This window comes from Oncorhynchus keta, chromosome 2 (genome assembly GCF_023373465.1).
Source record: "Oncorhynchus keta strain PuntledgeMale-10-30-2019 chromosome 2, Oket_V2, whole genome shotgun sequence".
Taxonomy (NCBI): domain Eukaryota; kingdom Metazoa; phylum Chordata; class Actinopteri; order Salmoniformes; family Salmonidae; genus Oncorhynchus; species Oncorhynchus keta.
Window position 1 is genome coordinate 62,959,684 of NC_068422.1, and position 72,089 is coordinate 63,031,772.

General features: G+C 42.9%; 1 protein-coding gene across 1 annotated transcript; it reads left to right on the plus strand.

The window, feature by feature from the left end:
* The first annotated feature begins 38,200 nt into the window (after positions 1–38,200).
* vstm2b (V-set and transmembrane domain containing 2B) lies at positions 38,201–56,983 on the plus strand. Its single transcript, XM_035743385.2, has 5 exons — positions 38,201–38,896; positions 39,641–39,828; positions 40,663–40,692; positions 41,417–41,816; positions 55,940–56,983. Exons 1-5 carry the CDS (start codon positions 38,824–38,826, stop codon positions 56,026–56,028), a joined length of 780 nt encoding a protein of 259 aa, XP_035599278.1. The 5' UTR covers positions 38,201–38,823; the 3' UTR covers positions 56,029–56,983.
* Positions 56,984–72,089: the final 15,106 nt, after the last annotated feature.

Here is a 72,089-nt window from a genome sequence, read left to right on the forward strand (position 1 = left end):
TCATTAACCATATTGATCCTGCTTTTCTTTGTCCATTTTATTCAGATATTTCACTTCACTTGGGAACCACATTATGTGCATTTTGTGTTTCATAATGTTCTGCATAATGCTGCCAAATGATCACATTTTTCTTCCAACAGAGTTGGATGTGATAGCGTTGTCTGTTAATGTAGCCAACTGCTCGGTTGTGTTATGAGGCCAGTCCCAACAGTGTTAAATCAGATACATGACTGTTTGGTTACAGGAAGTGGCATGGTGCATGAACCAGAGACTGGGTCTGGGGCTGATGATCATTTTAGATGTTCAGTAACTGACACATCAGCTCCAGGGTTGGGGACAGAGGCCAGAGTGGGACTGTGTTTGGAAGCAGGCAACCTTACAGGCTTCCAAAGTCTGATCCACAAGAATATAAAACCCACAGACTGCAGAACACAGTGTTGGGCAGAAATAGTTCCAGAATGATTGTAATAAACAATGAAAAGCGGAGGTTTGCATGTCCTCTGTTCTCTCCTTGACATGTAAAACCTATGTTATCTAACTCAACACTCAAACATATTACTTACTGCAAGGCAGTGGATTTTTAAATGTGGGATATTCTTGCTGATGGAATTCAGTCTTCAACAGGAAGGGGAGGGATTGAAATAGGCCAACTTGGTCTCTTGAAGAATATATAAGCAATCCCTTGGATATGGTTATGATTGAACTTAGCTGAACTTAGTAGTGTAAATGCTGCCTACCAAGAAGGTCTGCGGGTGTAGCTACAGATTGTTTCACCAGATAATGTGATTTAACCCCTCCCCAAAGGTATTTCCATTGCTAGGAGTTACTTTTATTGCTCCCTAAAGTAATCCATCGATGTGCACAGTACGCCGCCATCTTGTCTATTTGAAGTCTTCTCTCATTGATCAAGACAGGTGTCTGTCATCACAACATGCAGCATCTCGATCAATGAGAAAAGACTTGAAATAGACGAGATGGCAGCGTACACATTGTTGGATTACTTCATGGAGCAAAAAATATATATATTTATTTTGATAACGCTGCCTTTTGTCAGTTAAAACGGACACCTGCAACTCGACACAGGAGTCTCATAAAATGTCTATTTCCACAAATCGAGGACAAAGACAGTATTGCCAAGCCAAGTTTGGTCGAAAATTCTCTTTGCTAAACCAAATGGTAAGTATCTTGTAACTCACAGAAATGGATACCAAACATATTTGGTTGAAACTGGTGTAACAATTTGTGGCTACTGCAGGAGCTGTTTCAGGCTTTACTGGAAACAGGACTCAAATATTCAGTAAAAAGCACTCGATCTGAAGAATTTAGGGTAGGCAAATTTATGCGGAGGTCGGCCAAGATGGAGAGAGGGGTTCAGGGGAGTGCAACAGCTGAGGCATCCAGTGAGGTACTGTACCTGTAGGGAGGGAGAGAACAGACAGTTGTGTGATTAGGCCCTCAGCTCAGCTTGCTGACTTCAAACTCATTTAACCTTTTGTCTTGCCAGGCTGATTGCTCAATCCCATGCAGCTGGGTGATTGCAAAGTGCTTCAGCTGCGGGAGTCAGGAGCTGTCCAAGATCCTGCCAGGTATGTGGTGGCAGGTGGTTGAACCGACAGCGGTTTGGAGGCATTATAGTGCTTTGGAGACGACTATTGCTATTGTGCTACACACATGACATACTTTTTTATAGTCTACCTACGGTCATATATTGTAGTGACCACAATACCTCAACAAAAGATCAGTGCCTCTGTTAAAGTTTGTGTAGTATTTTCGATGACAAACTGAATGTAGCAGTACCAGTATGGCAGGGGGAAGAAAAACATACAATGGTACACAACAAACAAACCGTGGTAAACTTAAGCAATAAGGCCCGAGGAGGTGTGGTATATGGCCAATATACCACGGCTAATGGATGTTCTTACGCGCTACGAAACGCGGAGTACCTGGATACAGACCTAAGCCATGGTAGACTGGCCATATACCACAAACCCCCAAGGTGCCTTATTGTGATTATAAACTGGTTACCAACGTAACTAGAGCAGTAAAATTTCATGTTTTGTCACACCAGTCGTATACGGTCTGATATGCCATGGCTTTCAGCCAATCGGAATTCAGGGCTCAAACCACCCAGTTTATAATGAGGAAAATACAGGCTTAGTCTATACCTATTTCTAGACTTTGTTTTATTATGTAGCTTGAACCCATACATTGTTTTGACATAAGCCCATTGTCAGTGAATAACATCATTAGTCCCCACTGAGGATCTTGGAAGGTTTTGATCCTGCACACTGTGAGAGATGTTTAATCCCCTCTTTCTCTACAATATGCTGTTTGAGATAGAAATAAAGAATAGCATCATGACAGGCAGTTTCCTGGGTCCCCCATGCACTGAGCTTCAGAATGAGCATGCATCTGTCTTAGAGAGTGTTCAGAACGCTTATCTTAATTGATTGCAAGCTATTTATGGCGTTGGCAGTATAACCCCCCTTACACTCTCCCTCGCTCTCATTCTCTCTCTCTCTCTCTCTCTCTCTCTCTCTCTCTCTCTCTCACCATATCTCTCCTTTCCCAAAGAGAGTGATTTATTGGTGCTGGTCTACCTGAGTTGAATCCTTTCCTGCATTATGTAAATCCTCTGATGCGTAATGCCATGAGTGATCCAGACAAAGGGAAGCCTGCAAGCCCAGGCCCAGAGGGCCTCCGCACTGGTCTAAACTGAGCATTTAAATATTCTCCCCAAGCAGTCCTTGGATCAAACACATGCACACACATGGACAGACAGACAGACCGACAGACATGCGCACACATGTTTTACAAGCCCTGTACTGATCTATGGACATAGGAGTGTCAATACGGCCATCACTCGGGCTGCGGTGTCTCTCTCCCTGTCTCTCATCAACATCACGATTCATGAATAAAGGCTCATCAGTTACCTCTGTCATCCACCCAACTGTAGAGTGCATCAGCATATTACACAAGACTTAAACTAGGCAGAGCAACTTGTCAGCTGTTATTATCATGATTTTGTACTGGTACTGGAAAGCACATTTCTTTATTAGACAAGAAAAAACAAATGTATTTTAAGAACAAGCAAGACCTTTTTTGTGTGGTGCTACAAAATGAAGCAGAATAACAATTGAAACCCCAAAAGTGAAGCATTTTTTTTTCTCACATTCCTTTTGACATACAGCTTTTCATAAACGTTCCTATTGATTGATTTATTTTTCGCCAGTGAAATACCTCATTTGTGTGTCAGAGCATCCTTGAAGAACACTTCTTTGTCTTTTTAGATGATGGTAGTCTAGGTAAGCTGTGACTCCTATCTTTTCTAGACCTGGACGGGGAAGCAACTGGGAGCTCTATGGTTGAGACTTCCTGGAATCTTGTCATGGTCACTTGAAGAAGACTTAATAGCACAGAAACCTGCATGTGAGAAGAGAGTGAAGATTTGTGAAACATTAGCACCGCTCTTTACAGTACTCACGGATCTTATGACTAACTTCACGTTGGCCAATCCATACTTTTCCATACCTTGTCCCATACCACGTCCATGTTAGCTGATGAAGCATATTCACAGGCAGTATGAAATGTGTTCATGTGTCCAAGTGTTCAAGTGTTCACACTTCAAAGTAACGTACACATCCTGTATCAATGCTAGGGTACGGTATGAAAACAATTATTCTCATTACGTGGTCTGTACACTTCAACAGTTGCAATGTACTCATTCCCACAGGTCCTGGTTATAGACTAAGTGCACAGGATGGAAGGGCTGAAATCAGGTCTTATTTATGCAGTCGCTATATATCCACCAGCCATTTGAGTGGAAATTCACCAGCGGCGGGATCACCGCTGTTATTCCTTTCCAGGTTTATCTCAGAAGACACTTTTCATTCTCCGCAAGGGCCTTGATTTACCCCGCAGTGGTTAGCCGCCGAGAATGATGGGCCGTGCATGTAAATAAAGCTGCGGATTAAAGGTGACCAATTGAACCCTCTCTCTCCCTCTGTCGCCCTGGTTAGAACAGAAGGCACGGCTCGTTAGCCCTGCAGCCTGCCTGGGCCCATTTCATTCGGGGAAACTGCTCCGTTCCAATGCCAGAGAGCAAAGGATTGATGGGATGGGACATATGACAGCTGGGGACCATGACTGTCCAGACAAAAGAGAAAGAGGGAGACTGATGCAGTTAGGACCTTTCAACAAATAATACAAGTACAATACATGGATATCTCTCTAAATGTACTGGTGTTCAATTCGTAGAATTCATAGAAGTCTGAATTACTCAAGGACCCTACTCACACAGCCTGATTATTTTGACTGTTATAATCAATAAGTCTATTTATGGTGCTCCATTCACTTAGGGGCATGGGCTAATGGTGTTGCTAGTATTTCCTGATTATGTTGTCCCACTCAATTGTGAATTTCTGTAAAGTGATTTTTATTCGCCACCACGAGCATACTGTTGAAACCTGCCTTGAATGTGTCATGAATACGTGATTTTCTGTATGCAATGGTAGCTTGTGACATATAAAACGTATTACAAAGCTTTAATAACTTGCTATTATTATACAAAACTATACACCCAGACACACTCACACACAAGGTTGCTTGTGTTACTCCTTAAAGCCTTGGGGTTCTGCGTGTACTGTCAGAAAGGGCAGCAGGCCCTGACCTAGCAAGGCCCTTCGGTGCGGAGGGGCACCCACACACATTACTCAGACACCACACAAGCCTCTGTCCTTTTCAATTACCTTCCTCGCTCAACCTAGCACATAGCCAGCCAAGCGGAGCCATGCAGGAGAGATTATGATGCCAATCTAATTGTATCTCAATCTTTTCTCTCATCCAAAGCAGAGGTGAAACAAAACAGAGAAGAAAAATGGCACTAACAAAGCACTGTGGACGAGGGGGAAATAACTGGATGTCCATATCTGTGTGTCGGTTGTGTGTAGTGAGGAAAATGTCTGAGTGAGCTGTGGGGTATTAGGAGGGAGGCTGCTAGGGAAGAGAGACGATCACTGATGAACTGTGGTGTGTGACAGTGAGCTTGAAAACACCTCGCTGAATGTATACAACATTGAGGAGGAAGAGAGCAGGAAAACCTCCCTGGCAGGTGAGGGAGATTATTACGGATGAAACGGGATCGAGACTTGTGCAGAGGTGACGCTTGCTACGGTATTTGAGTGGTTGTGGGTTGTTCAGGGTTAGCCGGTGCAGTGAGATGTAAAAAGGGGGCATGCCAGCTTGGAGGGTATTGTCGACGGTATTGTCGGCCATTTATTTGGACATGCAGGGGGTTGATTTGACATTATCCTACTTCATCTGCATATTATACCTCAGGTTGTGACTAGGATCTTGTACTATATTGAGTAGGTAATGCTACCTTTACACTGGTACAGGGAACACTTCCTGTGCTCTCAACAAACTGAGATATTATCCAGCTTTCTTATTGTCTACAGTACTACAAATGTCTTTCTTGCACATCCTACAAATAGACAGTTACAGTACGGGATGTACTTGGCCGTGTACTTGGAAGTTTGGTCAAAATTATAGACTGAACAAGGGAGTAACTTTGGGTGGCCTATTTTGGTTCACTGTGAGGAAAATCAATAGCCGTGAGTCAATGTCCAGTAGCTTTGAGTGGTAATGGTGTTTCACTTGACCTTTAACCTCTCACCAGTCCTAAACCTCTGGCGTCATTTACATCTCTATTATGAGATGTCACAATCACCTAGGGCTGTGCCCCCTCCTCATCTCAGAGCAACAGTGTTGACCAAAGCATTATCTATAATGGGCAAATATTTGAAATGATCTGCCCCCCTCATGTTTGAGAATCAGATAAGTGAGATGAGTACTATGGCTGTACGTGGAGCTGGAGGAGCTCAGGGAGACACAGTCATTTATCAGGGTACTACTATATTATTAGCCTATTGCTTCATGATTAATATCTACAACCCCTCATTAAACAGGATCTAAATATCCCCTCATCTGTTCCAGAAAACTCACTTGTAGCCAACCAATGTTCAGGCAACTCCAAGTGTGAATTTACAGTGTAGCTTGACTCCATTCAAAATCATCATTAACCATGTGAAAAAAAAATACTTATCACTGACCTCCAGACCAGAAGCGCTGGGCTCTGTTAGTTCTGAAGTACACAACAGCAAAACAGAAACTGTATTCTGTTAGGGTTTATCTAATTGCCTGTTTGAGTCGGAGCCTGAAGACAACGAGTGAGGAAGGCAAACATTGAGATAATTTGGATGACACAAACCATGAAGGAGAAAAAAAGTGTTTTTTTTTTCTATTCTGTGCAGCTATGCTTCTAAATACCAATCTTTATGGTAATGTGTGCCTAAGCCCAAGTACCTCAGTTTAATTAAGGACAGACAAAAGGTGTGTTGTTTTGCATCCCTACATTTTCCTTACTGTGGGTGTTTTTAAGTTTCCTTTGTTTTCTCATTCAGATATGGATCAACTTTGTGGCGAATTTAAGTGTGACAGATGAAAGAACAATGTCTTTATTAAACACGGTTTCTTATCCTGGTCCTTGGGACCTACATGGGTGCACAATGTTGTTCTTACCTATGCAGCGCCTACACATTAAACAGATCATCAATCCCTCGGTTAGCTGAATCAAGGTTGGTTCGGTAACCCTTCATTTTACAGCCCGGTAATTACTAGGTAACAAATAGTAACAAAAATGTTAAACGTGGTAACTATTTAGTCCCAAATGTACTTATTAGGAACCAAGCAAGTACTACATACTTACTTTGTAAATACAAAGTAACAAAATGTAATTATATAAGCATCTCTTTAGTCCAAAAGGTTAGTATTGAGGACCTTATAAGTAAGGACAAGGTACTTACTATGTAAACACCTAGTCACAACATATTGTGATATTTCATTTATTTATTACCACATACCTACCACATGAATACCTTCAAGTCAATCATCCTGATAAAGAGTGTTAGTTGACCTTCAAGTATCTGGTTATTAGTAGGTATTTATCTAGTTGTTACCTAGTAATTAGTGGGCTTAAGGGTTACTGATGGTTCTTGTATTTTCAAGAGGTGTGGCCGTTGGATCATATTCAAACCATAGGCTATGGTTAGGACAGACACAAACACTTGATATGAGGTCCACTTGCACAGCGTGTGATATTTTTGCAGACGATACCAATAATTAACTCTCTACTTAGAAGTGTTAAGGCGATTGAGAAATTCTGATGCAACATTGGGCAACCTAGTGGCACAATCGTACAGCAAATTAAGTTACATCATAAATTTCGCATAGAGCAGCCAAACATAATTAAAATGGTACAAGTTAAATGCCTTTACCCGTGTTTCTCACATGTGTTACACAGCTCCACTCACATTCAGACTGATTCCGGAACACAAAATGCCTCTGGCCATTACGATCTGTGCAAGAATCTCAAAACAAACATCTTAAAGTTTGTGCAAAAACATGTTTTGGACTTTTTAACAGTAAATATGCTTCAATAGGATTCCAATTAGCACAGACTTTACTGGGTAGAGTCGGCACAGCCTGGGCGAGAGACACCCAAACCAAAGCAAACCCATAGACGCAACACCATCCCAGTCTTAAATGGGGTAGGTGGCGGGTAAATTTGAACTGGAGTGAATAATTAAACATTGTGTTTTTATGGAATGATTTACTTAGCTAAATCGGGTGGATTGATTAGGAGTGCTAGGTTGCCTGAGATGTGTTATGCTTTTCTTGAACTTGAATTAAGACTTGAGAGAATAAGTTAATTGAAAGGGAAAATGAATGTAAAATGTGTGTATTGGTAAGAGCAAGAGAGCATTTAACAGTGAAAACCTTTGCATCATATTTACATGACATCATCTGTCAGAACACTACTTCAAAATAAGTAAGAAATGGAGATGTGGTGTACAAGGTGTGCCTTTCCAAATGCAGTATTTCCATGTGCTGTCACAGAGACCAGCAGTGATAGGTAAAACAAAGAAAGCAATTAAACACGTTTAAAATGACTTTACCGATTTCACTGGATTCTCTCCCCTCCACTAGCTCTCTCCTCATTTCCAGCACACAGACAAGCACCAGCTTTAAATGAAGATAGCGCCTTAATTCCAGGATACAGTACAGTCAAAACCAAGAATGCCTTAGACAACTGCAAGCTCTGTGTCACTGTTACTACAAACTGAGAAATCAGAGCTGAATTACATGTATTATGAGTCATGCAGTATGTATGGTATGTATGAGTTATATATGAGTTGTGATGAATCAATCCGGATTACAAGCAATGCTACAAGTTCGTAAAATGATAATGTCTCGAATCAAATCAGATGTTTTTATAGAGCCCGTTCTTACATCGGCTGATATCTCAAAGTGCTGTACAGAAACCCAGCCTAAAACCCCAAACAGCAAGCAAATGCGGGTGTAGAAGCACGGTGGCTAGGAAAAACTCCCTAGAAAGGATCGACAGTGTTTCCCGTTTTCTGTTGTGTTGCACACATAGATGTGCATCTCTTAACCAGGCTCATTATGCCTCCATGATTACTCTATTTATCATTACCTGTCACACTTTATAATGGCAAAAACACTTGCTCATAATCGAACCATGAAATAATTTAGTAATTTCTTCATGGAAACTTGATCAAATGAGACCAGGACGTTTCGCAATAAACATTAAGTTGACCAATTATTTTGACCAATTACAAAATGGCATAGAAAAGTGAGTAAAGCCCATGTTATTTTTTTCACTGCACGTAGATCAACTTAATCCCGATCAACTCTCCTTCTATTGAAATAGATGTAAAGGAGGTATTTTGTTTGAGTTAGCCTGTATCTTGCCCAGGTCTCTGCCGCCAATTGGCCTTTTCAGCTTGAGTGCCTCTGAAACAATCAATGAAATGCACACAGATTGAGGGGAGCATGTCGATATGGAAGGTGGGTGGACCAGGGGCTGAAAAACTCAATGAGGCAACAGGACTAGACATCAGCCATCACCTTCACATACTGTATGGGAACACCAGCAAGAAATACAACAAGAATAAGACATTCTCAAGGTGTGTGTATTGTCAACCATTTATACCGCAATTTACTTTTGTTTGTCAAAATATATGATATTGTTAAAACTCTCAGATGAGCGTGGCCTTCTGTTTTACTAAGAAAAGACCAGTATTGAGTATTGGATGAATATTGGATGCTAGCATTGAGAATTGGATGACATCTACGCTCATATCTTCTTTACACGGTACTCCTATCAAGTGTGTCTAGAGAAGAGAGACATAATAGCATAATATAGCATGAAACATTTTTCATAAATGCACAATGCAACCATATTCGGTCTGGCGTCTGGCAGAAAGGACGACATTATCCACTTTTGCAATCATGGTCCAGACTGAAATGATTATATCTTCTGGAGAGTTTCAATTGTTTCTGCACCATCCTCTATGCAAAGAGCGTTCACTTGCCTTTAGATCTTTATTTGCAATGCGTTCTGTGTGCTGTAGCTAATACTTCCTTTGAGCAAAAAAACATTTATCTTTTAGATTCATTTTCAGGACATCGGAAAGTCGTGTCCATTTTAGACTAGTGTGTGCGTTTGTAATAAATAATCCTTGTCACCTGCAGAGTTTTAATATTTACTTAATTAAACAACCATTATTACTATGAAATGAAAAGAATAGTTTATCTTCATTTTTTTTTTTCAGTTGTTACATGTTGCGCCAAAAAGTCCCCACCCTCCTTCTACCCTCTCCTCTATGCATGGATGCCGACATTCTACAGTAGGTGACATACAGGAAAGGTTTCTGATGGGGTAGGGGGGAATCTTTTGTGAGATTAGGGATGCAATTACAGTTGAGGCCCTCGCTGTGACATACACACATATAGCGTAGTGGAGTGACAGCAGGGTGGGGGTGCTGACGTGGTGACAAATGAGCCAGCCACAAAAGCTCTCGCTCACAGCTAGTAGCAATAACCTGGAATAATGGAGAATGACCTTAAAGCTCTCACCCTGAAATCTTCACGTTGATTACGCTAGCAGAGAGGCTAAACTCAGTCGGCGCCGATTCGTCAGCCTCACTGAAAAAACATTGCCTCACTACACTGTCGTAAACAAAAAGGGAGGTAAGCCAGAAGAACAAGAAGTTGTTTCAATTTTATATTGTTGACTCATGTATTGTCCCATTACGGGCCATTTATGCACTGTGTTGTCCTCCATTCATTCCTAAAATCGCTGCTGTTTATAGGCCTACCTCCTAGCTGCAACTTGCTCGGCCCAAGAACCAACCAGTGTGAACCGAATGTTTTTACACCTAAATGAATGAACAAATTGTTTGGACTTCCAGGAGTTGGGTAGGCATGACTTGTTTTGATTAAATCTGACATCTCGTTTATGTTGTGTAATGGTGGAACCCTGCAACAAAGATGTGTCATTAGGACGTCACAAAATGCTCACCTAAAGTCGTCAGAACGTTGTGTCATGGTCCAGAGGAAGTTTTGTCTCCTTCTCAGTTTGTTCCGGGGAGGCCCCAATGACAATATTAGGACGTCTCAGGACGTTTATGTCATGGTCCACCCCCGCCCCCATCATACATTTTAATTACCATCAAAATCCGTTAGTTTAAGACAGAGACATGGGCTGCTTCTCAATACACCATATCCGCCTATGTCGACCTTCTGCATCTGCGGTGGAAGGTAGCCGAGCTACAGCGATGTTTGTCTGACTAAGAAACATACCTAAAATTGGTCTTCTCACGAAAATGTCTGTAGTATACCAACATCGGCAGATGCGGTGGTTTGAGACAGCAGCCCATGCAAAACAACTGAAGTGTCTAGAGTAAAACAGACAGATTTTGATGCAGTTTTTTTCATTATGTTAGTTAGATTGCTTGAATTGGGTCCAAAGCCTTTCAGTGAGACGACTCTGAAAGACTAGCTCTCAAAATGCATTGTGTCGATGAAGAAACAGTAAAGCTCAAACTTTCCTCAGATTGCCAGCAGTTAGAGAGCCCTCTTCTCAGCAGCTTGCCCAAAGAGCTGTGTTTTATAGAAAATGGGAGTGGAGAAAAGAGACAGTACGAAGCAATGCAGTTAATTCTCTTCAGGGTTTATTGCTCGACCTCATTAGAAACAATAGACCTTTTTAAAGGCTTTTAAATGCCCAGTTAACTGGTGATACAAATGATCAGTGTCAAATATCTCAATGAAAAGAGGCAAAAATCTGCTGATTAAGACTAGTGATAGATTCTGAGCAGAGGAAAGGAGAAGACAGAGGCTGAATACAGTGCACAAAAGGAGGAGGGGAGTAAGTTGAAAGTGAATTGGAACTTTGGCGTAGAGAGGAGACAAGGGACAAGTAAGGACCTTCTTTGGAAACAAGGAAGGACATTCTGTATCCACAACAAAGAATACACAATGGGCATTTTCTAACTGTAATTCACTATATTTCACCCGAGGATGACTCCAAGGCACACGGACCAACATGTTCACGTTGTTCTTTTCACCGCACGGTGAAATGTTGAGTCAGCCTGGCCTTGCCTTGCTGAGATGTTCGTCCCTGAGTGTTAATGTTAGCGTGAACGTGTAGAGGTTGAGTTCGTTTTGGCGTGAGGACATCCTGTCAGGTAGCTGTATATTTAGCTCGACTGTCACAATAGAAAAGCTTATTTTTACATTTTGTACCTGAGATGAGCTTCTGCTGACCGGTGCCAATGTGGCAGGGCCGGCATTGACTCACAATCGCCTCCCGACGTATAACTACCTAGGAGAAATATTGACTATAGCAGTGTACTGCTGGAGACCAGCCTGCCCACAACGGATGGGAATGATTTAATTGGAGAAATGCTTAGAAAGATAGACAGATGTTGAAGATCAAATAAAATGTTATTTGTCACATGCTTTTTAAACAACAGATGTAGACTAACAGTAAAATGCTTACTTATGGGCAAGGGTGTGCCGAGAACTCGGACAAAACGAGTAATGAAACAGATATGGAGAATTTTCCGAATATGATTATCACACAAGTATTTTTTTGTAATGATCTGTATTAGGGGGGGGAAAGTTATTTTTAACTGCCAGCAAACAACTATGGGCTAGTTCTGGTAAAGAAACTGGCGAGGTATCAGTTGGGCCTGCTGCAACGATTGGATTAGAACAAGCCACTCTCCGTCTGCTCTCATTTCCCAAGACAGACACACTCGCGTGGCTGTTTCAGACACTCACAGTCACGTCTCAGGGCACAAGTCTCCCCTTCTCCAAGCATCATGTACGAATCAGAATCCATAGCTCATCATCTAGTTCTTTCCTGTAGACTTTCCTGAGGCCATGTGGTTGTTTTTGTCTGTCTGCTTGGTGCTGTCCTACTTTCTCTGTCCGTATAATTCTTCCTTTGCTGACGACGTCTGTCGTTTTGTAGTGATCCAAGCCCATGCTTCTTGCTATTATTATTTATTCTCGCCCAGGCATGTTTACAGAGCAACAGATCATAAGAAAAGAAAATGACTTATGTAGATAGTTTACGTTGATTGTACAAATACTGTGGCATTAGTGTCGGGAGAGAAACATTTTGCTCCTCTCGAAAGTGAAACAATATATTGGGCAAGCGAATTAGCCAATCTTCATTGAAATCTGTGTCCGGAATAAATGCAGGCAGTACTAGACAGCCATGCATTAGGGTATGTATTCATCTATTCCATTGATAATTAGGCCTGCGCGGACCAACTGGCAAGTGTCTTCACTGACATTTTCAACGTCTCCCTGACCGAGTCCGTAATGTTTCAAGCAGACCACCATAGTCCCTGTGCCCAAGAAAGAAAAGGTAACCTGCCTAAATAATTACTACCCTATAGCACTCACGTTTGTAGCCATGAAATGCTTTGAAAGGCTGGTCATGGCTCACATCAACAGCATCCTCCCGGATACCCTAAACCTACTCCATTTCGCATACCGACCCAACAGATCCACAGATGACAAAATCTCAATCGCACTCCACACTGCCCTTTCCCACCCGGACAAAAGGAACACCTATGTGAGAATGCTGTTCACTGACTACAGCTCAGCGTTCAACATCATAGTGCCCACGAAGCTCATCACTAAACACTTGGGACTAAACACTTCTCCCTGCAACTGGATCCTGGATATGACAGAAGTCATTTTTCCAAAAATTGTTTACAGACAGATTATTTCACTGTATCACAATTCCAGTGGGTCGGAAGTTTACATACACTAAGTTGACTGTGCTTTTAAACAGCGTGGAAAATTCCAGAAAATGACCATAATATGAGTCAATTGGAGGTGTACCTGTGGATGTATTTCAAGACCTAACTTCAAACTCAGTGCCTCTTCGCTTGAAATCATGGGAAGATCAAAAGACATCAGCCAAGACTTCAGATAAAAGATTGTAGACCTCCACAAGTCTGGTTCATCTTTGGGAACAATTTCCAAATGCCTGAAGGGACCACGTTCATCTGTACAAACAATAGTATGCAAGTATAAACTATGGGAACACGCAGCCGTCATACCGCTAAAGAAAGAGACTCATTCTGTCTCCTAGAGATTAATGTACTTTGGTGCAAAAAGTGCAAATCAATCCCAGAACAATAGCAAAGGACCTTCTGAAGATGCTGGAGGAAACAGGTACAAAGTATCTATATCCACAGTGAAACGAGACCTATATCGACATAACCTGAATGGCCGCTCAGCAAGGAAGAAGCCACTGCTCCATTACCGCCATTAAAAAAAGCCAGACTACGGTTTGCAACTACACATGGGGACAAAGATCATACTTTTTGGAGAAATGTCATCTGGTCTGATGAAACAAAAATAGAACTGTTTGGCCACAATGACCATCGTTACGTTTGGAGGAAAAAGGTTGAGTCTTGCAAGCTGAAGAACATCATCCCAACCGTGAAGCACGGGGGTGGCAGCATCATGTTGTGGGGGTGCTTTGGTACAGGAGGGACTGGTACACTTCACAAAATAGATGGCATCATGAGGGAAATTATGTGGATATATTGAGCAACATCTCAAGACATCAGTCAGGAAGTTAAAGTTTGGTCGCAAATGGGTTTCCAAATGGACAATGACCCCAAGCATTCTTCCAAAGTTGTGGCAAAATGGCTTATGGACAACAAAGTCAAGGCATTGGAATGGCCATCACAAAGCTCTGACCTCAATCCCATAGAAAAGTTGTGGGCAGAACTGGAAAAGCATGTGTGCAAGGAGGCCTACAAACCTGACTCAGTTACACCAACTCTGTCAGGAGGAATTGGCCAAAATTCATCCAACTTATTGTGGGAAGCTTGTGGAAGGCTACCCAAAACGGTTGACCCAAGTTAAACTATTTTAAAGCAATGCTACCAAATGTTTACATAAACTCAATTAATATCTGACCCACTGGAAATGTGATGAAAGAAATAGAAGCTGAAATAAATCAAGTCAAATACAGTTTTCTCTGCTACCGCACGGCAAACGGTACCGGAGCACCAAGTCTATGACCAAACGGCTCCTTAAAAGCTTCTACCACCAAGCCATACGACTGCTGAACAATTAATCAAATGGCCACCGGACGATTTACATTGACACCCCCCTATTCGCTGTTTATTATCTATGCATAGTCACTTCACCCCTACCTACATGTACATATTACCTCAACTATCTTGTGCCCCCGCACACTGACTCGGTACCAGTACCCCCTGTATATAGCCTCCTTATTTGAATTCTATTGTGTTACTTTTGTATTCTTTTTTACTTTAGTTTGTTATGTAATTATTTTCTTAACTCTTCTTGAATTGCACTGTTTTTTAAGAGCTTGTAAGTAAGCATTTCAAGGTAAGGTGTACACTTTTTGTATGTGACAAACGAAGTTTGAATTGATTTGATTTGAATAGGACTAAGTACGTAAATAGCCTTAGTGTGCATTTTCATCTGTCGGAGTCATTTACCTTTGAACAATGTGCATGAATGTGTGAAGAAACATAACGATGCGCTCTGAGATGCGATCTGATTTACCGAAGTTTAAAACACACTTCTGGTTTTCCGATCAGGAGTTAATCTGATTACAAGTATCAAGTGTGATTAAACAGATACGAATATGAGTATGATGAGATCAGCACACCCTTACTTACTGGTCTTTTTTCAATAATACAGAGTTAAAGATTTAAATATATATATATATATATATGAATAGTGACATGAGGAATAAATGCACTGTGAATAACAAATAACAATTTGTATTTATTAATGATCCCCATTAGTTCCTGCCAAGGCAGCAGCTACTTTTCCTGAGGTCCAGCAACATTAAGGAAGTTATATATAATTAAAATATTACAATAGAGGGCTAATGATCTTGGAGGTCTCGGCTTCTGAGGTTGTAGCTGCGGCACTATAGCAGCGAGCCAGCGCCACAGGCTTGACCTTATTGGATACCGGTCGGTGGCCTGGGCCGTACTGAACCTCTCCCAGAGGTCATAGTACTCTGCGGAGCAGGCGGAGAGGTCCGGGGCAATTTCCAAGCCCCCAGGAAGACGTCCTGGGGCAGGCAGAGCTGACTTCAGGCAATGAGTGTGGCAGAACGGGCTTCAGCCTAATGATGGCACTAATAGCCCAGTGATTGTGTCGCTGGAGCCAAGAGAATCCCAATACCACGGGAACCTGCGGAGACTCAACCAGCAGGAATTGGATCATCTGGCTGTGGTTCCCTGAAACTCGTAGGTTGAAGGGGGTGGTCTGGTGGGTGATCATCACTCTAAGATGCATGGTAATGGAGAGGGGTTGAGTGGAGATGCCGAGTTTGAACGCCAGGATAATGTCCATGAGACTCACATCGGCCCCCGAGTCGATGAGGCCTGGAGAGACTTGGACTGGTCTCCCCACAGCAGGGTGGCATGGGAGAGGGGGGTGAGTAAGGGAGAATAACTATTATCTTTAAGACCCACCAGAGTACTCAGAGTGAGTACTTCGAATGCCTCCAGACGACGGCATATGGCAGATTGTTGCTCCCACACCGCCGTGGCCCAAGCATGTACGCTAGCTTCGAGCGGTCCAAGAGGGGAACAAAAAAGTCTACAGCTCAAAAACGAGGAAGCACTGGGAGAGAAAGGCCCAGCAGGTTCTGGAGCCCCCATCGTAGCGCTCCGGGGAGGGAAGCGGTGTTCCCAGGAAACCAGTTTGACGGCGCTGCTACCAGCCGGGTTACTGAGGGGTTTGGAGTTTTCCATCATGGTAGGCTGCCTAGTAGGCAACCCATGGAACTGCTCCTGCAAAGTGTCCAATGCTAGGTTGTGACGTTCGGCCACGTCCTGAAACCCTTCCATCAGACCACGAAGCATCTCCTCCTATCTACCAATGAGGCCTCCTTGGGAGGAGATGGCGTTGCGGAGCTGATCCAAGTCTGCTGGGTCAGTCATGGCCAGTTCGTACTATCAGGAGTCAAGGTTAGACCCAAGTGCAGACTGTGTGAAGTAACAATGTTTATTGTAACCACAGTGGCAGGGAAACGACAGGTCAAGGCAGGCAGTGGTTGATAATCTAGAGCAGAGTCCAAAGAACAGGATGGCAGGCAAGATCAGGGTCAGGTCAGGCAGAGGTCGATAATCCAGAGGTGGAGAAAAGGTACAGGACGGCAGGCAGGCTCAGGGTCAGAGACAGGCAGTGGTCAGGCGGTCGGGTACGGGGTCAGGACAGGCAAAGGTCAAAAACCAGGAGGATGAGAAAAAGAGAGACTAGGGAAAAACAGGAGTTGAGACAAAACCAACAAGACAAACTTGCAACAGATATACAGAAAACACAGGTATAAATACATAATGATAATGAGGAAGGTGGGTGACACCTGGAGGGGGTGGAGACAAGCACAATGACAAGTGAAACAGATCAGGGCATTACATTTTATTACTGTTAGCTCTCCGTGTACATTTAAGGGCCAGCCGTGCTGCCCTGTTCTGAGCCTGACCAGACCACTGAACAGTCGTCCAGGTGTGACAAAATTAGAGCCTTTAGGACCTACCTTGTTGATAGTGTTGTTAAAAAGGCAGAGAGCTGCTTTATTATGGACACACTTCTCCCCATCTTAGCTACTGTTGTATTAACATGTTTTGTCCATGACAGTTCAACTTGCTCAATTTCCACATGATTTATTACAAGATTTAGTTGAGGCTTAAGTGAATGATTTGTCCCAAATACAATGCTTTTAGTTTTTGAAATATTTAGGACTAACTTATTCCTTGCCGCCCATTCTGAAACTAACTGCGTCTCTTTGTTAAGTGTTGCAGTGATTTCGCTTGCTGGAGTAGCTGACTTTTGTAGTGTTGAGTCATCCACATACATTGACACACTAGCTTTAGTCAAGGCCAGTGGCATGTCATTAGTAAAGATTTTTAAAAGTAAGGGGCCTAGACAGCCGCCCTGGGGAATTTCTGATTCTACCTGGATTATTTTGGATAGGCTTATATTAAGAACACCCTCTGTGTTCTGTTAGACAGGTAACTCTTTATCCACAATATAGCAGCGGGTGTAAAGCCATAACACATACGTTTTTCCATCAGCAGACTATGATCGATAATGAAGTCTGACAAAACAGCTCCCACAATCTTTTTATCAACAATTTCTCTCAGCCATTTGTGTAAGTGCCGTGTTTGCTGAATGTCCTTCCCTATAAGCGTGCTGGAAGTCTGTAATAAATTTGTTTACATTAAAATAGCATTGCATCTGATCAAACAAGACATTTTCCTCAAAAAATTATGGTTGGTAACAGGCTGATTGGTTGGCTTTACTATTCTTGGGTTGCGGAATTAATTTTGCTTCCCTCGAGGCCTAAGGGCACACACCTTCCAGTAGGCTTAGATTGAAAATATGGCAAATAGGAGTGGCAATATCATCCGCTATTATCCTCAGTAATTTTCCATCCAAGTTGTCAGACCCCAGTGGCTTGTCATCGTTGATAGACAACAATCATTTATTAAACTCTTCCACACTCACTTTACGGAATTCAAAATTACGATGCTTGTCATTCATAATTTGATCAGTTATACTTGGATGTGTAGTGTCAAATTGTATTTGTCACATACACATGGTTAGCAGATGTTAATGTGAGTGTAGCGAAATGATTGTGCTTCTAGTTCCGACAATGCATTAAAAACCAACAAGTAATCTAACCTAACAATTTCACAACAATTACCTTATACACACAAGTGTAAAGGGATGAAGAATGTGTACATAAAGATATATGAATTAGTTATGGTACAGAACGGCATAGGCAAGATGCATTAGATGGTATCGAGTACAGTATATACATATGAGATGAGTAATGTAGGGTATGTAAACATATAAAAGTGGCATTGTTTAAAGTGGCTAGTGATACATCTTTTACATCAATTTTTCCATTATTAAAGTGGCTGGAGTTGAGTCAGTATGTTGGCAGCAGCCACTCAATTTTAGTGGTGGCTGCAGTCTGATGGCCTTGAGATAGAAGCTGTTTTTCAGTCTCTCGGTCCCTGCTTTGATGCATTTGTACTGACCTCGCCTTCTGGATGATAGGGGGGTGAACAGGCAGTGGCTCGGGTGGTTGTTGTCCTTGATGATCTTTATGGCCTTCCTGTGACATCGGGTGGTATAGGTGTCCTGGAGGGCAGGAAGTTTGCCCCCGGTGATGCGTTGTGCAGACGTCACTACCCTCTGGAGTCTTACGGTTGAGGGCGGAGCAGTTGCCATATCTGGCGGTGATATAGCCCGGCAGGATGCTCTCGGCAGGATGCTCTGTGCATCTGTAAAAGTTTGTGAGTGCTTTTGGTGACAAGCCAGTGTTTGTTAGGCATGTCATGCCTAAATGTGACAATCTTGCTGATGAAAAAAATGATTAAAGTAGTTGGCAATATCAGTGGGTTTTGTGATGAATGAGCCATCTGATTCAATGAATGATGATGCTGAGTTTGCCTTTTGACCCAAAATTGTATTTAAGGTGCTTAAATATTATTTACATCAACAACATAAGATGAACTTCAAAACTTATTGTATGACCTCTAATACACTATATTAGGCCCAGCCTTTGGAACTTTGGTTTTCCTAGATATGGCTACTATATTGTGATCACTACATCCAATGGATTTGGATACTGCTTTAAAGCAAATTTCTGCAGCATTAGTAAAGATGGGATCAATACATGTTGATGATTTCATTCCTGTGCTGTTTGTAACTACCCTGGTAGGTTGACGTATAACCTGAACCAGGTTGCAGGCACTGGTTACAGTTTGAGCTTTCTCTTGAGTGGGCAGCTTGATGAAAGACAGTCAATATTTAAATCACCCAGAAAATAAAACTTCTCTGTTGATATCACATACATTATCAAGCCTTCTGTGGTCCTTCTGTAGCTCAGTTGGTAGAGCATGGCGCTTGTAACGCCAGGGTAGTGGGTTCGATTCACTACCCATACGTAGAATGTATGCACACATGACTGTAAGTCGCTTTGGATAAAAGCGTCTGCTAAATGGCATATATTATTATTATTATTATTATTATAAGCACTTCACACAAGTTATCCAGATACTGACTGTTAGCGCTTGGTTGTCTATAGCTTATTCCCACAAGAATGAGCTCAAATGTATTTAACACGAGATCTTCTCTAAGCTTTACATGTATCCTATTCTGAATATTAACCTCAACACCTACACCAATGGCATTTCTGTATTTTCTGCAGATGTTATAACCATGTATTGTTACCACTGTATCATCAAAGATATTATTTAAGTGAGTTTCAGAGATCAGTCAGAATATAAATGTAATCTGTTACTAGCAAATTATGTATGTAATGAACCCTGTTTCTTCAGTTACATATGTTAACGTGGGATACTTTTAGCACTTTCTGGGATGCTTGATTGTATTCGTTGCTTTACTGGAAACTTAGCAGAAGTAGACATGCTCATGTTTTTTATGTTAGTGCAGGGTGAGCTGCACACAGTGGAATTCCTACTAGGGCATACCACCTCAGTGCTAACAGTATAACTTTGGTTCATAGGCACATGATTACTGCATACAATAGCTGTAGGATCCGCAGAGACATTCAGGGCAGTTAGGTTACTTACATTGTGTCTTCCAACGCCCCTGGGTTAATGTACATTTGCTGAACTATTATGACAACTCAGTGACACAATGGTAAGGATTAACTGAGCTGGGCTTGGGTAATTGATAAGTCATTGTCTCAACGCAGCCTTCTATTGCTGTGAATGGATCCAGGAACCCACATTATTTGGGTGGATCCCATCCTCCTTATAAAATGAGCTTTGTTTCCAGAAGGTATCAAAATTGTCAATACGTGTTACACCCACAGTGCTGCAATAGTCACATATGGAGGGCTAAATGTCTGCTGAAACATTCAATGCCACGATTTAGGGAGGGCACAGGGTCAGATATTATGGGGTGTTTGTTGGTGTCAAGCAGAGACCCAATCAGTTATTTAAAATTCATCTTCAGCTGTTCTGAGCTGCCCTTCATAATGTCATTGAATCCCACAATTATCCCGGACAAGAGAGTAATAAACACGGCTTCAACAGTGCTGGATACTTTTGTTAGCTATTCCAGGCGAAGCGGGCTCCACTGCAACCAAGCTAACTAGCTGGCTAGTTGGTAGCAGGTTTTGAAACAAACACTTATGAGAAAAATACAAAATGAAGCAAAATAAAACTTTGGAAACAACAGGCCGAAACATCAAGTTGAATCGTATCCGAGCTTGTGACAGTAAAACATGGCTATATAGTACAGGGAATATCAGTACCGAGTCGATGTGCAGGGTTACAAGGTAATTGAGGTATGTACATATACAGTAGGTAGGGTTAACGTGACTAGGTAACAGGATAGACAATAAACATTAGTGGGTAGCCATTTGATGAGCTATTTAGCGTTCTTGTTTAACAGTCTTATGGCTTGAGGGTAAAAGCTGTTCAGGGTCCTATGGGTTCCGGAGTTGGTCCACTGTTACTGCTTACTGTGCGGTAGCAGAGAGAATAGTCTACGGCTTGGATGACTGGAGTCTTTGATAATTTCTTGGGCCTACCTCTGACACACCTGGTATAGAGGTCCTGGATGAAAGAGAGCTCGGCCCCAGTGATCCAGTGATGTACTGGGCTGTACTCATCACCATCTGTAGTGCGTAGCGGTCGAGTGCCTTGCAGTTGCCGCACCAAGCAGTGTTGTTGACTACCCCCCCCCCCCCTCATCAAGAAGTCCAGGGTCCAGTAGAAGAGGGAGGTGTTCAGTCCCAGGTACCGGAACTTGGTGATGAGAATGGAGGGGACTATGGTGTTGAATGCTGAGCTGTAGTCAATGAACACCATTTTAACATAGGTATTCCTTTTTTCCAGGTGGGTGAGGGTAGTGTGGAGTGCATTAGAGATTGCATCATCTGTGGAAATGTTGGGGCAGTATGCGAATTGGAGTGGATTCAGGGTGTCTGGCATGATGTTGATGATGTGAGCCATGACCAGCCTTTCAATGCATTTCATGGCTACAGATGTGAGTGCTACCGGGTGGTAGTCATTTAGGCAGGTTGCCTTGGCGATTTTGAGTGCGGGAACTATGGTGGTCTGCTTGAAACAAATTGGTATTACACACCGGGTCAGGGATAGGAAGAAAATGTCAGTGCAGACACTTGCCAGCTCGGCAGTGCATGCTCTGAGTATGTGTCCTAGCCCCTTGCGAATGTTAGTTCACCTTTTTAAAGGTCTTACTCACATCGGATACGAAGAGCGAGATCACGCGGTCGTCCTGAACAGCTGGTGCTCTCATGCATGGTTCAGTGTTGCTTGCCTCGAAGCAAGTTTAGAAAGCATTCAGCTCATCTCGTAGGCTCGTGTTGCTGGGCAACTCATGGCTGGGTTTCCCTTTGTAATCCGTGATAGATTGCAAGCACTGCCACATCTGTCAAACGTCAGAGCAAGCTTAGTAAGATTTGATCTTAGTCCTGTATTGATGCTTTGCCTGTTCAATAGCTCGTCGGAGGTCATAGTGGGATTTCTTTTAAGCGTTCGAGTTAGTGTCCGACTCTTTGAAAGCAGCAGCTCCAGCCTTTAGCTCAGTGCGGATATTGCATGTAATTCATTGCTTCTGCTTGGGGTATGTACGTATGTATGGTCACTGTGGGGATGATGTCATTGATGCACTTATTGATGAAGCTGGTGACTAATGTACTAAACTCCTCAGTGTTATTGGATGAATCCCAGAACATATTCCAGTCTCTGCTTGTGAAACAGTCCAATAGCTTAGCATCCTCTTCATCGGATCACTTACGTATTGAGCGCATCACTGATACTTCCTGTTTGAGTTTTTGATTGTAAGCAGGAAGCAGGAGGATAGAGTTATGGTCTGATTTGCCAAAGGGAGGGTGAGGGAGGGCCTTGTATGAGTTTCTGTGTGTGGAGTAAAGGTGATGGTAAAATAGCAATAAAACAGAGTTTAGTTTCCATGCGTTAAAATTATTGGTCACAAGAAACGCTACCTCCAAATGAGAATTTTCTTGGTGGCTTCTGGCCCTATACAGCTTGTTGAGTGAGGTCTTAGTGCCAGCCTCAGTTTCTATTGGTAAGTTGACAACTACAAAAAATATAGATGGAAACTCTTGGTAACTCTTGGTAAATAGTATGGTCCACAGCTTATCATGACTCAGGCCATAAAAAATAGAGATATCCTTAACATTAGAGATTAGAGACACACCCCTCCTCCCTTTGTCTTACCAGAGTCTGCCGTCCGCCGTTCAAATTCCTTTTTGGAGCCCAGGATTAGGACCTGGTCTGGAGTAAGCAGAACGTCCAGAGTATTCATTGAACGTTGAAGTCAACATTTTTATCCAAATTGAGGTTAGTGATCACTCTTCAGATGTCCAGAAGCTGTTATCGGTCAGAGGAAATGTACAACAAAGTTAAGATAAGCGTAAAAAAAACAGAGTCAGGAGCCCGTAAAACAGCTTCTGCCACTACAGCATCAACTTGCTTCTAGAACCTTTACATTTGTTATTTATCCTCTCCCCAGCTCTTGGCAATCTTCTCTACTGCTTTTCTTCCATTTCCCTCTCCTCCCCCTGTCCACCTCTGTTGTTCCTTTTCCTCTCCTCTCTTCTCGTTCCCTCGTTGTTCTGTCCTCCTCCCTCCCCTCCTCTCTGTTCTGTTCTGTATTGCATGGCACTGTGTACAGGCTCCACCTGGAGCCTCCCACCAGTCCACATCATATGCTGCCTGGCCATGCACTCTTCATATAAAAATAAAAATAATATTGAAAAATAGAATTACAGTAAACCATGTAAATATAGTCTTAGAAATTAGCTAGTCATAAAATGTCATAGTTAGTAAGGTGTTACCAACCTTTTGAATATTTGAGTAGTTACATTTCTCACAACCATTCGGAGCCCAGCATTCAGAGAACTTTTCATATGATATGAATTGTGGCGCTAATATTCCCAAACTATCCCTAACGTGACACTAGGTTGAAATGTGTGTTGGATATTGTATATCGTATAGTGTTTTGATGAATGTTGTGGGCTGTGGAAGGGGAGGACAGTAACCTTTTGCCACAGCAATTGTTTTGACAGTACTGTGGCCTGATATAAACCTTCTCTAGCACCCAAACTGCATCAGTGATGTATATGGTGGGAACAAGAGGTCTTAAATCCCATAACGCTGATCATTGCCTCATCCTCCCTCAATCCCAGCTAAAATATAAGTGTAAAGGGATGTCATCTGCAATCTGATCCATGTACAGGCAGGGAGAGCCTAGTAGTTATCTTCCTGATGGAATCGATTGCACTGAGAGGGCAACCGTTGATCTCATATTCTCTTATTAATGAATTGATTGATATATTAATGGGATATTGTCCCAGCGACAGAACTACAGCATTATTCTCCTCCCTCTCTTTAGTACTGCATATAGAGAAACAAAAATCCATTGCTCTCTTTATTTCTCTGTCCTGTCACTCTCTTTTTTTTAAATTGCATGGCAGGAACATTTATCAAAATATAATGTATGCTTTGCTTCTCCATCATAATCTCAGTCCCCATTAAGAATAAAACCAGCGACTGGAGCCAGGTACAGTATTGACCAGCGCTTCCCAGAGTGTAATGTCTGTTCAGGCAAGTTGATATTTCATGGCAAACTTTCCAGCAAGGAGTTGGCAATCTATCCCGCCACATCTGATTCTTCATGGAGAAAAAGCTACCTCTTAAGTGCTTTATCACAAACTCTGTATAATGGTGTTGCTATGGTTACTCTTAAATCACAAATACACGCTGTCCCATTTTGCCATTTGTTATAGCATCATATGTATACTCACCCAGACTATTGTCTAGAAAGTACAGTACCAGTCATGTTTGGATACACCTACTCATTCAAGGTTGTTTTTTAAACTATTTTCTACATTGTAGAATAATGGCAAAGACATCAAAACTATTAAATAACACATATTGGATCATGTAGTAACCAAAAAAGTGTTAAACAAATATATTTTATATTTGAGTCTTCAAAGTAGCCACCCTTTGCCTTGATGACAGATTTGCACACACTTGGCATTCTCTCAACCAGTTTCACCTGGAATGCTTTTCCAACAATCTTACATTTACATTACATTTAAGTCATTTAGCAGACGCTCTTATCCAGAGCGACTTACAAATTGGTGCATTCACCTTATGACATCCAGTCATCTTGAAGGAGTGCCCACATGCTGAGCACTTGTTGGCTGCTTTTCCTTCACTCCGCGGTCCAACTCATCCCAAACCATCTCAATTTGGTTAAGGTCAGGTGATTGTGGAGGCCAGGTCATCTGATGGAGCACTCCATCACTCCTTCTTTGTCAAATAGCCATTACACAGCCTGGAGGTGTGTTGGGTCATTGCCCTGTTGAAAAACAAATTATAGTCCCATTAAGCACAAACCAGATGGGATGGAGTATCGCTGCAGAATTCTGAGGTAGCCATGTTGGTTAAGCACCCGCACACCATCACACCTCCTATGCCGAGATCATCCGTTCGAACCAAAAAGGTGTACAGTCAGCGTTAAGCTGCCCAAAGCCTGAAAGATACCTGGAGACTGTATACAGCAGCTTCTGGCCAGAATGCATTGCATTGAAAATCACTCAAAAAATAAACAATCCATATCCTCAAACTAACGCAGTTGGGTTTCATACAAAATAGTTTACAGATGGGACTGGCTTCACATCAATATCCAATATCCCCCCTGCTGCCCTCAGAACAGCCTCAATTCGGCGGGGCATGGGCTCTACAAGGTGTCGAAATTGTTCAACAGGGATGCTGGCCCATGTTGACTCCAATGTTTCCCACAGTTGTGTCAAGTTGACTGGATGTCCTTTGGGTGATGGACTATTGTTGATACACACAGGAAGCTGTTGAGCATGAAAAACCCAGCAGCGTTGCAATACTTGACACACAGAAACCGGTGCACCTGACAACTACTAACATACCCCATTCAAAGGCACTTACATCTTTTGTCTTGCTCATTCACCCTCTGAATGGCATACATACACGATCCATGTCTCAATTGCCTCAAGGCTTAAAAATCTTTATTTAACCTGTCTCCTACCCTTCATCTACACTGATTTAAAGTGGATTTAACAAGTGACATCAATAATGGACCACCGCTTTCACCTGGATTCACCTGGTCAGTCTATGTCATGGAAAGGGTGTTCCTAATATTTTGTACATTCAGTGTTTTCTTATTTTATTTAACCTTTATTTAACTAGGCAAGTGTACAGGACATAATGCTTTACTTAAAGCATTGCATGAACGAGTGAATACATGGGTCACATTCCAGAGCTTTACATTTCATAAACAGAACTGGCTTACCCAGTCAGATCCGGATTTACCCCAGGTCAAAGTGCGTATATGGGTGGACATACAACTGCCAGAAAAGAGACTGGTAGGGCTTGTACCTTTTCTACATGTCTCCCTAATGATGAGGGGGCCTCCTACTGTAGGTGCAGTGAGCTGTCACTGAGAGCTTAAACACGCCAGTCCCACATCTATAGAGCTGTGTAGACAGTTGGATATGAGCAATGTCACAGAGAAACCGGCATGTTTCTGTTATCATCTTTGGAATTATTTTTTAATCGATTTTTAAATGTTTTTTTTTTTATCCCATTTGACAAATCCATTATTTCACAGAGTCCATCAGTAATGCTCGTGGCAAGACTGACTCCAGAATCATAATTGTGCTTGTGTTTAACCTGCTAATGATGGTAACGTAATGATGACCTGGCAATGGCATCTTCATTCAACGACGCCGAGTAAGGAGGAGAGGAGAGGACGGGCGGAGACTGAAAAGTCTAGTTCTGTTTTTAAAGCAGGTTGTGAGACCCTAAAAGCTTTGGGCACGGAGCAAAATGCCAGAACTACTCAGACAAATAAATATGAACCATGCAGAGGTTTTCTTCATCACTTCTTCCTCGTCTCTCTTTCCCCCCTTCTACTGTTCCCACAACACACTACTCTGAATACTTTCTGGTGTCACGCTACACTGCACATTTGCTAGCCTCCATTTTTTGGTAAAGGGGGATTATGCAGTCTGAAAAGGTCTTGTGCCTAATTATTTTATGATCTGTCTCAAAGTTAGAACTGCATGGCCGATTGTGGGACCATTTCTGTAGATGAATGTAGGAAAGCTGTGAATGATTTCAGTGAGAAAGGACATATGAGCCGCATTTCATCAGCAAGGTTTCCTCTGAAGAAAGAGTACAATATAAATGTAAGATGATTTCCCCATCCCCTTTGTCTCTCACGTGTATTGAAAATATGCCAATCAATCTGTGTCCATGGTAGTCACCTCCACCCCACTGTCACAGCTATACAAATAGCTACGGTGCACTGCTGGTTTGGCTCCGTAGCCTCTATCAAGTAATGAGGCCTGAAATTAAATGCAGTATATTTGGCAATAAATGCTGCCATTTTATTCTACTTTCTGTGCTTTGGTGTGATTAATGAATGTAGAAATGTTCAGATAAGGTTTAGCTCTTTTGGCAGAAAGTCTACATGTATTTGTTTGTTTGACTAGTCTCTATATAGAATGTAATCTAGTGCACAGTATGTCACACACTAACCTGCATTACATGACCAATTGTATGTGGACACCTGCTCCAATATCTCATTCCAAAATCATGGGTATTAATATGGAGTTGGTCCCCCTTTGCTGCTATAACAGCCTCCACTCTTCTAGGAAGGCTTTCCACCAGATGTTGGAACATTGCTGCGGGGACTTGCTTCCAATTCAGCCACAAGAGCATTAGAGAGGTCAGACACTGATGTTGGGCAATTAGGCCTGGCTCGCAGTCAGCTTTCCAATTGATGCCAAAGGTGTTCAATGGGGTTGTGGTCAGGGCTCTGTGCAGGCCAGTAAAGTTCTTCCACACCGATCTCGACAATCAATTTCTGTATGGACCTAGCTTTGTGCAGGGGGGCAATGGCATGCTGAAACAGGAAAGGGCCTTCCCCCAAACTGTTGCAACAAAGTTTGAAGCACATCATTGTCTAGAATGTCACTCTATGCTGTAGCGTTAAGATTTCCCTCTACTGGAACTAAGGGGCCTAGCCCAAACCAAGAAAAACAGCCCCAGACCATTATTCCTCCTCCACCAAACTTTACAGTTGGCACTATGCATTTGGGCCATTTGCGTTCTCCTGGCATCCGCCAAACCCAGATTTATCCGCCGGACTGCCATATGGTGAAGTGTGATTCATCAAACCAGAGAACGCGTTTCCACTGCTCCAGAGTCCAATGGCCGCTAGCTTTACACCACTCCGGCCAACGCATGGCATTGTGCGTGGTGATCTTAGGTGTATGTGTGACTGTTCGGCCATGGAAACCCATTTTATGAGGCTCCCGACTAACAGTTCTTGTGCTGACCTTGCTAACCTCCTCATGCCTTTTGCACACAATGTATATAGACTCTTTTTTTATTTTTTTCTACTGTGTTATTGACTTGTTTATTGTTTACTCCATGTGTAACTCTGTGTTATTGTCTGTTCACACTGCTATGCTTTATCTTGGCCAGGTCGCAGTTGTAAATGACAACTTGTTCTCAACTAGCGTAGCTGGTTAAATAAAGGTGAAATAAAAAAAATAAAAAAATAAAGTAAAAGACGCAGTTTGGAACGTGGTAGTGAGTGTTGCAACCGAGGACAGAGGATGTTTACACACCACGCGCTTCAGCACTCAGCAGTCCCTTTCTGTGTGCTTGTGTGGCCTACCACTTTGCGGCAGAGCCGTTGTTGCTCCTAGATGTTTCCACTTCACAATAACAGCACTTACAGTTGACCGGGGCAGTTCTAGTAGGGAATAAATTTGACAAACTGACTTGTTGGAAAGGTGGCATCCTATGTCGGTGCCACATTGAAAGTCACTGAGCTCTTTAGTAAGGCTATTCTACTGCCAATGTTTGTCTATGGAGAGTGCATGGCTGTGTGCTCAATTGTATACACATGTCAGCAACGGGTGTAGCTGAAATAGCAGAATCCACTCATTTGAAGGGCTGTCCACATACTTTTGTGTATATAGTGTGTATGATTGTGATTATGTACTATTGTTCAGCAATATACAATGTTAGAAAAATTCCTGTGTAACTGAGACTCAGGGAACTCTCATAACAGTAGGGGATCCCAGTTAATCGTATGGAAACAATGGCTAATCAATATCAAACTTGGCTCACTCTCACCTGTATCTCTGTTTGTCCAATCTTATTGAACTCAAACAATCAACACAATATCATCTATTGTCTCTTGCTGCATGTTTGGTATTGTAATTCGTCTATGATTTCATTATTTTGGCAAAAGAAGTAATTTAGTGAAGTCTTATTCTCAGAGGCACAATTTGCATAGCTGAATTGACATAGCTAAAGCTGCAACGCTTCCACCTGTCTGTTTGGTCCTTGTTTTTTCAGAGGGAACAACATAAAAGGGAAAACAAATGAACAATTAAGATTAATAAACCAATGAGGCACATTTGATACAAAATTTTGAACAGGAATGCAATGGTGCATTGGATCAGTCTAAAACTTTTCACATAAACTGCTGCCATCTAGTGGCCAAAATCTAAATAGCGCCTGGGCTGGAATAATACATTATGGCCTTTCTCTTGCATTTCAAAGATGATGGTACAAAAAAAAAAAAAAATGTCTTTGTATTATCTTTTACCAGATCTAATGTGTTATAATCTCCTACATTTCATTAACAATTATACAAACTTCAAAGTGTTTCCTTTCAAATGGTATCAAGAATATGCATGTCCTTGTTTCAGGTCCTGAGCTACAGACAGTTAGATTTGGGTATGTCATTTTCAGCAAACATTTGAAAAAAAGGGGCGGATCCCAGTTTTATGTTTTTTTCTTTTGTTTTTTGCTTTTCTGAAACTAATAGGTGGATAACATTGCTCAGGAGCACAGTAATTCTTGACTTTATATATTTATTTGCATTGATAGCCATTCCCAGTATTTGAGAGCTAATAATTAATCTTCATATACATAAACTCAACAAAAAAAGAAAGTTCCCATTTTTCTTTCAAAGTTAATTCATAAAAATCCAAATAACTTCACAGATATTCATTGTAAAGGGTTTAAACACTGTTTCCCATGTTTGTTCAATGAACCATAAACAATTAATGAACATGCACCTGTAGCTCGATCATTTAGACTAACAGCTTACAGACGGTAGGCACAGTTATGAAAACCTAGGACACTAAAAAGGCCTTACTACTGACTCTGAAAAATACCAAAAGAAAGATGGCTAGGGTCCCTGCTCATCTGCGTGAACGTGCCTTAGGCATGCTGTAAGGAGGCATGAGCACTACAGATGTGGCCAGGGCGCTAAAGCGCTACAGGGAGACAGGACGGACAGCTGATCGTCCTCGCAGTGCCAGACCACATGTAACAACACCTGCAAAGGATCGGTACATCTGAACATCACACCTGTTGGACAGGTCAGGATGGCAACAACAACTGTCCGAATGACACCAGGAACGCAAAATCCCTCCATCAGTGCTCAAACTGTCCTCAATAGGCTGAGAGAGGCTGGACTGAGGGCTTGTTGGCCTGTTGTAAAGGCAGGTCCTCACCAGACATCACCGGTAAAAACGTTGCCTATGGGCACAAACCCACTGTCGCTGGATCAGACAGGACTGGCAAAAATTGCTCTCCGCGACGAGTCACGTTTTTCTCTCAACAGGGGTGATGGTTGGATTTGCGTTTATCGTCGAAGGAATGAGCGTTACACCGAGGCCTATACTCTGGAGGGGGATCAATTTGGAGGTGGAGGGTCCGTCATGGTCTCTGGCGGTGTGTCACAGCATCATCGGACTGAGCTTCTTGTCATTGCAGGCAATCTCAACGCTGTGCGTTACAGGGAAGACATCCTCCTCCCTCATGTTGTTCCCTTACTGCAGACTCATCCTGACATGACCCTCCAGCATGACAATGCCACCAGCCATACTGCTCGTTCTGTGCGTGATTTCCTGCAAGACAGGAATGTCAGTGTTCTGCCATGGCCAGCGAAGAGCCCGGATCTCAATCCCATTGACCATATCTGGGACCTGTTGGATCGGAGGGTGAGGGCTAGGGCGATTCCCCCTTGCAGGTGCATTGGTGGAAGAGTGGGGTCACATCTCACAGCAAGAACTGGCAAATCTGGTGCAGTCCATGAGGAGGAGATGCACTGCAGTACTTAATGCAGCTGGTGGCCACACCAGATACTGACTGTTACTTTTGATTTTGACCCCCCTTTGTTCAGGGACACATTATTCCATTTCTGTTCATATTTACACATGTTAAGTTTGCTGAAAATAAACGCAGTTGACAGTGAGAAGCTTCTTTCTTTGAGTTTACATTTAGTCTTCTCCCTACTCCGATGCCCCTATCTGTTTTTAGAATCCTACTTTGTGCCAAGTTAAGCTATACAGGGGCCTGCCGCCATCAATATAAATGCAAATAAACCGTGGGGCACCGAGAGGCCGTGGTGTGGTTTTGTGATGATAATATTATACTTTTGCCTCAGAGGAAGTTGCAAGACTAGGTATTGAGCTGCAGATGAGGGCCAGGCTTTGAAGATCTAACACATTATCCCAAGTGGAAACACATGAAAAGGCAATGATTCTTCAGCGGGAAGATCATAAGGCCTGAAAGAGACTCCTTTTTATTTCACCAAGACTGGGAGGGGGCCACAAACAATGATATTTCAAGTAAACAGTGCAGAGGAGGGTCAGCTTTGTACGGTGTTGTAAATAGTTGTGTCTTTGGCGATTGTATTTATTTTGCACTCTAACTGGGGGCTATGGAGTCATACGAGTCAAAGAGTCATGTGCTGTGATGTGTAGATTGAGATGTAATGCATGGAAAGCTATTTGCATTCATTGCTTATTACATGTTAAACCTATTACTGCTCTCTCATACGCCTCCTTCTCCCACGACTTGTCATGGACATTCACAGGATATCTTTTTTCCTATATTGACACAGTAACTGAAGATATACAATTGGACACATCCTAGATTGAGGGCTAGCCATGATGTATTGTTAGCCAGAGGCGCTGGGTTATTTATGCCGATTCAGGCGGTTTTGGCAAATAACCTTGTGCAAGGGTACACACCATTAGTGTGGTTACATGGGATTTTACAGCATTTAGAGGTTCCAATCCTCAATACTTATCATCAAAATCACTGATCAATTACACCAGCACAAAGGGGCAAACCTAAAAGGCCCGTCATTCTATGCGTACAGGTATTCTACCTTCAGATCGAATAAGTTAGTCATCATAATAGCATCTTAAAAGTGCAGTTTGATCATTCTATTCAACTCGTGATGACCTTATCTGTGAGAACGTAATTCAAGCCCTCAGCAGTTTCATCTCAGATCTCGTTTCACCTGAAAAGTAGACAGGACATGGACAACAATGTCACCCGAGAAATGATATGTGTATTTGGGTGTCTTATTTCACATAATTATCACAACAGTGTTGGATTATCTCAGTAAGGTGTGCTCTATTAATGAAAGCAGAGGACACAGCGGGTCAGGTCATGTTTCAGTTCATGGTTATATAAGAATCACGTGAAGTACTACAGCAAATCATTTTCACAAATTGGATCGCTGAATATAATCTCAATGAAGCCTGTCAAAGAAGTACGGTTGACTCAGGAGTCTTCAAAGTCCAACTTAGAGTGGCACAACACAGTGCTCTCTACACAAATCATATGCTTAGTACACGCTTAGAACAACAACAACTAGATGTTAAACACAATTGAAGTGTGGGCAAAACTCTTTGAATACTGTTAGTCATGTGGATACTTTGAACTTGCAGGGAGAAAGAGCTGGGAGAGAGTGTTAGTTTCCACAGAAGAACGCGTGGGTATGTAAGGAGATTGACGAGAACCGGGAGATAAAGAGAGACATAGATGGATGGGTTAAAAGAGTGCAGAGACAGAGACAAATAGTTAAAAGTGGGATAGTGTGAAAGAGAGAGGGATAAAGGAAGAGGGAAGAAAAGACAGTCTGCTAAACAGAGTGACAACTCCTTGTATTATGCAGTGGCGAGGAGCCTGCTGTTTTTGTTTCCCCATGCCGAGAACAAATGGTAGTAATCAGACTCTCCAACTGACAATAAATATCAGGATGCGTTCCCTGGCTCAGAAAACAGAGGAGAAGGAGAACATAAAGACATTCGTAAAGAATCTTGCCTTACTTCTCTGAAAAGAGATGCACTAAAAGCCACTAAATTTGCAATTTCAGAAACTGGTGTGCGACATAATGTTTGAAAATACCATATAACGCCATAAAGAGAAAAGCAGTGGTGATGGTTTGTACTTCTGTTGTCAATATTTCTTTAAAACTGTGCTGCAATGTGAAAGGCCTTTTTTCGAGACAAGGTTTTGATTGTGACTGCAAACCCAACATACCGATTTCAGTAGGACAAATTGAATGTCAAACATGTTAAAGAGAATGAATAACATGAATTCAAGGTTTTACATGAAAGACACACTTGTATGTCTGTATGGAATATATTGAACCAGACAGAGGTGAAAAACACTGTTGTGGTGTGGTATTCCATCAATTGCAGATAGTGGCTTCCAGATAACACATTATCAACCACACTTCTGAAAGTGCTACAGAAACCCGCTATCTGCAATTGTTTGAATACCATATTTACACTCATGATCATGATGTCAGAGCACATACACATTGAATATTCTATACCAGTGTTCCTCCTACCCAGTCATGATGAAATAACTTCCGTATCTACTTGATCAACGTTATTTAGAGTGTCTTCGTGACTCATTTCTAAAACGTCTGAGAGTACTGGACTATTTTCTCCCTCCGCTCCCCTCAGTCTGTCGCTATGTCAACGTGCTTTTGTTCCCCTTCTTCCAGGAGTTTGCTGTGATTAGGGGATGCACAGCGGGGTGCTGGCAGAGCCTCTCCCCATGCCTTAACCAAGGTAATTGACTGCCTGTGAAGAGGCCTGCTGAGTGCACAGGGAGAAAGGGTGCCTTTCCCCACACTGCCCGCTACCTAAACCTTTCATTATGCCGAGTCCACTGCTTCCTGTGCATTAAAACTGTCACCTGTTCATTTCCACCCAATCAAAGGGGCTTCAGTGGGTTATCTTTTTCCTGGAGCTTGTGGCATATTCAAGGGAACAGGAGAAACAAGGAAGCCGAAAGGGAGAGTTTATTTCATAAAAATGAAAATGACACATTTTTTTACTCCCTTCACTATTTCAAAATGGCCGACGTTTCATAACAAGGCCTCATTCGAATAATGAATCTCCAATCTTTCACGTTGAAAGAGCTCTCGCTGTCGACTTCACTGGTATTTTTATATGCAAATGCAGCTAATTCTCTGGAGTCCATTGACATTATTGCATCTCAGGGAGATGACTATCTCCCTTTCAAAATATTTGCTTTGACAAGGAATGGACCTCATCATTTAGTCTTATCTCGGCAAAATCCAGACTGTGCATCCACGTACAGTAAATGCATGGAAACCATCACCGGGATACTGCTGTGAAAATGCTTCAGTTGTAAACATGCAAATGAATCATGACAGTTACTGTATCTTGAAGGTATGCATCAATCTCTCCTCTCGACTGATATCCACCGGTCCCTCTTTCTCAACAGAGCCGGGGATTTGAGAAAGTGTACGTTTGTTGCCTACCGGTGATGAAATGCCTTCGCAGTTTTGTGTGTGAATGTGTGTTGAGTTCAACAAATCAAATCAAATGTTATTTGTCACATGCGCCGAATACATCAGGTGTAGAACTTACCGTGAAATGCCGACGTACAAGCCCTTAACCAACAATGCAGTCTTAAGAAAAAATAAAGTAAAAATGGAAATATAACAAATAATTAAGGAGCAACAATAAAATAACAGTAGCGAGGTTATACACATAGGGGTTCCGGGTACAGAGTCAATGTGCGGGGGCACCAATTAGTCGAGGTAGTTGAGGTTATATGTACATGTAGGTAGAGGTAAAGTGACTATGCATGGATAATAAACAGAGAGAAGCAGCAGCGTAAAAATGGGGGGTGGGGTGGGGACAATGCAGATAGTCCGGGTAGCCATTTGATTAACTGTTCAAGAGTCTCGTGGCTTGGGGGTAGAAGCTGTTCAGAAGCATTTTTGACCTAGACTTGGAGCTCCAGTACCGCTTGCCGTGCGGTAGCAGAGAGAACAGTCTATGACTAGGGTGGCTGGAGTCCTTGGCCATTTTTTTGAGGCCCTCCCCCGACTGAAGAGGAGTACTCTCAATTTATAAACAAGCAATGGTGTTGTTCAATTCTGCATAACAAAGAGAACAGGACACCTTCCGCTGACAGTGTATCAACAGTCGGGGTGTGATGTGTGACACTCGAAATTATTAGCTCTCTAATCCTTAAAGCTGTACACAAAAATCTTGTGTTGTGGAGACATACACAAGCTGATACATTTTTTTCTTCTCTCTCTCTCTCTCTCTCTCTCTCTCTCTCTCTCTCCTCTCCTCTCTCACTCACTCGTCCTCAAATCTAACATACTGCAATGAAATCTTAGAGAGACAGATTCTGTCTGGGAATTGTGTTGTCCAATATAAAGTAAAGAAATTGAATTTGGTGAGGTCAGGGATAGAATATATAACACCAAACAACCAGTAAGATATACAAGCCTATTCAAGAGAGAGATCCAAGGCTACTACTTGTTCATTTTTATGACACACACTGGATACAGTGGACAATACTTATTTGAATTGTATTTGATATATAATGGATTTTCTTAACCATAAAGCTGTCTTTTTTTTTTAAATTCCATGGCCGTTTTAATAGGAATGATTAAGATGTGCAGATTTGCACAGGAGAACGGAGAATGTAATTTATTTTTCTACTAAGCTGGCTAATGGTCAGCACTGAGTTGTCCCAAGGTCAGTCGGTGTCATAATCTTATCACTGTTCGGGAGTATTATAGGGTCTTGAGATTGGAGGACATGGTCGGTGCAATATTACCTACTAGAACCTCTGGCTGAGCCTACAAACGGAAGTCCATGTCCATATTTGTATTCTAAGCCAATGAAAAAACCTCCAAATGCAACTTACAGGATGATGATGATGATGATGATGATGATGATGATGATGATGATGATGATGATGATGATGATGATAAATAAAACAAATCTGGAAATGCCTCGAACAAATTCCCCCAAAAATACCACAATCAAGGGAATTAAAATGTAGGTCAACTCAGGTAAAACGAAAAACATTTAAAGGGTCTATCTTCTGTAAAATGCACGAACAGCAGGATTGAGAATGCAGCCGTGTTGCATGAAGCTGCACGACTGGATTTTCTGCGTCACATTAACTTCATATATTTTAAATGAATAAGACAGGAAGCAGCCTCCATGTCACACCGAAGCACCGTTCCCCCTCATACTGTAGCGCCAACAGCCAGCCATGCAGTAAGGTCATGAATTACTAAACATGATCGTTGGCTAAAGGTAAGAGACTGCACATCTGCAGATGATTGCCTGACACAAGCAGGCTCCTCATATGGCTCCTTCGCCACTTTTGATGGCTTTATGTTGGAAAGAGCTAAGACCTACATCATCAGCTATGTCTCATTAAACTCATTTGAACTCATTTCATCTCATTCAGCCACATGTGCTCTAATATTCCAAGCATGACAAGTAGTCTTACGAAGAGGAATGTTTTGATCAGGAAACAGAGATGCAACCAGAGGAGCCTCTAATAGAATCATTACTCACTTACAGAAATAGAGAATTAATATAGAATTTACTGTTTGGTTTAATTTGCGAAAATCAACCAATTGCTGATAGGGATTGTGACTTGGGAGGCCTTGCAGAAGAAACACTTGGGTAAATGCAGAGGTCAATGCTCATAACACATGAACAATACATTCTGTCCTCCTCTGGTCCACGATGGGTGTTGATGAAACAGTCAATAGGCCTCATTCGAGGTCAGCCGTACATAATGGCTGGTTTTGATGGTGTGGATCTCTAGCGACGCTGCTGGGGGCTCGTGAATTTTGAAGACCGTGATCCATCTTGGGGAATCCGTGGCTCGCCTCAAGCTGCCCTTTGTTATTCAGCTAAGGCCACTCATCTATTGATATTTCTCTACTGTCAAATAAGCCCAGAGACATTCTGTTCCATGTACAGACGTTTTACAATGAGGTAATCAACAGCACAGTTTGACAATCCCCCTTGATTGGATAAACATATTAGCATTCGTATGCTTTCAAATATAAATATTTGTCCTGGTTCATCTAGTATATGTTTTTAGTGTATAGTTTGAGCATGGGGCAGTTTACAGTTTGAGCACGCTCACAAACTACAGTGTGGCCTAGAGCCTTCAAACTCAACTCTGGACCTCGAAGCCAGGTCCACTGCTTATTTTGACTGTTCTAATCAGGGACTGATTTAGTGATTTAATTATCTGGTAGAACAGAACCAGCAGGCTCCGAACCTCATAGGGTAAGAGTTGAATACCCCTGACCTACAGTATGTGTGTGCAAGTACAAGTGTGCGTGCAAGGCCTGCTGTAAATTATATTATGAGCCCCTAAGTGCATTTAAATGGGTTCTGGTTAGGGAAAGGGAATGTTAGTCTCCTGACACAAACACGTTCTCAAGGGACAGCACCAATGCTGCCCATTGAAACAACGAGGCCATCAGAACTGAAATGGACCTTCCAGCATAACCTTGGACTTTTGACTCTTTATTCAAAATGAATTGAGCGCTACTGTTAAAACTAGTGGAAACATCGCCCACAGCCTGATAAAATAGAGTCATCATTTCCCACAGCCAACCCTTTCTCTAGCTCTCATGTCCTCTTCTCACAATTCTCTCTGACTCTAGCACTCTATACTAGCTTTGGGTGAAGTGCTAATGGGAAGAATTCAGTGAACAAGCAATGCATTATTGGCAGCTAGGCAGCTGGGAGAGCCGTTTTAGGATTCAGCCAGGGGATCAGTCTGCTGCACCATCCAGGCATCTCAGAAAGACCCTAGATTAAAGCAATAATCGTGGCACCGAGTATGGACCACTCGGTGGCACACATCCGTGTGTGTGTGTGTGTGTGTGTGTGTGTGTGTGTGTGTGTGTGTGTGTGTGTGTGTGTGTGTGTGTGTGTGTGTGTGTGTGTGTGTGTGTGTGTGTGTGTGTGTGTGTGTCACAGCAGGCTGGTCACACCAGTCATCATAATCATCAAACCTTAAACCGTTATGACATGTATTGGGTGACATTGACATAATGACCTATTTATTTTCAAAGCAAATAGCACAACATGATTAAATAGGAGCAAGACTGTGTTGAGTGGTTCAATATCATAGTGAGATTGATTGTAATCCGAATTACAACATTGTCTGTTTGAGGGAATACGGATTATCCCGGTGGTTATAATATCAGAGGCTGTGCGACAGCTGACCAATACTGCAACAACAAAAGTAGAAAGCGCTGCAGTTTTTCTGTAGGCCTATTTTTCACATTAAATAAATACAAATCTCGGCTCCTGCTGATTTTAGAGTGGCTTGTTGATTTTGGAAATAAAACAGCATGAATCATCTTGATTCTATATGTTTTAAGGGCTGGCATTTCTTTTGGACGTCAGGTTGTGAGAATTGTCCTCATAGGTTGTGCCGCGCGTTGATTTGAGGGAAGGGTTGATTAGGTTTCAACGCGCGTCAAGCTATCGGTGGCGTCGCGCGCACGCCACACTAAGTTAGTGGGTTTGGAAATGCTAAAGCGCCTCCTCACTGATATGCACACGCACACAAAGCAGACGGATCCGCTCGCGAAGCTGGGACCTATCTACTGATCCTCCAGGTCTTAGTACAAAACACGGGAATCTCGTCCACCGCAGGTCCTCTTTATGGGAGCGGACACAAGGATGGTTATGTAATGGGTCTTGGAGAAGTGCCCGGGAAACATTCCCTTCACGTGGAAAGCAGAATGAGCAGGTTTCTTTCAGCCGAGAAGAAGTTTGGTTTCGACCTGAAGCACATCAGGAAATAAGGAATCACAGTTATAAGGGGATAATAACAGAATATAGAGCAGCTGCAGAACATTCTCACTGATCAAGAGAGGGTATTCTGGTTCGCACCTTTGGATTGTACGTTTTTCGCCAGGCTGGCAGGAAAACATATTGGAGTACGTTATTTGGATCTTGTGAAATATCTTGAATCTTTGGGAAAGCTAACGAATTCCCCCAACATATCAGAGACGAACGCTTGCCCATCATGGAAATTGAAATGTTGATGTTATAAAGATACATTTATGGTCAAATGACCGTCTTCACGCGCTCTCTAATCTAACGACCCTGGTATATATATCTATGAGATGGAAAAACGGGGACTCAACGGTGTCCTTTATTATTTAATTCTTAACGCACCCTTGTTCTTCTGTGTAAATGGTAAGTCAACTTTGATAGTCGTGGCATGCCGTGCTTTTGATGGTGAACACAAATGCTGTCAATCTAACAGCCCCTGTGGTTAGATTTTTGATTTCAAGCTGTTGTGATATGGACCGGACCGGGTCATTATTTGAAGTCGAGCGCATTATTATGCTGCAGTGACTTGGTCGTTATGAGTATTAAAAAAAAACGAATTACGTTATCGATTAAATGATACATGGGTGAGAGAATAGATTGATAGGATTCAAGTATTAGACGAACACATGTCAAGACTGTGCTTCAGCAGTTTTGCATAATATCCACATTTCCTCAGTTATGCTAAGCCTAATGCTAGATCAACATGATCTCTCAAAACACGTAAAGCAACAATAATTGGTATTCTCATAGTGACCAAATACTTGTATTTATTCCGTTACAGGTTATATCAAACGCCATGGTCATTTCCATAATTCACAGTACACAGGACACAGGTCACATAAAGCCAATACGCCTAGTTGTGTAGGCTACCTTTGCGTCATTGCTTCATTGTCTATTTTCTTTTAAGTCTTAAACTAATATAAACTGATATTTAAATTGAATGGCAACCTGAAAATGATTGTATTGCGAAATACAGACAATGTGGAAACGGATCTCACTAAAGCGCATGTCAGTTGTCTGTCATGCGGCTACGTAATCTCAGACCTTTGTAAATGTGTTATTCCAACATAGTAATCTATTCTATACGTTCTCTTTTCTCAATGTTAGCTACGTTTACTGAAGTGCCCAAAGATGTGAGTGTCAGTGAGGGAGAAGACGTTGAGATGCCGTGCGCCTTTCGGGCCATCGGATCATCGCCCTTCTCGCTTGAGATCCAGTGGTGGTACCTAAAGGAGACAACACCTAAAGAACTTGCACACGAACTGCAAATAAGCGCTCCGGCGAACAGAGCCAAGGTAATGCTGTCCCCATGACAGAGAGGGCAGGTTGGGCTGCTCCCGGGCAACTACTGAGAGGGGCTCTGTTTAAATGTTCGAAGTTGCACCAAAAGTGATTGACACGTACGGCTACGGCTGTGTGTCCTTTCATGATGGCATCGCCATATGTACGACATATGTCGCTATTTATTTGATGGACTCCATTACAACATGTTTGCCGACTAAAAGCACGTGAAGGGATATACTGGAGATTATAAACACTGTGTGGCCATTCGTATTACAGAAGGGGGTGTGTATATTGTGCGGGAAGGGGGGCGTCACACCTAATGATACAAATGGTACTTGTTTGATTTTAAAATTAGTTCAGGGAGAGTTCTCATGCATGCAGCAGAAATACCCACGTTGGAATATTCCATAATGCTGTTGGATAACTGTAACATGATTACGCAATCTGTGCCTCTGTTTCAATCGACTCCGGGACACAGCACAACCCCATCAGTAGTATCTGCTCTGTTATTTAAGCACAATAAACATGCATTGGAAAACAAAAAACGATCAGTTATGACAGCTCGAGAGTTAATGCAGCTGTTGCTGTCCATGCATGGTGCTGATGTCAATGCACGCTGTTTCGGGCAGGTTCGGGAACAACGCAACTGTTGCTGTCCATGGTGCTGATTCCAATGCGCGCAGCTGTAGAAACAATTGTACAATGTCGAAAGCGATTCAAAATTGCACATGGAATTCCAATTGTGTTGAAGCTCATATCCTAAAGTGTAATTGCTATTAACGATAGTATTATGCAGTCTTGTGTCTCTGGCTGACCATAACACTTCGACAAATTTCTGATTTCAGGTCACTCAAAAGGATGCCACAAAAATAAGCGTAAGTGTTTTTGTTTCCTCGTATCCAACTGAAGCATTCACGCTAAAACTTTATCGTAGCGTAGATATCTATCTGATTTCCTCAAATGTTGTATATGGCAGCACAGTTTAAGTCCCATAATGCATTTGAGTAATAAAAGGTTTATAAACGTTGTTCAAGATCATAGGGCTAGCCACATCATATGGCCAAGTGTCGCTATGGAGGTCGATGGACAATATTTTAGCACAAGCTATGGTGGTAACTGTCCACGCCTCTGTTGCAAGTGGGCATTTTTCCAAGCATCGTTTTTTTCTATACTTACGACTCCATTTTGTACAGTTGGCTCAAACCTGGCTGGCTCACCATTATCATGTCGCCTTTATAATATAAATATAGCCTAATCTTGTTTTGAAATGTATCCAGAGACTTGCCACACACCAGGCAGCATTAAATCTGCCATGTTTAGGCCCACCACTAAACTGCGACGTTATTGCATTTTCCTGCGGAGAAGCACGTTATTTCTCTATTGAGACTGCGTCCACACGTTTAAGATTTTGGGGGGATTATAGGCCTTTAGGATTTAGGCTATCAAACCCATAAGCCCTCATCGCGTGCTGCATATGTGGCAGTAGTCTAATGAGTGGCCGGCATAGTCTACTTTGATATAGACATATTTTTTTTATCGAAACCAACAGGTTATACTGTGCATGTAGCAATTTCTCCCTTTCTCTGTTTCTCTTTGTAGACTGTGAGGGTGCAGGGCAGCGCCATATCTCACAGGCTTAGTCTCTCCAAGGTGCGAAAAGAGGACGAAGGGGTGTACGAGTGCCGGGTTTCCGACTTGTACTCCGACGAGACTCAGGAATACAAGGTTCAAGCCACCCTCCGGGTGATTCCGCGTGATGGCATGGTGGCCGAGGAGGCCGTGTCCCACATTCAGAATAGATGGCCACTGAGGAACAGCAAGGACGCGGTGGCCGGGGGGCGGGCTACCTCTGAGCCGGGTCAGGGAAGGCCTCGTGTGCCTCCTCCAGCGGGAAATGGCCCCCTCCCCTCCAGCACGATGACCACCGCCTCTGCAGCAAAGTCCTCAGCTTCGCCAAGGCCCGGCAATGCGGCCATCCTCCGACAGCAGCACGGAGCTGGTAAGTTAAAGTGCAACAGTGACACCTAGTGATACAAGGGTGGAAGATGGGGAGTTTGTGTGTGTTACTCCATCTCCTGTCAGACCATCAGGAGCATGTCATTCAGATCGGTGATTTACCCTCTTTGAGTGAATAATAAATTACACTGACACTTTTATTGTCATTGAATAATATAATGTTATTTACAAATAATATATTTGATGATGTTTGTGTAGAGAACACAACCTGTTACATGTAATTATATTGCTTCACATGACAGTGTTTCTTACCGGGAGGTATTCTTTATTTCATCATAATACAAAAAAAATGCATTTATCCATGCTGGGACACATCTACCTATCTTGCCACCAGTTGAGACATTTGATTTTGCCAGAGGTTTTTGTCAGACTATGGAGAGTGAGGGAAGGCGTGTATGTATACGCAGTAGGTATCGTAAATATTCATCCCCTTGTTTTTTTACTCACATTTTCTTGCGTGGCATAGTGGGATTGAAATGTCATTGTCATTGATCTACACACAATTCTCCATGATGTCAAAGTGAAAAGAATGTTAACAAATGAATAGGCCTACAAATGAAATAACTAAAATATAGTTGTTGCACAAGTATTCACCCTTTTTGTTTAGGCAAGCCTAAATTAGTTCAGGAGTAAAATGAAGCTTAGAAAATCACATAATAAGTTACATGGACTCACTCTGTATGAAGTAATAAGGGCTAACCCTTCCTCTGTCCCCCATACAACATAAATAAGGCCCCTCAGTCAAGTGTTGAATTTCAAGCACAGATTCAACTACAAAGACCAGTGAGCTTTTCAAAAGCCTCGTAAAGAAGGGCAGTGATTGGTAGATGGGTAACATTAACAAATTAGACATTGAATATCTCTTTATTAAGCATGGTCAAGTTAATAATGATGTTGTGGATGATGTACTAAACCACCCAGACACAACAAAAGTCTTTCTTAACTGAGCTGTAGGAGAATATGGAAACTCCTCCGGGATGTCACCATGAGGCCAATAGTGATTTCAAAACAGCTACAGAGTTCACTGGCTGTGAAGGGAGGAAACTGAAGATCGATCAGCAACATTGTAGTTACTCGACAATAATGTCCTAAATGACAGAGTGAATAGAAATAGAAAAGACTGTGGCTGAAATGGTGAATCCACTAGTTTGAAAGGGTTTCCACATACTTTTGTATACATACATGATAAACAAATCAAAATATATATTAGATTTTAGATTCTTTAAAATAGCCACTCTTTGCCTTGATGACAGCTTTGCACACAATGAGTAGGTGTGTCCAAACTTTTGTTGAGCACTGTATGTATTTGAAGTCTGAAGTTTACATACACCTTAGGCAAATACATTTAAACTCAGTTTTTCACAATTCCTGACATTTAATCCAAGGACATTCCCTGTCTTCGGTCAGTTAGGATAACCACTTTATTTTAAGAATGTGAAATGTCAGGATAATAGTAGAGAGAATTATTTATTTCAGCTTTTATTTCTTTCATCACATTCCCAGTGGGTCAGAAGTTTACATACACTCAATTAGTATTTGGTAGCATCGCCTTTAAATTGTTTCACTTGGGTCAAACATATCGGGTAGCCTTCCATAAGCTTCCCACAATAAGTTGGGTGAATTGTGGCCCATTCCTCCTGACAGAGCTGGTGTAACTGAGTTAGATTTGGAGGCCTCCTTGCTCGCACAGGCTTTTTCAGTTCTGCCCACAAATTTTCTATAGGATTGAGGTCAGGGCTTTGTGATTTCCACTCCAATACCTTGACTTTGTTGTCCTGAAGCCATATTGCCACAACTTTGGAAGTATGCTTGGGGTCATTGTCCATATGGAATACCCATGTTGCTTCAATATATCCACATATTTTTCCTTCCTCATTGTGCCATCTATTTTCTGAAGTGCACCAGTCCCTCCTGCAGCAAAGCATCCCCACAACATGATGCTGCCACCCCTGTGCTTCACGGTTAGGATGGTGTTCTTTGGCTTGCAAGCCTCTCCATTTTTCCTCCAAACATAACGATGGTCATTATGGCCAAACAGTTCTATGCTTGTTTCATCAGACCAGAGGACATTTCTCCAAAAAGTATGATTTTTGTCCCCATGTGCAGTTGCAAACTGTAGTCTGCCTTTTTATTGTGGCGGTTCTGTAGCAGTGTCTTCTTCCTTGCTGAGCGGCCTTTCAGGTTTGTCAACATAGGACTTGTTTTACTGTGGATATAGATACTTTGTACCTGTTTCCTCCAGCATCTTCAGAAGGTCCTTTGTTGTTGTTCTGGGATTGATTTGCACTTTTTGCACCAAAGTACGTTCATCTCTAGGAGACAGAACGAGTCTCCTTCCTGAGCGGAATGACGACTGCGTGGTCCCATGGTGTTTATACTTACGTACTATTGTTTGTACAGATTAACGTGGTACCTTCAGGCATTTGGAAATTGCTCCCAAGGATGAACCAGACTCGTGGAGGTCTACACATTTTTTTCTGAGATCTTGGCTGATTTATTTTGATTTTCCCATGATGTCAAGCAAAGAGATACTGAGCTTGAAGGTATGACTTGAAATACATCCACAGGTACACCTCCAATTGACTCAAGTTATGTCAATTAGCCTGTCAGAAGCTTCTAAAGCCATGACATCATTTTCTGGAATTCTCCAAGCTGTTTAAAGGCACAGTCAACTTTGTGTATGCACAATTATGACCCACTGGAATTGTGTTATAGTGAATTAAAAGTGAAATAATCTCTCTGTAGACAAAGGATGGAAATATTACTTGCGTCATGCACAAAGTAGACATAACCGACTTGCCAAAACTATAGTTTGTTAAGAAATTTGTGGAGTGGTTGAAAAATGAGTTTCACATTCTGCACTGCTAGAGCTTCCCCTGTCAACTTTAAGTGCTGTTATTGTGAAGTGGAAATATCTAGGAGCAACAACGGCTCAGTCGTGAAGTGGTAGGTCACACACAAGCTCACAGAATAGGACCACCGAGTGCTGAAGAGTGTAGCACGTAAAAATAATCTTATCTGTAGCACGTAAAAATAATCATCTTCAATTGCAACAGGGGGACCAACTCCATATTAATGCCCATCCTTTTGGAATGAGATGTTCAAAGAGCAGGTGTCCACATACTTTTGCAGTATATACGGTGCCTTCAGAAAGTATTCAGACCCCTTGACTTTTTCCACATTTTGTTACGTTACGGACTTATTATAAAATGAATAACAGAAAAATAAATGTCCATCATTCTGCAAACAATACCCCATAATGACAAAGTGAAAACAGGTTTTTATAAATGTTTTTTAATTTATTAAATACGAAAAACAGAAATATGTTATTTACATTAGTATTCAGACCCTTTGCTATGAGACTCGAGAATTGAGCTCAGGTCCATCCTGTTTCAATTGATTATCCTTGAAATGTTTCTACAACATTGGAGTCCACCTGTGGTAAATTCAATTGATTGGACATGATTTAGAAAGGCACACACCTGTCTATAAGGTCCCACAGTTGTCAGTGCTTGTTAGAGCAAAACCCAAGTCATGAGGTCGAAGGAATTGTCAGTAGAGCTCCGAGACAGGATTGTGTAGTGGCACAGATCTGGGGAAGGGTATAGCATCATGTCTGGAGGAAACCTGGCACCATCCCTACATGAAGCATGGTGGTGGCAGCACCATGCTGTGGGGATGTTTTTCAGTGGCAGGGAGACTAGTCAGGATCAAAGCAAAGATGAACGGAGCAAAGCACAGAGAGATCCTTGATGAAAACCTGCTCCAGTGTGCTCAGGACCTCAGACTGGGGCAAAGGTTCACCTTCCAACAGGACAACAGCCAAGACAACGCAGGAGTGGCTTTGGGACAAGTCCCTGAATGTCCCTGAGTGGCCCAGCCAGAGCCTGGACTTGAAACCGCTCAAACATCTCTGGAGAGACGTGAAAATACCTGTGCAGCAACGTTCCCCATCCAACCTGACAGAGCTTGGGAGGATCTACAGAGAAGAATGGGAGAAACTCCCCAGATTCAGGTGTGCCATGCTTGTAACGTGATACCCAAAAAGACTCAATGCTGTAATAGCTGCCAAAGGTGCTTCAAAAAAGTACTGAATACAATGATCTGAATTCTTACATGCTGTCCAGACCGGACACATCGCGTGCGCCGCACAATAAATTTAGAAATCCATGATATTCAATTCTTGCACCCACACTGCCCGCGTGCGCCAACGAGTGTCTGCAATGCCAAGGGCTAAAATAGAACTCCTTTCTATTTCTGATGCAGATCATGCTGAAAGTTCTGCCTCTCCCATCTCCTCATTGGTTTATAGAAGCAGGTACCCACGTGCCATCTCTTCATTTGTTATAACCACGTGGGTGATTGAAAGATGAACTGTTTTTCCGGTAGTCGTGGTAAGACTATGAAAGTTTAGATGCCGATCACCATATAATGTTCAAAGATGAAAAAGCCCTGCAGGAGGAGAGATGACTAGAAACGATTCGGTTGGCCGTTTTATGTGTGAATTAACTGTCGGAGTAAAAGACCTTGTGCATTTCAGGTAAAATAACAACTCAATGTTTATAAAATTAGCTAGCAACAGCAATCTAGCTAAATAGGACAAATTAGCTAGCAAGTGCAAGCTAACTAGCTAAATTGCCATACATGTTTAATGCTTTTCGACCTGTCCCCAAATGAATGTAATTGGTTCAGAATTTGTTTTGATATTTTAACCTGCGTGTCGTGATCGCGTTTGGTGTAGGGACACAAAATAAATGTATGCACGATAGCGCTGATGGCGCACGCACGCAGCCGGTTTGGGTTCCGTGATATGTAAATATGATATTTCAGTTAATTATATTTTATAAATTAGCAAAAATGTCTAAAAAACTGTTTTTGCTTTGTCATTATGGGGCATTGTGTGTAAATTAATGAGGGGAAAAAAACAATGTAATCAATTTCAGAATAAGGCTGCAATGTAACAAAATGTGGAAAAAGTCAAGGGGTCTGTCCTCAATGCAAAGCCTTATGTTTGGGGCAAATCCAACACATCCCTGAGTAACTGTCTCCTTATTTTCAAGCTTAGTGGTGGCTGTATCATGGTATGGGTATGCTTGACATCGGCAAAGATTTGGTTGTTTTTCAGGATAAAATGAAACGGGATGAAGCACAGGCACAATCCTAGAAGAAAACCTGCTTTACACCAGGGGCGAAACTTTGGTTTTAGAAGTGTGGGGGACACAAATTAGTGTATATATATATATATATATTTATGTATGTATGTATGTGTGTATGTGTGTGTGTATATATTACACTATACTAATTTGTGATCTACCAGCTTTAATATTGCAGATAGATCCTTGCTTCCATCAATGTAATTGTTTGCTATATATTTTTCAACTGTGCTGTGATGTTTCACAAAAGTTCTGAACCTTTCTATTCTCATAGATCTCCATACATCATAATGCAAAAAAAATGTGAGAAATCCAAGGGGGGGTGAATGCTTAGGATGGAGAGTGACAGGTTCTTGCCTTTATAGTGTCCACCATATAGAGACAGAAATGATGAAGATGTGATGTGATTCACAATGGCCATGGATATGAGGTCTCCTCATGATCTCCACACTATAACGTGAGCGCGCCTTAATGCAGCCCTTGGAGAGAGCGAGAAGGGGGCTATCTCACACGTCAGACTCGCTACTGATCGATGAAGCGCACTCCTGAATAATTCAATTTCACAGACTCCGCGGGAGGGTTTCTGCCATATCAGACTTACAGCCGCTGACGCAGTGGTGGTGCAGCATGGGAGACATGTCTGGCTGGGGTGGATGCACACTTATCAGTATGTGGGACCACACTTGTCTGATTATGTGCGTTAGCATGTAACTGTGTGCTGATGTATGTTTTTAGTGTGTGTGTGTGTGTGTGTGTGTGTGTGTGTGTGTGTGTGTGTGTGTGTGTGTGTGTGTGTGTGTGTGTGTGTGTGTGTGTGTGTGTGTGTGTGTGTGTGTGTGTGTGTGTGTACAGACGTGATGTGAAAGCAGCCAGGGAGACCGTGTTCATATCTCTGGCTCGAAGCATGTGTCCAGACTCCTCCTCTTTCCTGGCTATTGCTGTCAGTGCGTTGGTGGTTTGCAGGGTGACTAAGGGGGTAATGTAGAGCAAGGCCCTCCTCTAATGATAGGCTGTTGCCAGGGTTCTGGCCTCTTTACACGGGGCGTGTCTCTCCCCTCAAGGGTTCTATACTTCTGTGTGGGGATTAGAGTGAAAGGAACTCCTGATGGGAAGTTTTCCGAAAGACATTAGAGGCCCCTTGGAGGAGACATTGTGGGAAGTTTCATTCTCTGTTCCTTGCCTATTGTGTCTATCGTACTCAGTGTTGTGTCAGCTCGACGTGTGCTGTGGCTTGTTGGGGTGGCTGTTCTCCCGTTGCTGTGGCCTTGTCCTCGGGGCAGAGGAGGACAGCTAATGGGGCCATAACTGGAAGAGAGGACTCCAGAGGAAACAGTTACACAACTCTACCTGTGTCCCCGAGTGCAGTGCTTCGTCTCTGCTGTCACTACTAGTCCCGACTTCAGTAATATCATCCAACAACATGTACATCTAAAGGTATGCTTGAAGCCAATGCCATCTACAGAGCCTTGAGTTCCATTGAAAATGTAATCAACAGAGTTGTGCAAATTGGTCATTTGGAAGCCTGCATTTACTTCTACATGTTAGTCATTTAGCAGACTCTCTCATCCAGAGGCCAGGGATCCATTTGGTCTTCTCTATGTGATCCGAATCCCTTACTTTCTGAATGAAGCTAACTGCCAACCGAGGGGTAATAATGCTGAAAACACCGAGCTAATAGAATGGCACCATGCTGTTCGTCCTCCTCGTGTTCAGAACACGGATGCTGCCATCCTGGACATGTACCGTGGACGTGAGAATAGCCTGGAGCACAGTAAATGGCCTTCTCCTAGGAACTGGCATTGTGGATCAGCGTGCTCGGCCAACCCTGTCCTTAGCGAAGCGAGACAGAGGCGGCCATTTGGCGAGAAAAATCAAACAATATCGTTGCCAGTTCACTGATTCCTCTGATTCCTTCCCCTCTCTCTCTCTCTCTCTCTCCCTCTCCCTCTCCCTCTCCCTCTCGCTCTCTCTCTCTCTATCTGTCTTTCTTTCATTATCTCTCTCTCTCTCTCTCTCTCCTCTCTCTCCTCTCTCTCTCTCTCTTTTAACATGACCCCCATTTTCTCCAAAACACAATACAATAGAGGCAGTATTCTTGTCCACGTATTTAATGTAGCAAAAATGACATTGACTCCTTTACGGCCAAATGAACAGTTACTACCTTTTTACTTTGTTTTGATTTATTTTAATTTTATTTAACCTTTAATTAACAATGCAAGTCAGTTGAGAACAAATTCTTATTTACAAAGATGGCCTACCGGCCAAACCTGGACGAAGCTGTGCTAATTATGCACCACCCTATGGGACTCCCAATCACGGCCAGATGTGAATCAGCCTTCATTCAAACCAGGGACTGTAGTGTCACCTCTTGCACTGAGATGCAGTGACTTCGACCGCTATGCCACTCGGGAGCAGAATAATGCTCTGTTTAGATTACAAAACGAGGTTAGGCAGCCATTGTTAGGGCAATTGGATTGACTGACCAACATTTATATATGCACATCATACTGAGCAGTGATACATGTATGCTCCAGTTCTAAATAATGATTTAGTATCGGGAAAACAACATCATCTGAGGATCAGAGAGGTATTACAGACTGACCTCTGGGCTTGTTGTCTTAACTTGATTGTCCAGGACAGAGCAAGGCAAACTCACCTGTTGAATTATGAGAATCTGATGCATGTTATTTTTCATATATAGCAGCGCAATATTCCTTCAAATTGTCTGGTCAGCATTTGCTTCTCTGTCTCTCGTCATGTACCTCTGTCAGACTAAATCAAATACAGTAAATCAATCCATGTAAAAAGTGCCCTCCTGACACGTTTACGTTGACTGTGGGAGACAGATTTTTCTTTCTTTAAGTGAACCCCTCAACATATTTGTCAACAGATTGTGAAGGTTAAAAAGCACCCTGGCATACGTGAAAGATTGGCCCTCCCTTGTCGTACCACAATAACAACAGTTGAGGGGGGAAAAAAATGTGATCTGGCCCGCCTCTCGGAAATGCGTGCATCTGTCACTTTTCTGCAATGTCATCTGGCTGAGTGGCAGAAACAATTAATATTAAAGGGGAAATGCCACGGGCACGGGGCAGATAAGCTGGCCCCTCAGCACACTGTCAGGTGTCTCAAATTGCCTCTCAAATGTTTCATTTTTCATCTGGGGGTTTGGTGGCCTTGCTGGGATAACAGATCAACTTGCAGTGCACCATTCTCCAGCGCTTCACAGGGAACCAGATTGATAGTCCCATGGAGGATCAGTGGCTAACACTTTGGGGATGGTGGCTGTCTATCATGAATTCACAGTGGAAAGTGTGGCGGACTGCACAGCTGTGAATGTTCCTCCTGGTTCTCAATTCACGAACGGAAAAACGACGACACAACAGTGAAATGGTACCTTGTTGAAACTTGAATACAACCATCTGTGGAATCACAAGCTCTACTCCCAGCATTTTCCAAGATTGGAAACAGAATATTATTCGAAAGATTTTCATCTCGGAGCATTTCTTTGTTTGCGGCACCTCCCAAGCATTTATACAATAGTGTTGTCCCTTACGTAAAACAATATTTCAGATTCGTTTAAAGTATCTCAGTAATTCGGCTCACTTGTTTCACGAAATCAACCTGTATGTAAGGCCAATCTGAAAGCCAATTGCAATGTGAACCTCTATTACTTAGATCATTAATGAATCAATCATCAAATTAATTCACTGGAATATTCTAATTAGAATGATTGACTATCTATATTGATTATGGACTGCTTGATTAAAAGGAACATTTGGTAAGTGGAAATATTCCACATTGTGGATGTGAGAGTTAGTTCGATAATGTTGCTGTTTGTATTATTCACAGTGAAAGTGAGGTGAGAAAGAAGTTGACTATGCAATTTATTTATTTATCCATTATTCTACCAGGTAAGTTGACTGAGAACACGTTCTCATTTGCAGCAACGACCTGGGGAATAGCTACAGGGGAGAGGAGGATGAATGAGCCAATTGTAGGGCTAGATTGGGAATTTAGCCAGGACACCGGGGTTAACACCCCTACTCTTACAGTAAGTGCAATGGGATCTTTAATGACCTCAGAGAGTCAGGACACCCGTTTAATGTCCCATCCAAAAGAGGGCACCCTACACAGGGCAGCCCTGGGGCATTGGGATATTTATTTAGACCAGAGGAAAGAGTGTCTCCTACTGGCCCTCCAACACCACTTCCAGCAGCACCTGATCTCCCATCCAGGAACTGACCAGGACCAACCCTGCTTAGCTTCAGAAGCAAGCCAGCAGTGGTATGCAGGGTGGTATGCTGCTGGCAATACGATATGCAATAATATTAAAAACTGTGACTGTGTGCACTCAACAGTTCATCGAAAGGACTTGGCAGGTGAACTTGTTTGGTAGGGAGTGAGGAGGATGGCATAGAGCATGAGGACAGCCAGACAGTGATGATGCAAGAGCTCACTTGAACACCTACCCAAAATGCAATGGTCTGCTTGCTACTCTGGATTACCTTGATATCCCTTGGCAAGAGTATTTGTCTCTGGCTAGACAGCTGTCTCAATCCCTCATTAAACACCCAGTCTATCACATCCTGTCTGTGTGTGTGTGTGTGTGTGTGTGTGTGTGTGTGTGTGTGTGTGTGTGTGTGTGTGTGTGTGTGTGTGTGTGTGTGTGTGTGTGTGTGTGTGTGTGTGTGTGTGTGTGTGTGTGTGTGTGTGTGTGTGTGTGTGTGTGTGTGTGTGTGTTGGGGGGAGGTTTAACGGGCTGATGTGGCTTTTTAGCTGTCAGTCTCCGCTCTAAGGACAATTATGACAAGTTTTAGGTAGCTGTCAGACTGTATGGGAAGCACTTCACTTCTCCCAATGTGATGTTGATTGACTTCCGTTGTTGACTTACATAGTTTGCCTGGCAAGAAGGCACTGCGCTGGTGTTGTCATCTCTGTGACAGATGATGGCTGGACGGTTATGGGGACTTTACATTACTCTTTACATTACTCTCATTACTATTATTATTGGGCCTTTGTGTTGCAGCCTATAGCTCATCCAAGACCATGAGATAGTGGGAAAAGTGTTAGAGAAGTGGAGAGTATTCTCTTAAATAAGTGGTCCCTTTCAACTGTAAGGAAAGACACTACATGACCAATATGGAACAACGGTAGCTGGCAATCCATGATGGTAGAACTCTGTAGCGGTTCTCTTTATTGTCGGTACCCCAAGCAGTCAGAGTTGCAAAACTATGGCGCACTGCAGGGTGAAGTGGTGGAGGAGGACTTGTTTGCCTCACCCTCAGCTTGTATTATTGAACTTCCAAGGCTTTATAGTTTCCATGTGGTGAAGAAGCCTGTTGGAGTTCAACCTCCCCCTAACAAAAGAGAACGTTCACTTGTGACCCCTGTATCCATGAGGACAAACTTAGGCACCAACAAGAGAAAACATCACACAAAATCCCTCTTTGTGTGTTCAAACGAATAGAACAAAGTCAACCACCTGTGTGGAAGTCGTGTCTTTGTTAGCCAAGCTCGGTCAATAGTTCCCTCTTTTTTTCTCTGTCTCTCTTTGCAACATAGCCTTTTTGTATTTATTTTTCCTGTCTCTATCTGCAGTACGTTGTGTTGCACTCCCCATTGAACAATCCATGCTCTGAAAACGGTTTTTGGTTCTTTATCCACATCTGTGCTTTCAGTCGTTCTGTTTGTCCTCCCCCATATGCGATTCCTAATCATCCCCCTATTCAGCCGTCTAGCAGATGCCAACCGTAACCTTCGAGAATAGTGATGTCATCCGAATGGCCATTAGTTACAGGTCTCCACAGTGCATAGCTGCTACTCTACAGAAAACACTCATATTGAACAGAACGATCAGATTGTGCCTCTCATCCAAGGGGTTCTGCTTTAGGTCAATTGTCAATGTCTGCTAATGTGTGAGTGAGACAGAGAGTGAGACAGAGAGTGAGACAGAGAGTGAGACAGAGAGTGAGAGTGAGACAAGAGTGAGAGAGGAAGAGAGAGAGAGAGAGAAATCAAGTGTACACCTCACAGGGCTGGTGTACTAATGACAGTAATTATTGTGCGAATAGGGCATGTAGCTGAGTCATAGCTAGCGTTGTACACTGTAGGGGTGTATTGTTTCTGCTTCACTTTGCCCCCAATGAGCTGCAATGTGATCTCCAAATAATGTGTTGGGCCCATTCATTTGCCATATTTCAACACCCCCACGTCATACACCACAGATGGCGTTTTAACCCAATGTCCCAGGTTTTAGTTTCCAAATACTTGAATGTGGTGGGTTATATAAAGTATCGCAGATTGTCGGCAGTTAAATAGACTATTGAATTCATTGTATTTTTAAAGGTCGAGGTTACTCTCCCAAACCGACATTTCCATTGGACGTGAAACATTGGCTAACTGATTTATCTGCAGTAGGCAGATGATCTTACAGACACTGAGGTGTTCTGAGGTTAAGTGTATGCTTTGATTGATTCAAAACTTAGTGGAGAGTCCTCTGAACCCTCAAGGCAAAGCGATGTCATTCCCACAGATAGATACCCACTGGTACTAAAACATGGTTCAACGATAAACAAGACTATTCCCCTACAGAGTGTCGGGGCGAATTTGGAGTTGGAGCAGTGTGTGCTCCTATGAGTGTAAACTTATTTTCTCTTATGTAGTGCTTCCAGTAGAAGGGATGAGTGCGGATGGAGTAATGTCTTGGTGTTACACGTTTGGCGACCGCTGTGCTAACGTGCAAAGTGATTCTGGCAACAATGGTCCTGGGGAGTGGTTCTCAGGTTTTAGCTGATTCGTGTGGGTTTATTCATGTTGTTATTTTCATGGCTTTGTACAGCTGTACCTGCATTCCGTCTTCAATGCACACATATTTTAATTGTCCGAGTAGGAGAGTGTCTGATAGAGATCACCACGGATGACACAGGGTGAAACCAATGGTTTAATGTGGTTGTGGATAGAAAATAATGACTTTTCCTTGAGTCTGATGAAGTTGTAGAATATTCTAAAGAATAGAGTAGAATTGAACATAGAACAGAGGGGTTTTGTGCCAAAGATTTCATACACATGTTAAAGGCATCCGAGCGTGAGAAGAAGTTCTGGTTTCTCAAGCAGGGCACCTGAAAAGTCTGGGTTTTCCCAGTGCTAAATTAATACCTACCTAATACCTACAAGATACAAACTTTGAACAGAGGTGGATCATTGCGTGACTCACCAATTTCAAAAGGTGATCTGAGGCAGTCCTCTGGTCCTTACCAATATCACAACTGATAATCCTGCTCTGTTTCCACATTTCAATCCCAAAGTGCTTTTCTACTCAGGAAATTATAATTATTTTTCAACTAATTTACATTGGATTGGACATTTTAAAGATGTCTATGACAAGCACCTGCCATAAGGGGTGATTGTAAGGGTCTGGCTGGGGCTGAGGTGGGGTGCGTCATGAGGGGACAGGAGCAGTCAGAGCCGGCTGTCTCCAGATAGCCTTAAGTAAACACCTGTCATTTGGATCCTTGGTGAGGAGGCTCAGATAAGCTGCCCTGTCCAGATGCTGTCCATCACTCTACAGCCAATCTACTCAATGACCACGGAAGACAGAGAGAGTGCAGAGCAGATAGAGAGAGATTTTAAAAGGGCAAAGGAAAAGAAATGTGTCAAGAATAAAATGAGGGGTGGGACACAGAAGGAGGGATACAGTTTACAAAGAGGTACAGTGCCAGAGACATAAACAGAGAGCGGATGGAAGGCCATGAGAGATTGAAACAATCGAAGTAGAGTGGGGGAGAAACAAGGGGAATTGATGCGAAGATTAGAGCCAATCAGCGAATCAACGTTCAGCGAAATATGGAGAAAGACATTTGGTCTGATGCTTTCTCACTCACTCCATTTTGCCCTGAATACACTGCAGCTCTGTCTGTGATTAAGACAGCTGGCCTGGCTCCGGGTGAGTCTTGTAAGGCACTGTTAAGCACTTGTATTGCCCTGTTTGTGTGTAGTAGAGTTCATGTCTTTGAGTTGATGTTCGTGTGGTCTTTATACCATGTCTTTGGGCTGGGGGGATGGTGGAAGTGTTGGTGTGTGGATGTGTAGCGGGGCGTGGCCTGGTTGAGAACATGAGAATGGAAAAACAGACGGCCGTTTCACACTAGAGGTGTCACAGAAACTCCAGCCTCGTTAAACATTGACTCATTGCGCTTGTTCCTGTGTGTGTGTGTGTGTGTGTGTGTGTGTGTGTGTGTGTGTGTGTGTGTGTGTGTGTGTGTGTGTGTGTGTGTGTGTGTGTGTGTGTGATCTGAAAAATCAATCTGGCCTGCCTTTTGTTTGTTGGGGTCTGTTCCTCGGTGACCGCGTGTGTCCGTTTATGCATGTGTGTGTGCGTATGAGAGAGTGTGCGTGTGTCATAATGAAACTGCTTTTAGCCAGCAGTTGCTCTACTGCCCAAACAGAAAATGAAACGTGTCAGACAGGGATTAGGAGCTGTATCCAAGGGCCACTCTTCCTCATGGCCAGGTTCTCCCTGGGATGTCTCCTACCTTCCTGTACAATCAGCATAAGTAGATGCCACCATTTCATGGACTCAAAAGGTAGCCTGGCAGTGTGGATGAAACTCTCACCTCTATCTCACCTCTATCTGGAACATGGCAGCAGAAGCGTGAACGAAAGTAGACTTGAGATTTTCCACAACTGCCATTTTGTCAGCCATAATTGTGTGAAATATGGCCCAGGTAATACAGAATTCTACTCCTGGCAGGGAGTTAACAGATGTCATGAGCTACCGTGAGCTTCCTTAACTCTGGAGGATGTCCAATTGTTCCCATTCACCACAGCCAGGCATCCCATGGTACTGTCTTTAACACGTAATCTCTCCTCAGTTTCTGTGTGCAGGTTTGATTTGTAGCAGAGACATTTCCACTGACCTTTCTACCCCCTCTGGTTGTCTTTGTCTGGCCAGGTTCTGGAGCCATTACCACCACTGACCCGTTCCTCTTCATCACTCTCCTGATCCTGCATAAGCTCCTCCCCTTCCTGTTTACCCAATAAGAGACTTCAACCAAACGACGACCCGAAAGTTTTCACTTTATGTACCAAACAACGAAAGGGAAATATATATATATATAGATGTATACCGTTACGGCACATCACTGAGGGTGAGGAAATGAATGGCAAAGAGAGGAGAAGAAAGGACTGACGATATAAGGACTGAATGAAAGAGAAGGAGAAGACGTGGTCTTCTGACTGGGACTAATGGGGGACACGTCTAAGAACTGAATGTATATGAATTGTGTGAGAAGCATGAAACAAGGAATCTATGTGAATAAGAACTTCACAGCAACGTCGTACACACAACCAACATCCACTAAACGCTGCATCCTGTTTCCAAATAGTATCTGCCGTGCTTCATGCATGGCTGTTCTTATTTATTTTCGGGTGGATATCTTTGGATGTTTTATTTTCTATTTGTATTATATTTTCAGTTCAATGGGATTTTTATTTGGAATTCATTTTTCTGGATTTTGAAATTATTTTGATCATATCTGCTTCTGGACGATTATTTTTTTGTATTCTAAAAGAGATCCGCTCCTCATGTTTGTTTAGGTTGATTTGCATGAGCTGTTGAGCAGAAACCCATCATGTTTTTTCGCAGACGTCAAAGATGGGGCTTTTTTGAAATGTTCCGTTCATTCACGGAGACTGTGAGTCTGTGTCGTTCTCCTTGCCCCTCTCTCTCTCTCTCTCTCTTATGATTTCTCCAAAGCGTTGTTTCATGATGTATACAAATATGACCTTATATATTTTGATTAAATAAGGCCCACATTACCATAGTTGTTGTTAGTCACCTTCAATAATGTTTATTTTTATTAAAGATATGGTGGTCAATGTTAAGACATTCATTTATAAATACAAAACAAACAAAAAGACGTATTGGTATGTTGCCAACACCAGTTGAAATAAAAGTTGTTGTTTTTTTTCTCAATAAAAATTGACATCAAAGGCCTTACATGTGAACATTAAATCTATGAAGCTTTCTTTGACCCTACAGGAAACCATGTCTCAGTGCTCCCTAAAGTATATGGTTGACCCATATCATGAGATGAATCTTTCCGTGAACTAGAAGTGAATTAGGTATGTAGGTCACTGTCCAGACTGATCTTTCTTGCCAGTGTGTGCTCCACAAGCGCTAATGTGTAATGAAGCCCCTGTGTGCATCCCTGTCCGTGTGTACCTCTCCAAAGTCAGTTGCAGTGCCAGTGTCTTAGCTCCATTGAATCCATGGGAGATATGTGACAGCTGAGCAGCTGTTGATACTGGCAAAGCAGACGCAAAAGGTACCACTTGAGCGCCCACGTTGTCGACTGAGGGTCGCAACGCAGTCCCCTGGGAGTGGTGAGCTGTGATGTAGTCTTTCCAGCAGGATAGGCACACATTCAGTGGAAGAATTCTCGCTCGTGTAAGCATGTCTAACTAACAAAAAGGAGTCACATGTGCATCCCAGGGAAGAGCAATGGAAACTCCCTACCTAGTCTCCTCTTGTTGTCTGTTTCCCTTTCATCGTTTATCAGTTTACCACATTAATATTGGTGGAGAATGGGAAGACTGGTTCCACTTTGAACTTTAGTTTGGCTCCAGACAATCCTTTGGTCTCAATAGATGTCTAGCAGACATGATATAAACTCAAACAGAGCTCCCATTGCAAGTGTTGAATGCCAACGTCTTCTGACATTTGGTAGGTTATTATCTTTCCCTTCTTAAACGATTGTTTTGATTCACTCTTGGGTACGGACTGCATTTGTCCCAAAAAGTGTATATCGCCACTAAATAATAAACAGGTCAGATAGGCAAAAGCTAACAGCAGCAAAACGGCAGCAACATTAAAACATGTTCGGTTATGTTTCAGTGCCTTTTTTAGGGGCTGTTTGCCCACCAAATGAATGAGTGTTTGACAAGGGATTTAAGTGCGTTACACAACATCCGACAAGGCCCTGAGTGCTCTCTATGCCCCGTAAATCATTTCCTGTCAAATTCGCAGCCCCGTTCACTCTTTTGTCTCCTCCTCGCCCTCTAAAAGCCCATTCTTCTAACCAATGACTGAGCTGGACAATGACATCCAGGCCATTGGACGCGTATTAGGAAGTTTCGCCACATCTCGTTTGCATAATACATTAGCGAGTTCTGTAGGGCGAGGCAGGCAGTCAACAAAGAGCCCAATGGTAATTCCTCGTCAGTGTCGGGTTCATTCTGGCGCACGCCCCTCCTCCGCCCGTTATGGACAGGCCGCATTAAAGGGACAAGGCCGAGTAAGGCAGACACTGTCCTGCTCTGTGGACTGTGGAAATACAACTGCTGCATAGAGAAAGGCACATGGCAAATACGGATGAGCATATTCTCAAATCAAGCGATTTTCTCTGAAGATACTTATCGGGGAACGTTATGAGCCTGCTAACAAGCTGTTTCTGCCTTATTTAGGCCGGCCTTAGAATGCACTTGACTCAGTAACGGTGCCTTCAGACCTTCTCTCCCTTGTTCGATTGGAGCGCCACATCAAGTCAAAATCAAATCAAACTTTGTTTGTCACATGCGCCAGATACAACAAGTGCAGACTTTGCCGTGAAATGCTTTACCTTACAAGCCCTTAACCAACAGTGCAGTTCAAGAAGAAGAAAATACTTACCAAGTAGGCTAAAATAAAAAGTAATAATAAAAAGTTACACAATAAGGATAACAATAGCGAGGCGATATACAGGGGGTAGTCTATATATACTAGGTGGGGTCAATATATAATTTGCTGCGTTTACTGGGTCACCGAGAGGTAGAAGTATTACCTTCATCATAATCCAGAACAGTCAAACATAGAAAATTAAATGCAGTATAAACATTTCCATTTTCAGTATTGGGCCATGAGATAACATTTATGGTCAGGGTGAGAACACATAACTAATATCCTGTGGTGTGAGAGTGAGGTCAAATTCAAAATCCGTTACAAGGAGCAGCTAGAAAAACAATTCGCCACCAACAACTGTTCATCTGACTGGAAGGTTCTCCAACAAATAAAAGACCCCTCAGGCACCAGGCGAACACCCCACTACCAAACCAGCTGAACTAGTTCTACTGTTGTTTTGAAACAGAAAGGGCCCTCTACCATCTGGCCCCTCAGCTGACAACACCCTCAGCCATCAGGAGCCCCCCTACCCTGCCCCCATCCCATCTTGTATTATCCAAATGCTAAAATATGTATTCTATTCTGCTGAGCCATTTACTTTATGTTCCTATTCTTATCTTTTATTATTTATTTTTGTTGTTGCATTGTCGAGAAGAAACCAGCAAGTAAGCATTTCATTGGACGGTGTATACCATGTGTATCCCATACATACGACGAATACAACATCAAACTTAAAACCATCTACTTCCTATCCCGACCCCCGCACTGTGGACAGTGCCGTCAACATGGGCCTTCCCTACATCCACCAACACCTCGACAACCCAAGGACATGCGTGAGGATATTGTTTGTGGACTTTAGCTCTGCCTTCAACACAATCATTCAGGACCGGCTCCAGCACAAACTCAACCAGCTGACCGTATCTGACTACCTGCAGGTGGATCACTGACTTCCTAACCAACAAGACACAGCACATTAAGCTGGGAAAACATCTTTCCCTCCCCATCTCTCAGTACGGGGGCGCCGCAGGGTTGCGTGCTCTCGCCCTCCTCTACTCACTCTACCCCAGCGACTCAATGTCAAACTACTCTAGTTTTATGATGACCCCCCAGTCAGTCTCATCTGTGACGGAGAGGTTGACTGCCTGGTGCAGTCGCCACAACCTAGAACTAAATACAGTCAAAAGCATGGAGATGGAGGTTGACTACAGGAGATTACCCCCACCATCTCTCCCCCTAGAGATTAATCGCTCAGCCGTCAGCAGGGCCAAGTCATTCAAATTCCAGGAGACCATCATCTCCCACGACCTCAAGTGGGAGGACAACATCACGGCGGCCACCGAGAAGGCTCGGCAGAGGATGTACTATCTGCGCCTGCTGAAGAAACTCAAACTCTCTCCAACAATTCTGGTTCGGTTCTACACAGCCAGTCGATCCTCACCTCTTCTATCACCGAATGGTTTGGGTCTGCGTCTGCCCGCTGCAAGGGCAAACTGCAGTGCATCGTCTGGTCTGCGGAGAAGGTCATCGGCTATCACCCGCCTCCTTCAAGGACCGGCACATCTACAGGACAAAGAAACGTGTAGGAAAGATCATGGCCGACCCTGCCCACCCCAGACACCCCATCTTTCAGCCAATCTGACCAAAACCACCTGAACAGTTTCTTCCCTCATGATGTATTTCTCATCAACCCGCCATCGGGCTCATGGGGATTAAGTGACTGCCTCAAACACTAACCTGCACTATACTACATTGGCACTAGGTACACCTCCACACAGCACTGTATATTTTTGTCACAGCAGAATCCCTTCCCCTGGATACATAGATGTGCCCACTTTGTAAATTGTGCATTCCCACTGTAATCAGTCTATACTCTAGAGTTGTATGTTTTATGGTTATGGTTATTCAATATTCTGTATGATGTCTTGTGTCTGTATTCTGTTTGTACTGTATATTGTCTATTGCTGGCAGCGCCTTCTTACCAAGGCAAATTCCAGGTATGTGTAAATGTACTTTACGGATAAAGGTGATTCTGATGTGCAACGCTGCCACAAGGTGTTCTAGAAATGTACACATCTGCTGGAGAATTCCCTGACTACACCGCTCAGGATCAGCTCAGCGATGCAGAGGGTAAAGACATGTCAGAAGTCTATTTAAATGCAACAGGAATTAATGAGATAGATAAAGACCTCAGAATGCTGCCTGGGGCATTACATACAGTTTATTTCTCCCCTTAGCTAGTTCTTAGATTTATCAGCAACCAGAGCATACTGCAGCAGATGAGAAAAGGGAGAACAGCAGAATCATGTTCAGATTTTCTGACATCCTGAAATCAAGGGCTACTGGTAACTGGCAAAATTGTATAACGCAGTGTGTGTGTGTGTGTGTGTACATAGTAATCCTTCACCTCAAAGATTCAATGTTGTCAGAGCTGAAGTATCCTTGTTCCAATCTGTCCCTCTGATAAAGCAGGGAGCCAATTAAACAGCATGGTCAACAGTGGCAGAAGCACAGTAGGGCATAAACAAAACATTTCAGCCTTGAAGTGAGACAGACAACCTCCCCAGTGCCCGTGGTCAAATTTACACAGCCATATCAGGCCCAGCCGTGCTACAGCAGAACCCATGCCTGAACAGACACTGATGCTACCTGACACTCTCTGAGGATTGTCCGCACCTCAGCCCACAACACTGTGTCTCCTGCTAGCAGGCCTGGGAACAAGACAGCAGAGAAGATTGGTGAACAGCAGGTGCTGCCCTTCGCTTAGATAGACTATTCTCGTTTACAATGCTTTAGGCTCTGCTGAAAACCTGGCAAACATTTCTTTATCCACTGTCAGTAGGGCCGGCTATATTGTTGTGGAGAATTACTGACCACAAATGTCATGGAAGGTTGTTGTTGTTGTGAAAACGCTACTGACAGGGTGAACTCATGAGCAACCTGGTCTCGGAACAATTTCCTATTATTCTGTATGTAAATCTGAGACAATTAATTTGGTATATGTTACGTTCCTTACGGTATATACTAAGTACCATTTCGTATGATATGTTGCGAATTACAAATCATATTAAATGTTATAAATTTGCCAAATGTACAATAATGTTGTGAATTTTAGCTAGGTGGCTAGGTGGCTAAATTTAGCTAGCTGGCTAACGTTAGCTAGGCTAGAAGTTAGGGGTTAAGGTTAAGTTTAGGTGTTAGGTTAAAGGGTTAGGGTTAGGGTTAGCTAGCATGCTAAAGTGCTGTAGTTGCAAAGTAGCTAAAAAGGTAGTAAGTAGTTGAAAAGTTACTCAAACTCCAAAGTTGTCCACGATGAGATTCGAACTCACAAAATTTGGGTTGCTTGATGTTTGCTTTATATGCCCAACCAACCAACCAGCCCAACCAACCACCCTATTTTTGTTTTCGCTTTAAGTGACCCGCCTGTCTTATGTAACCATACCAAAAGCAACATATCATACTAATTCGAGTTGTCCCAGATTAATGTTGAATATGTCACATCTCGACCAGGCTCCATGAGGACAAAGAGGACGACAGATAAACAGACACGTTTTGTAGTGATTGAGAGGAGGTGGTGGAGGGAAGGTTTTTTTTTTTTTTTCACTGAACATCTGGCAGCTCAGCCCAACGGGTGACGTTGAAAGACAGATCCTTGACCAAAGTGCCACAAGCTGATTGGATTGCAGCAGGTTAAAAAGGGACAGACGGACCGAAAGCAAAATGGTTAAAAAAAACAACAACAGTTCTCTCTGAAAAAACGTATAGTTTACACGAAAAAAAATTATGTTCAGCTTGTGCATACTGTATTCTAGCACATTGTGTATGTAAATATAACGTTCAAATCCTTAACATGCATTATATTATTTTATATTATATTATAAAGAGAAGAAAACGAGTGGCTAATCGTCCAATGGTGCCACCTCCCCCATCTCCCCAATCTCTAAACTCACTCGTAGGACGTGTGGATCGTGTGGATTACGTGCAGGTGGGTATTTATTGAGAAAAATCTAGATGTAATGCAATTGTCTTATCGAATTCAAGCCATGGAAATGATTTTCTCTTTATTAAAAAACTCCCTCTCTTATTCCCCTTTTGTCTTTTTCTCCTTCTCCGCCCCCAGACCTTTAGAAATCACACCAGCAGTACACTGGGACCATGGCAGCTACATTCCATAATTCATTCCAACCCTGCAATGTTTCTTATTCTTTGACACTGCTGGTCATCTATGAACATTTGAACATCTTGGCCATGTTCTGTTATAATCTCCACCCGGCACAGCCAGAAGAGGACTGGCCACCCCTCACAGCCTGGTTCCTCTCTAGGTTTCTTCCTAGGTTCTGGTCTTTCTAGGGAGTTTTTCCTAGACACCGTGCTTCTACACCTGCATTTGCTTGCTGTTTGGGGTTTTAGGCCGGGTTTCTGTACAGCACTTTGAGATATCAGCTGATGTAAGAAGGGCTTTATAAATACATTTGATTTTGATTTCTAGAGAACTCATTTGCACTTGTTATTACACATGACATTGGGTTAGTGGCGATTATAAATGTCCTTCTTAGGAAGAGATAGGGGGGGTGTAAGCCTGACGCATGGTGTGTGGGCTTTTATTATCATGAGTAGCACCGTGGAATTATTGTCATTATTTGATTATTTACCTTCTGTAAACCACTGTCCAAGACAGATTTCCACCAATGTCCACTGCTTGTGGTTTTTGGCCCATACATTTGTCCTGGAATTTTCTGTGGAAATATATAAACCGGAACCAAATAAAATAGATCCCTGTACATTAGCTAAAATGTTGAAATATTGTTTTGAAAGTTATTGTAATTCCATTAGAAGGCAAGCATGGGGCATTACATAGTTACTATAAATACATGGTGTACCGAGTATGTGTACTCTAATCCAGATTTTGAAAAACAGATCAAACTCAAAAGACCTAGGAAAGCCTTATATCCCTGTCAAGCTGATGACTCCACTGTGCAGCCTCTTGATTGCTGAGTGGTTTGAGGAGTGTGATTAGGAACTGTCCATGGTCCTGCACGTGTTCTGGGAACTGCTGCAGGAGTGCCTGTCAATGATCACTGTCCGTGGTGCTGAATAGGTTGAGGGAGCGGCTGCAGAGGTGGTTTCTCACCGCAGCTGTCCCTGGGCCTAAACATGTGGAGGAAAACCATAAGAAATGTTCCTGCTAAACTCAAATATGCATGCTGCCCTATTTCTCCTGCCACTACCTCAGATGCACAATGGTGGCTAAGCCATAAGGGCTGGTCTATTTATAGACCAACACTTTATCCTTTTCTAAATATGAACAGGCAGTTAACCCACTGTTCCCAGGCCATCATTGAAAATAAGAATATGTTCTTAACTGACTTGCCTGGTTAAATAAAGGTAAGTTAAAAATATATTCTTTCTGGCGACTCATTTAAAAACTCATCCTCTTAAACTCTTGGCAGGTAAAGTGTAGATTCAGGATGGCTGAAACCCAACAGTTGTCACAGATTTGTTTTAGTTGATTTGCATGTGTTCAACTATTTTCTGAGAGATTTGTAGATTTGCACGCAAGATCAGTATACGATTGTTTTGTGCTATGCATTCATAGCCGTTAGAGATTGCAAGTGTGGAAAGGTACATTCTGTATCAAATGTCAATTTCAACCCCCACACTACCCCTGGATTCCAGAACACATTTATTTCCACACAAATGTGCACACACACCGTCAGGTACACATACACACCGCCCAAAAGCCTGTCACATTAAATGACCGAACCAAGACAAATCTCACCACTGAAGAAGGCTAGGTCACGAATCTCAATCTCCAGCACCAACGTCTTTCCCTGCACTTATGTTTATGCAATGCTTTGTCTCTATGTCGTCGAGGACATCAATTCTGGCAGGTCTGTCGAGTTTTAAATGATTTCAAATACAACACCAGTCTCCCAGACCCCCAATTTCAAGGTGAAAGTGAAACGGCTGTGAATGAAACAAAGTAGCACTTTTATAAAGAAAAAGAGACTGCCTGGCTTGCTCTCCATTTTACCCTCGAGCCATATTTTGCTAAGTGATAATAAAATATAGACACTAACGACGATCGACATGAAACCATTAATTGGTTGTTGAGGATCTACTGTTATTACCCAATTGTTAGAAGGCTTTTAGAGCTTCCCGTCTCTCGCTGAGTGATGTTTTACCTAAAGTACATTGGTGATTTATGAGGCAAATCCCTGTGGAGCTACGGAACAGTGGAGAGAGAGGGAAAACTATGAAGGAGCTCGGTGGAGTGATTGAGAGGGACAGACGCAGAATAGCTACACGATATACTTTACACTCCTCAGCTCTTAAACATAACAGGCCTTTTTATTGTGTGGGGGGGGGGGGACAAAGTACAGGATGGGATGGTAAAGTGCACGAATTTCCATAAACTGTCTATCGAGGAAACAATAGGTTTTCTGAGAGTGGGCTATAAGAAGACCTTGGTGACCTGCAGTGTATAAGGAAAGGAAAGCTTTTGAGTCAGTCCAAGAAAATACAGAAGGATGTCTGTTATATGAAAATGATTGCATGTCCAAGTTATCCGGAGAGACCTATGGTCTGTCTGGGTTTTAAGTGTTGTTTTGCAAATGTTTTTTTGCAAACAGGCTTTTCAGCTAGTTCTATTCTGTTTGCCACTCACATTATAAAATATATTGAAAATGGAGACATGATAAAGAGGGTCAATTATATCTCCAATGCTATAAAATAACATTCTCTCCTAAATGCAGCCATTGTGGTGGCCAATGCCATCAAGCAGACTCAGGTTCGAATCAAACTTTATATGTCACATGAGCCGAATACAAGCCCTTTAACCAACAATGCAGTTCAAGAAAGAGTTACGAAAATATTTACCAAATAACAATGTAAATAGTTTAGGTTAGGTGCATGCTTAGAGAATGGTGAGGAGAAGGAGGAGGAAAACGACGAGAGGAGGATAACAGGTGGTGGAGGAGGAGGACAACGGCAAGAGGAGGATAAGAGTTGGTGGTGGAGGAGCAGTAGGAGGAGAACGAGGAGGACAACAACGAAAGGAGGATAAGAGGTGGTGGTGGAGGAGGAGAAGGAGGAGGACAATGGCGAGAGGAGGATAAGAGGTGGTGGTGGAGGAGCAGTAGGAGGAGAAGGAAGAGAAGAAGGAGGGAGGAGGAGGAAGACATGTCACTGAAGGACATTGGAGTCATTATTGCCAGACAAATAGGACAGATTCCACCATGAATCCTTAACAGCCCCACTCTCCCTGTCCGTGGAGACAAGGATGTCTTCGCAGCAAAGTTATCTTTGTCCAATTCTTTCTAAATGCTCTCCTCCTTCTTTTCCCTTTTGAATGTATACTCGTGTAGCTAGTCTTTTCTCTTACTGTAACGTGTATATTGGGAGTCGGGAAGCAAGATCAGGAAGTGTATTCAATAACTAAATGAACATAGACCAAAACAAGAAACACCGGTAGCGTACAGACATGAACACTGGAACAGAAACAATAACGCCTCGGGAAGGAACCAAAGGAAGTGACATATGTAGGGAAGTAATCAGGCAAGTGATGGAGTCCAGGTGAGTCTGATGAGGCGCTGGTGCGCGTAACGTGACACTTACAGTAGTTCACAAAAATAGTTTTCATTTTCTATCTGAAAATATCTCTAGGTGGTAGTTGATGGTTTATCTCCTCTTTGGTTCTACGTAACCGTCATATCATTTTGCAAATGTTTGGGATGGAGAAGAGAGGAACCATTCTAACACACACCAGACTGCTTATATGTCTTGTCATGTGATTGGGGAGGATAATATTAATTACAGAAGACACTTGAAGCAGTCAATTTCAGAGAGCCTGTGAGAGGGCTGTGGGCCATGCAGCACACGTTTATGACTTCAACAGGTCGCTTTGCATACTAACTGAACTGGTTGTGCATGTGCATGGCAGACTGGCTCCAGGCGGCACTCAGCCACACAACCCATGATTCAAACAGAACCAGATCGTACTGGGATTGTGGAGTGCAACCCAATCTCAGACCTGTTAAAGGTTCATTAGAGCTCACTTACGTCTTGATTCTTTTCCCTCGGCTTCTCCCCTATCAACTGGCTAAAACCCCCTCTCTCACTCTCTAACTATGCCTGTTAGCCTCATCGTCTCCCACTTACCCTTACGCCCTGCCTCCACCACCTCATCTCACTGTCTCCTCCTTCTCATCCAGTCTAATAGTGCTGCTTATCTAAGGAACCTGATGCCAAACCACCTAAGCATTTAATGAGGTATTTAATTAAGAGGGCATTCGTTTATTTCAATATGTATGCATTTATTAAAATCATAAGCTGGCTGAAGGCTTTCAACAAATCCTGTTTTCATTTTGTTTAGACCCTAAGCTGAGTTTGTTTAATCTCTCAGGCAGAATTAGTGCTGAGCAGACCCACTGTTCTACTACTCTCATCTTATGAATGAGTAGGTTAGACAATGTCAGGGGATACATTAAACAAATACCTGAACGTCAGAAACAATTGGACCTCCCCGGACTTACTCTGACTTACTCCCCAGACTTACTCTGACTTACTCCCCGGACTTACTCTGACTTATTCCCCGGACTTACTCTGACTTACTCCCCGGACTTACTTTGACTTACACTTACTCTGGACTTACTCTGACAACACATCTGCCATGCTGATCCTCAGCATGGGGGCGCCTCAGGAGTACGTGCTCAGTCCCCTCCTGTACTCTCTGTTCACTCATGACTGCACAGCCAGGCACGACTCGAACACCCTCATTAAATTTGACACAACAGTGGTAGGCCTGATCACCAACATTGATGAGACAGCCTATAGGGAGGTCAGAAGCTTGGCCGTGTGGTGCCAGGACAACAACCTCTCCCTCAACGTGATCAAGACAAAATAAATGATTGTGGGCTACAGGAAAAGGAGGACTGAGCACGCCCCCATTCTCCTCAACGGGGCTGTAGTGGAGCAGGTTGAGTGTTTCAAGTTCCTTGGTGTCCACATCACCAACAAACTATCATTGTCCAAACACACCGAGACAGTCGTGAAGAGGGCACGACAAAGCCTATTCCCCCTCAGAGGACTGAAAAGATTTGGCATGGGTCCTGAGATCCTCAAAAATGTCTACAGCTGCACCATTGAGAGTATGCAGTGGTTGCACCACCTTAGCCATAGAATGTTCTCTCTGCTACCGCAAGACAAGTGGTACCGGAGCGTCAAGTCTAGGTCCAAAATACTTAATAACAGCTTCTAACCCATAAAACTCCTGAATAGCTAAACAAATGGCTACCCAGACTATTTGCATTGCCCACCCCCCCTTTTACGCTGCTGCTACTCTATGTTTATTATCTATGCATAGTCACTTCATATTACCTCAATTACTGACTCTGTGCCGGTATCCCCTGCATATAGCCTCGCTATTGTTATTTTACTGTTGCTCTTTAATGAGTTGTTACTGTAATTTTAAAAAATGTTTTTAATTTAAGGGCTTGTAAGTAAACACATTATTCGGCGCATGTGATAAATACAATTTTATTTGGTTAGATTTCATTTTACTTTATTTGGTTAGATTTCATTTTATTTGATACCAATGAACAGTGAACTCAAAAGGACAACAGACCTCATCTATTGTTACTTGCACCATGTCATGCAAAAGGGACATTTATCTGGGCATCAACTCATCCTCCATTTGTTTCCCCCATCTGGCAGCCATAAAGTTTTGAATAATGCCAACGCTGTCCACCCGCAGGGCAGCCCTGGCATGTGTCGCTCACTACAGTCAGTGCAATTGTGCCAGCCCCTTTACTCCCAGAGAGAGAGAGATAGAGAGATAATGAAAGAAAGGAAGAGAGAGAGAGAGAGGGAGAGAGAAAATGAAAGAAAGACAGATATAGATAGAGAGAGAGAAAATGAAAGAAAGAGGGAGAGAGCGAGAGGGAGAGAGAGAGAGGGAGAGAGAGAGAGAAAGAGAGAGAGAGAGAGAGAGAGAGAGAGAGAGAGAGAGGGGAGAGAGAGAGAGAGAGAGAGAGAGAGAGAGAGAAAGAGAGAAAAAGAGAGAGAGAGAGAGAGAGAGAGAGAGAGAGAGAGAGAGAGAGAGAGAGAGAGGGGGAGAGAGAAAGGGAGAGCGAGAGAGAATGAGAAGAGAGAGAGAGAGAGAGAGGGAGAGGGGGAGAGAGAGAGAGGAGAGAGAAAGAGAGAGAGAGAGAGAGAGAGAGAGAGAGAGAGAGAGAGAGAGAGAGAGAGAGAGAGAAAGCGATATATTGAAAGAGAGAGAGAGAGAATGAAAGAAAGAGAGAGATAATGAAAGAAAGAGAGAGAGGGAGAGAGATAATGAAAGAAAGACCGATATAGATAGATAGAGAGAGAGAGAGAGAGAGAGAGAGAGAGAGAGAGAGAGAGAGAGAGAGAGAGAGGAGAGAGAGGGAGAGAGAGGGAGAGAGGGGGGAGAGAGAGAAAGGGAGAGCGAGAGAGAACGAGGAAGAGAGAGAGAGAGAGACAAAGAGAGAGAGAGAGAGACATACTGGCTAACCTCTGTTTCCCTGATGCTACTAGCGAGCAATTTAAAAGCCCATTTGGCAAGATGGCCCCACAGTTCTAATGATGGAGGCGTTTTAGCTCCACTAACAGAGCTGTGTCATTGGGATGCCTCTCTGAGTCACGCTAAGTGATAATTCCGTCTGTTTTTTCTTCTTGTTAGAGCAATGCCAGTGGAACAACAGAGGCATTCGGCACTGCCCGGAGGGCGACCAGCCCAAAGGATTTTCGATTAGCTATCAGCTTGCCCTTTACTGTGAGTATGACAGTGACAGGGCCCGTGGCTGAGCCATACATTCACAGGTGCGAATTTAGTCCTTGCAGTGTCCGCCAATCACAAGACTGTCAGAGCTGCTGGAAGAAACTCTCGGAGTACTCCATAACACTCATTGATTTTATGATGAGTGAAATTTCCAATCGTTAAAGATGTCCTTTCCTCACAGAGAGCCATATCATTGTCTGGATCCATACCTTCAAGTGGGTCATCCTTAAGACCTTCACAATATGATAGCATAACACTGAGAAGACACACAATCACACCAACACACAGATGGATCCACAACACCAACGTACAAGAATATAGAAATGTATTGCATGAAATACACCATGAAAATGTCATTATCTCCAATGAATAGATCCACACGCGCACACAAACTCACACACATGCACTCACACACTGTCACACAAAGCAAATCCATACTGTATGCCGACACAGTGCGGATTGATGGGAGAAAGGATGCAGTAAATTAGCTGGAGATTTGCTAAACGGAAAAACGCCAAACTGTCCCCTATGGCTATTTTCTGCTGAAGCCATTCAGAGGCCCGGGTTTCACTCATTTCCAGTTGAATTGCTGTCCACTTTACATCAAGTACAACCTGGAAACTGCTGCCGAGAGAGGACATGGAGAAAATTACCCTACAGATTGACTGAGACAATGGACCAAGAGGCGACCAGCTTGACAGGTGGACACTCAAAATGAAAATTGGCCTGTCCGACATCACTTAAAGGTCAAGGAAACATAGGTTTATTTGCCCAAGTGGCACTTTTCTTTTGTGATGTTCATGACCTCAGTGTAGGTCCTCACCGCATTAGGTCGTGTAAGACACATTCACCTGATGAAACCGGTGTATGTTCAAGTATTCTCTTTTTTTTGTCATATTGTTTTGGGAAGGTACTGAATTCTGCCTAAGGAGGCTGGTGGTGGTGACTGAATCGTAGTCATGACCACAGGGCAGTTGTGAATCGGGAGAGAGAGACGAGAGGGAGTAGCTATTCAGATAGTAATCCCATTTCCTGTCATTACCCTGTTGTGCCGGCCTGGAGACTCTTGCCTCTGCAGGAATATAATCCCTTTACCTCTCATTATCAACCCTCTTTATCTGAGCCTTTCACTAGCAGGCCCTGTAAGCAGCCCTCTCTATTGTATCATCAGCGCAACGCAGAGACGAGCTGAAATATTTCCACCTGTGGCTCTCGAGGGAGAACAAATCCCATTGTCAGTGTACCCAGCAGTGGCCCGTGACCAAAGGAGAACACCAGATTTAATCTGAGGGCTCATCATTTTTATTTTTAAAAGGTGGGTGGTTTGGTGGATGGCTTGAGGATGTGTGAGAGAATGACAACAATGGCAGAGGAAGCGTTACTACTGTAATTAGGCTATTCTATTTTAGCTGAAACTCATGGTTTTGGGAATGTTACGGTCTACGTTGCTACAACGTCAAATGTATTCTCACTGTCTTTCACAATATATCCTTCTCCAGTTTTATATGTAGGCCCATATGATATATACACAAACACCCCCATTCCGTCCATTTAAAATGCCCTGTGCACTCAAGGGACACTGCCATGTTTGGCATATTGCATTGTTGATTTGATCTTATTTATTGCCTGGTGTTAGGCATCCCTACTACGCCTCTCATTTTATTTAACACATCCATTATGGTTTGGAGGAATCATCAACCCCCCTTCTCCTCTTTCGGTCTCTCTGCGGTCTGTTTGTGTGTGTATAATCATATGTAGATGATTAGGTTGGGAGGACCGCGAGTGGAGGTACACAACAAAAGCACTATGGTTGTCCATACACATCCCGCTCAGACACAGGAATTAGAGAGACCACGAGTCCACGACTTAAGGGAAAGCGGAAGAGGCGGAGAGAAAAATAATGAATTGAATTTTGACACAGCGAGGCTTCTATAACAAACGAGCAGACGAGCCGTTCAATTTTGTGCTCTACCATTTTCACCTCCTCCGCCAAGTGGATTTAGAAAAGTGAATTTGGAACAAAGTAGAGGGTTGATTCAATAAACCTCAATTATTTCCGAAACCTGTAAGAAGAGCCGTGGTTGAGATCCAGCTCTTTTGCCTGGGGGTGATTGAAAGAAGGTCATTCCTAAAGGCAGACTAGGTGTTCAGCGCGGAGAGGTATTGCCACATACTCACAGTATGTGAATGATGTCGACAGACCTTTTCTTCTCCTCTGTTCTTGCGTCCCCCACCAAGATTTAGACAGGGTCTGGGAAGCAAAAGGGTAGAAATCCCGGCAAACCTGAAAATGATAAATACCTCTGGTTTGTATTCTTACTCTTTTCAGACAGGCCCTCTTTGTGATGGCTTTGTAGTGCTCTATGGAGGAGCTTTAGCTCTAAGCTCACTCTACAAGCTATTCGTTTGTCTGAAATATGGTAATCCGTAGACTTATCCGTGACTACATCAGAAGCCCAGCTGGAGTGTTCAGAAGCCAGTGTTGAGTTAAGAGTGGGTGACGGGTGCCCACTGCGCTGTGTGATTTAATCAACGTTATACCGACCAACTACACAGAGTGAAGTGAAATGAAGCACGGGCAGTCTGCATTGTGAGTGTGTGCCCATGTGTGAAGACTGCGGGACCCATTATGCCCCGTCAAAATTT

Bases quoted from the DNA above. Each gene is read 5' to 3' on its own strand.
- vstm2b (XM_035743385.2), top strand. From the start codon at position 38,824: ATGGAAAAACGGGGACTCAACGGTGTCCTTTATTATTTAATTCTTAAC. The intron at 38,897-39,640 runs GTAAGTCAACTT...TCTCAATGTTAG, and splicing joins CTTGTTCTTCTGTGTAAATG to CTACGTTTACTGAAGTGCCC. The intron at 40,693-41,416 runs GTAAGTGTTTTT...TTCTCTTTGTAG, and splicing joins AGGATGCCACAAAAATAAGC to ACTGTGAGGGTGCAGGGCAG.